Genomic DNA, 72,089 nt, shown 5'->3' on the forward strand with positions numbered 1-72,089 from the left:
AATCTGAATTCGCCTCATGAGGATATTTCCTCCTCTTCCAGCTCCCAAAACTCTCTATCATCTGCCATTCTGAAAGCTATTACCTCGTCTCAGAACTCTCTATCAACTGCTTTACCGAAAGCTATAACCTCGCCTAATAGGTTTGATGCTTTAATTATAGAGGATGATCAAAGTCAACAAGAAGAAGTTTTAAAAGTATTAGAGGATAGGGATAATAAGTTTGATAAAACTCCTACTGATCATCCAAAAAACCTGCAAGGGGGAAGCAAACCAAAAAATCTCATGCTAATCAACATCAATAATGTCTTTTCCACCCATGGCGGCGTGGAATGTCAGGGGTTTCAATCACCCTGATAAGGTTTTTGGTTGTAAGCGACTTATTCAATCTTTTAAGCTCGATTTGGTCTGCATTTTGGAGAATCGGACCAATGCCTTATCGCTTCAGGACCCTTTCTTTGAATCCTCTCACTCTCTTTTTTGTGGATGAAGCCAGCTGTCATAACTTCGATCTTAACTCTTCGAGGAGGATTTGGGTTAAATGGAATGCCTCAAAATTATGCTTCAAGCCTACTATGATCTCCTCTCAGTTAATTTCTGGTACGATTTGGGTTGCTAATCAACCTATACTACAGCTTTCTGTTATTTATGCTTCTAATAGCTCTTTAGAACGTAAGGTTTTGTGGGACTCCATTGCTCAGTCCTCTCCTGCCAACCAATTCCCTTGGGCTCTTATAGGGGACTTCAACTGTTGTCGTTTTACTTCTGAAAAACTAGGTGGTTCTCCTATTACTCTTTCTGCCTTGACAGACTTCAATAATATGATTTTTAGTAATGGATTGAAGGATCTTAATTCTGTTGGCTTGAAATATACCTGGTTTAATCAACGATCTGATAACCCCATTCACATCAAACTAGACAGAGTGCTTGTGAATGAGGGGTGGTTGAATGCCTTTGCTGATTCGTATTATTCTATTCAAAATCCATCTTGTTCGAATCACTGCCCTATTATTCTCCATTCTGGCTTCAACTTTCAGGTGCATCACAGGTTTCCTTTTAAAAATTATTGGACTAAGCTTGACAACTATTGGTGTCATCTTTTGGAGGTTTTTTCTCAACCTTGTAATGGCAATCCTTTTGTCTCATTTTTGTAAATCTCTTAAACTGTTAAAAGGCTGCATCAAAAAAGAGGTTTGTTCATCCTCAAGTATCAAGAGGCATTTAGATGCATTGATGAAGAAACAAGTGGATCTGTTGGGTAAGCTTCAGGATGATCACAATAATTTGGCTTTAAATCTTTCATGCAAAGATGTTAAAGCTGAATTAGTTAACTTCAATTCTATTCATACTTCTTGGACTATTCAGAGGGCTAAGGTGAACTGGTTAAAAAATGGAGAGGATGATATTAAGTTCTTATTTGCTAAAATTAGGACTAGGAGAGGAGGTAACAAATCGGTAGCGAATCTGCTTGCTAGTAATCCTTCTTCCTCTACTTCTGATGTTATTTCTGCTATTACTGATTATTTCCAAGATCTTTATAATCCCGTCCCTCCTACTTTCTTGCGGTTGGAGTTTTTTCCAGTTGGATCAAGGCTTCCTGACAGTTTTGTTTATTCTTGCACTTCTCCTGTTATGGATGATGAAATTAAGAAGGTGGTTTTCATGGGTTCTTCCAACTCTGCACCCGGGTCAAATGGATTTAACTTCTATTTTTATAAAACAGCTTGGCACATCATTGGTCCATCGGTTTGTAGAGCTATCAGATCTTTCTTTCAAAAATATTACATGCCTAATGGGGTTAAAGCTACGGCTTTAGCTATCATCCCCAAGAACAAAAATGCTACCCTGATTTCTGATCACAGGCCGACTGCCTTGTGTAACTCTCTCAACAAAATTATTGCAAAGGTTATAGCTCAAAGACTTAAACCGATTATGAACTCCATTGTTATGGACAACCAAGCTGGTTTCGTCAAATCTAGAGTTTCTACCGACAATATCCTTCTTGCTAGTGAAATTCTTGCTTATGTTGGTAAGAACAAGAGAGGTAAATTCTTCTGTGCTAAGCTCGATGTCAAAAAAGCTTTCGACTCTATTTCCAAAGAGTTCTTGTTAGCTAGACTTCTTCAAAAAGGTTTTCCTAATCTCTTTGTGAATTGGATCAAAGCTTGTATCTCTGATGTCAACTTCTCCATTGTGCTTAATGGGGCCCTTGAGGGGTATTTCTCTTCTTTTGCTGGGTTAAGGCAAGGTTGCCCTCTTAGTCCTTATCTCTTCTATTTGGTTATGGATGCTTTCTCTAATATCCTTGAGGGTCGGGGTTTTAAAGGCATCTCTCTTGGGCAATATTCCATCAATCATTTGCTTTATGCAGATGATGTGCTTATCTTTGGAGAGGCCTCTATTGATAACTGTAACTTGTTGGCTAAGATTTTAAGTGATTTTGCTAACGCTTCAGTTCTTCATATTAATTATGACAAAAGTTTTATTATGTTTCCTAAACATTTGAACAATTTTTCTGACCTTTGTCAAGCTCTGTCGATTCACAATATGGTTTCTAAAATCTCTTATCTGGGAGTTCCTCTATCTTTCTACAAGTTGAGAATTGAAGATTTCATGCCTCTTATGGATAGTGTTAATAAGAAAATGAATGGTTGGAAGGCTAACTTACTGTCCTTTGCTGGTAGGCTTCAATATATCAAATTCACTATTCAAAACACCATTGCCTACTGGATCAGGGGGTCGATTCTAACTAAAGCTGTCTACAAATATGTCAAAAAAACCTCCTCTAGGTTTCTTTTCTTTGGGGATTCTCAGGTTTCTAAAAAGTTACATATGATTTCTTGGGACAAAATTTGTAGGCCTAAATGTAAGGGTGACCTTAGTATCCCTTCCATTTTTGCTCTGCAATTTGCCTACAACTGTTCTGTCATTTATAGGATGTATAACCTCCCTTCGCCTCTTTCTACTTGGCTTACTTATAGATACAGGTCTCCTTGGAGCCCTCCACCTACTTTTGCCTCAAAACTCTGGCATTCAATTTGTGAGACTGTTGTTGGTGTTAAGTCTTGCTTTAAGTTTATTATTACTCATAATGCTCCTATTTCCTTGAGATGGGACCATTGGTGTAATAACATCACCTTGGCTGAATTTTCAGGAGTTAATCTTGTAGAGGGCATTCTGGATTGCTCTTTGAATGAATTTCTTGTTTCGTCTCACTGGGTGTTTCCTGACGACTTCCCGCTGTTTTTTAGAAACATTTGTGAGAAGTTTTCTGTTTCTAATGAGGCTGGCCCGTGTCTGATTTGGAAAGATTGCAAAAACTATAGATTCAACAAATTTATTGAGTATTATGCTGACATTCCTAATTGTAGGTACAAACTTTTTTGGCCTAAAAGAAATATCATTAAACACTCAGTTTGTGTGGTTAGCTTTAATGGGGGAGCTGAAAATGGCAGATGCTCTCCAAATTAGGAACATTATTGTTCCGGACCTTTTCAGTTTTTGTTTTTTCCATAAAGAAAATGTTACACATTTATTTTTTGAATGCCCTTACTCCTCTATCATTTCTGCCCTCATTCCTGGTCTGAAATGTTTCCTTCTGAGGCCCAATATAATGCAGATTTTGGAGTGGGTAAAATCTGAGTTCAAAGGTAAAGCTGAGTTTAAAATTTTTTACAAAGTATTGACTTGTTGTGCAATTTATCATATTTGGAAAGAGCGTAATAGCAGGAGATTTTGTAATTCCTATTTATGCCACACTACTTTGCTGCTAAACATTAAGAGAAACATGTTTGACAAGGTTTTGAAATGGAAGAATGCTTGGGACTTCTTGGAGAAACTATAATTTGTCAGGCTTTTTGATTCTGGGAGTTACTGGGTATCTTCTGGGTTTTTTTGTTTCTCAAGCCCTGCTGCTGTTGGCATTTATTTTGCCTATTTTATTGCTGTGTTCCTTCGAGATGTTGGTGCAGGATGTTTTCCTGTTGATATTGGGCATGATGGTAAATCTGGGATTAGCTGGTGGACGGTTCTGTTGCTTTCTGTGGCAAATTTATGGTGGATCATGTTATGCAGTTATGGATGTTTCGTTCTTCTCTGTTCCGTCTCAGTGGAATTTGGTCACTTCGGGTATTTGCAATTTTGCTCTGTCTGGACGATGATGAAGCTCCCTATCTATATCCCTTGGACGGTCTTCGGGCAACCAGGGATTTGTTTCTTGATATATTGCATTTTTCTGAGTCCAGGCAGTTGGACTTGGGAGCCGTTATTTCTATTTTGCCTGCAGGTTCTTGCTCTCAGTTGGGATTCAATCTGGGAGAGGTCTTTGGCTGCTGGTATTTTTCACATGTTTGACTTCATCTTATGTGGTGCTGGGAATCTTGTTGCTGGCTGCTATGTTCCTCCAATTGCTCTTCTGTTGACTGTTTGGGGTGGTTTCATCTCCAGCTCTTTGGGTTTAATGTTTCACATGTTTTCTGTGCTCTTTTTGAGTTTTTGATGATATGGGTGGTATAGTTGGGGTTTCTTATTTTCTTTGTCCTACATAAGTTTTTGTTCTTGCTTATGTTGGGATTTTACTTTTTGTTACTTTTACTTGTAACTTTTTCTCAATATAGGAATATATGGGCTTTGGCCCCAAATTTTCCCAAAAAAAAAAAACAAACCCTAAGTCCAATAAAACACAAAATTTATCAAAATAAATTGACCCTAAAGAGAAAATTAGTAATATGGCATGCCGTATATCAACTAAGGTACAGTTTTTTTCCCCTTCCTGGCTCAAAAAAAGTGTACGCTAGAAACCTGTAGCATTAATACATCATTTTATTTATTTATTTTTATAGCTCGGATTGTTCTAAAAAAACATATAAAATTATCTAAAAAAATCACAGCAAGCACCACTCACCACGACAAAAGGTTGAACGCCAGACTAGTCTTGTCTTCATAATTTTAAACAAAAAGCATACCTACAAAAAACCTGAGTCTTCAACCATTTATCATGGCGTGCGCTTAATCAACAAGCTGCCTCCACAAGAGACAGAAAATGCAGACAAAAGAAGTCCCAGTTTAATCATTTAAACTTCATCCAGATATCCGTTTAAAATTGCCAGTTAGAATCTAACCAGCAAAAAACCTGCAAATCAAGAGAAAAGTAGCGTGTGAAGTTCAAAATTACATATTAGATCAACAAACAGCCAAAGTTTGAAAAGTTAGGCTTCATTTGGGATGCTTTCTTCTTGCTTCTTAAAGAAGCTTTCTATTACAAAAAATAAAATTTTTGTACTAGAAAGTCGTTTCAAGAATCAGTAAGAAAGCCGTCCCAAACGAAGACTTAGGCATTACAAAAAGGGAAGAAAAAACCTCGAGTAAATGGCAGCTAAGCCTGCTTCAAATATACTTCATTCCAGCCATTCTAATCCTCCTTGATATCAGATATTGACCAAGAGAATAACTAACACCAAGAAATCCTAAAATCCTCACAGTAAGTATATCTGTTATAATTATAGATGGTAAATTAAGAGGCATAGTCAGAAGCAACATCGAGTCAGTCTGTTTAACATAGTCCCACATGAAGCGGTTGAAGAGGATGTGGTTGGGTAAGGTAAGAACAATAAGTGCGGCATTTTTTACAGCAAAGAACCATCCAGGTCCTCCAATTTCAAGTCCCCATCCTGCATTTCCATGCCAGACCTCCTCCCATATCCTGTAGATAGCATTCAATAGCAAGAATACAGAGATTGCAAATGTCACCGGGAAATAACGCTGTCTGTCCCCAAAACTAGCGAGAATATCCGAGTCCTGGTTGAGAAGTAACAGAATGGGAGCAAGGAAGAATATTGCACGGTTTGAACCACCTGTAAGGCTCATGTTGATAATAAGGCAGATAATGAAGCAAAGAACAGTTGAGACGTTGCCAACTGCAGGCATCCAAGAAGCCTCGGCTGCCAGTCTTTTGATTGTGAAAGCAGGTGCTGCAGATGCCCTCCGTTGTTGCATAAGCCTCAGTTTTGGCTGAAAGCCAACGTTGTGACTGAACTGATTCGGAGCAACTCCTCTTTCAAAAACTTTTTCTCTCATTAGGGTCGCCAGTTCAAACTTAATCTCCAAAGATATCAGCATAAATAGCATGGCATAAAGCCCCAAAAGTGACATCCTTGCTCCTTCAATTGCCAACAAGGTGCTAAACTTGTCAGGTTCAGTGTCATCAACAATGTTCTTTGCCCTGAGATGCCCTTCCATTAGGTATGATACAGGTAAGAGAGCCACCATGAGAGCGAAAACCCAAGGTAAGATTCTGGTGCTTGATGCGGATGGAAAGTGCGTGAAAACTACAAAGACAAAAGCGCAGACTATGGTTGCTACGATAAGTGGATACAAGATTACGGCTTGAAAGAAGTATTCTGCACACACATAGATGCCTAGCGTAATCCCAACTCCAACTGCATAAAATGCTCTCAATTCAACAATATACTTGATGGGAATGATGCTTGTAACTGCTGCTAATGTTAGTAATATTGTTGCTATAAGTAGCCATGAAGGCCATGCAGGCCTGGAAACCACAAAACCATATATAGAGTAGTCATCAGAAGACTGACGAGCTGCTTTGATCAAGTTTGACCTAAATGCCCAAGATAAAGGGATTGGAGGCTGCAAAAGTATAAGTAAGAGGGCCATGGTCACCACAAGCACCAGGAATCTCTTTGCCGGCTGCGGAAATAGAAATTAAACAGCCTTCAGCGAATAAACAAAGCAGAAAGACAAAAGCAGCTTTACAATCTTAATAAATCATGAAACGGTAATCATCAAATTAAAACTATGTTCTGTTAAACAGAGGATAAGAGGATGCAGCATATTTTTTAAGGTTATGAAAAACTGGCTTTTTTTAACTCCAATATGTCACAGCACTGAAACTAAGGCTTCGTTTGGGACAGCTTTCTTGCTGCTTCTTAAAACAGCTTTTTAGTACAAATTTTAATTTTGTACTATAAAGATGCTTTAAGAAGCAGTAAGAAGCCGTCCCAAACAAAACCTAAATGTAGCCCAACCAATATCATCTGACACAAACTTTTGTTTGGGATTGAATGAACATATAAAGAATGCTGTGCACATATGTCATCACATTCATGTTTAAACCAGAACATACATTAAACTGATTGTGAAATAAAATATCTCATGTCAGTGTTAATTCGCTTATGCTATCACCAATTTTTTTTTTTTTATTCAAAAAAAAATTTGAGTTCACTCTCTAGAGTTTGGTACGTCACACATTAGAAGCTGCTCAATTTCAAGCCTGGGGTTAGTAGTGAGACTAAGTACGGTGAGATGCATGGCCATCTGTTGTAAAACGTTATATATGACTTATGACTCGTCCCAGCATAAAGCTACCCAAGGCAAACTTTAATGCAGTATCAAGGGAGATTTATATAAACAACGGGACAAGCATATAACGTGGACTTGTAATTTAAATCCATTGCAGTATTAAATGAATGTAAACAGTGGATTACTAATCTAACCAATGAGAGTTTGTGGACTAATCTCATGTTCTAATAAAGCACAAAATAAACTGAAATAAAACAAAAAAATTGAACTCACACATGTACCAAAGGATGAGAAAGAAATGGCGATAACTAACAATAACAGATTTTGGTTGGTTTCCACGATGCTACTGCTAGTGTAAATTTATTAGGTTATTGGCAAACCACTGGTAAGGACTGAAAATAAAAAAATAAGATCTGTAAATAATAGTAGAACTTTCATGTGAAAATGAAACTCTGGGCCAGTAGCAAGAAGCCAACCAATTCTTTTTGTTTTTTTTTTTTTTTTTTTTTTTTGGGGGGGGGGGGGGGGGGTGTATTTAGGCCAATTAAGACAAACTCACATACGCATCATATATGTAAGACTCGAACTCAAGAACTTTTAGTTGTTAGCAAAAGCTCCCAACCAACAGACTAAGAAACCAACCAAATCTGTTTCTGCCATTTAGAGCTGATACGGAATTCGACGAGTTGGAAAGCTTTTCTTATGAAAGCAAACTGTCACCAAACCTGTTTAATGAGAACTCAAACACCAAGACAAGTTTGAACACTTCCACCTAACCTTTTTACTCTAATGAGGAATTATTAATGCCGAAACATTCGATCTTTTGATATGTGCATAGTTGATATTTTTACATTTCCTATACCACTCAACCAAATCTTCAGCTTTACTCTCAAGTTCACAATCCCATATAATACCTATCAAAAGTAAAAATCTTAAGCAAGAACAACAGCATCAACCATCATCAGCCTTATCTGAACTACAAAATGCATGTTTTTTTCATTCCCCCTTTCCCATTCCAGCATCCGAAGAATAACAATTGATGTGTAAATTATAGTACAGTATAACCATTCAAACAACTACAAGTCAGTTTGACTTTGAGCTAACTCATTTCTTCTACGCTGATCCTAGCTCCTCACATCAAACTTTTTCCAATTATAGTAAACGATGGCATTTGCAACTGTCGCTAGCAGCACATAAATCTTAAAGTTGTGATTTCTATCATATTACACTTTTAGTATCATTTTAGCTTCAAAACACAGATAATATAACACAACATATCTTACTATTATTTTGGTGAAATACTCGTCAAGCAGCACTACTGCATGCAAGTTTGTTTCGCTATAAGCTTTTGTAAGTACTTGAATCTCAGCTCTAAAAGTTGGTCGCATTGATGAGTAACAATCATATATCCATTTGTTTCGTAGAAACACACTTCCTGCAAAATCGGTTTTTGTAGTTGTTTGGGCAAGCATTGAGTTCCATTTTTTTACCCACCCGCACATCAATTTTTTGTTACATCATTAATATTACAAGAAAAAGTAATATTCTAATGCACCATCCCATTAATATAATATTACTCTATTGAAATTAAAAGTAAAAAAAGCAAAACTTTTGAGTGACTGTCTTTTTTTTACAACTATGGGTGACTACCAGTGCTCAAGATTGAAACTCGATTCACTGTTTTGAAAGCAAGTTTCTATGAAGCACGAATACGACATGATGATATGGGCACAACATCACATGGTATAAATGAAATACTAAGGACACAACACTCCATAAACACAATATTATATTTTATAAACTATTTACCTATGATGCACTAACACACCTATTTATGAAGGCATGCTGTATAGGACACGAATACGCACCCGACACGACTTAGACACGTGTTTGATACAACAAAAATATATTCCATTAAAATAATATTAAAATAAAAAGGATACATATATCGGTCACGTGTGTCCTATTAAAAACTGAAAAAAAAAATAATTAAATAAAATGAGCAGCCCGCGAGCCCGCATCACTTCATATTCAAGTATTTCATTTCTGCGAGCAGAGAGCGAATAAGGCTTTTTGTATTTTCATTTACGCGAGCAAGAGACACTAGGGGTGCAAATGAGTCAAACTGGCTCACAAGCTGGCTCAAACTCGACTCGTTAACAAGCTTGTGAGTCGAGCTTATCAAGTTTCAAGCTTGAGTTTAAGCAGATTTTCGAGCTTGTTGTATTATCGAGCTCAAGTTCGATAGAGGCGAAGCCCGGCTCGAGTACTCATCATGCCGATCGAATAGGAATATAACGTGGAAGGTGGACCAAACCAAAGGGCGGAACAATGGATTTCGAAAATCGGATGAGAGGGAGCAACGCCCAGCGTGAACATTATCCCTGTTTGAAACGAACCGTAACATTGGATTTTTTTTTCTACTGCGTGAATGTAAGGAGCAACTGTTTTATGATTTTTGTGTGGCCGCTATGGGTCATGACACATGAGCGCGAGGAGCAGAGAAGGTGAGATTTGCGACTAGTTCCGATCAGGTATGTCTTCTCTCTCTTGTATGTTTAGAACTTCACTCATTTGGCAAAAACATTACCTATTATTTTCCAAAATTTGCAACAAGGGCTTTAGTTCGGGATAGACATATCGAGATCCGTTTAAGGGTTTTTTTAGTTCATTTATTTTCTTCGTTAAAGCCAAATTTTCTAAAGTATAAAAAATTGCTTTAGAGTTTAGGGTTTGTGAGTCTTGGATTGATGCTTTGCTTTGAGTTTGAAAATGTTTTGTGGGTTTTGGATTTATGCTTTGCTTTGGTAGAATGATGAAAATTTTTGCTTATAAGTCTTAAAGAAAAATGTTAGAATGATGCCAAAACGCTACCAGTAGTTTGTTTATCTTCACTTAATGCAAATTTTTTTCTATGAATTTATATATAGTAATATTTTATCAATTAAGATTCTCAATATACAGTAATTTATTATATTAAATAATAAGGAAAATCAGTAATAAATAGTGCATTAGCAATAATAAATCATATTTTGTTACTTAAATGTTTACTGGATATTGAATTTTTTTTGTGAACTAAAATACCAATAGTCATTAATTAATCATGAAATTAATGTGGCTTAATATTATTAGGGATGTTAATTAGGGTTTTTAAAAGTATTTCAGTATCTTTTTGCGCATAAAAGGGTTAGTCTTGAGGCCCGCTGAATAAGAAATTGTTTATGTTACTGATTGCATGTCCTTTTAATTATAAAGTTTGTGGGGTTTTTTCACATGTCAACAGAGCTAGTTATTGCAAATAACATTAATGAGCATTTGAGTTTACAACCGGAGAAGTGCAATCATACAATCAGGGAGAAAATGATAATGATAATATTTTTGGAAAAAATCAGGATAATAACAGTCAGGATAATGAACGGATCAATGAAAACACAATTGAGAATCCAATAGACAACAAAAAAAAAAAAAAAAAATCTAGTGTGGGATGAATTTAAGGAAATAACCCTCGTTGATGATAAGAGGAAAGTTGAATGTTCTCATTGCAAGAAGAGATTATGCTTAGGTAACACAGGTTCTACAACACAATATATGAGTCACTTAGATCATAGCCCTGAAAGAATGTGTGCTATAAGGAACCAAACATTTTTGCAATTTAAACCCAAAAAAATTAATTGTACAGATGGCACATTTAGAGCAGGAAGATCTATTGTCGTTGCTAAAAGAAGTGGTTAAGAAGCACTCAAGAATGTGGTGACAATTAGTATAGTGGTTGGCAGGATTTTGCAGCTTGTGTTTCACAAAAAACAAACAAGAAGCCCGTCAAATCTAATTTAGATAAATATCTTAAAGATAGTTTGAAAATTTGTCATGCAGGACGCCCCTTTGATGTGATAGCATGGTGGAAGAACAACTAGATGAAACACCGCATCTTATCAAGAATGGCTATCGATATCCTTGCTATTCTAGTTAGCAAATTAGCATCTGAATCTACATTTAGTGCATAATTGAGGGTTGTTGACAACTATCATTCTGAGTTGGGTATTGAGACAATTCAAGCACTCATATGCGACTTACATTGGCTTTGTTCACACTACAATCTTAAGGGAAGGATGAAGGTAATGATTTGATATATTTTTTTTATTTTCAAAGTTTCTCATTTTGTAATACTAATGCTACCATTGGATGTAAATTATTTGTAGGAAGAGGGGGAGGATGAAGAGGTGGAGCTAACTCAACCAATAAGTTAGGAGAATCTTGAAAGATAGAAGATCCCTCTTTACAATCTATCTATTAACAGTGGATTGACTTTAAACCTTTGGCAAATGTAGGAGTTTTTTTGCCTAAAAAAATGCATCAATCCAAATGACACTCCTTGAATATGTAGAAATCATTAGGTCTGCATTACATATTATAGCTTTATTTGTAACTATTTCATGTGATTCTTTTATTTCATACTGCATATTTGTATTATTATTGGCACTTGATTTATTCATTTGGCACTCTCTCTCCAGGATCATTTGTTGGTATTATTATTGGCAAAGGCATATCCAATTTGTCTTTTGCATCTACTATAGTTTTCATTCTTCAACCTCAAAAAATCAAGAATGTTGAGGCAAACCATTCTTCAAGCTCCAAAAAATCGGGCATTGTGGAGATTTTTAGTCATTTGGAGATAGATTATCTGAATTTTTTTATAAACATTACTATTACTTTGCGAACTTTGTTATTATATTAGAACACAATGAACTTTGATAAGAATTTGGTATGCGATATTTAAAGTGGATGCATGATGATATTTTGGTCTATATTATTAATGAAATAGAGAAATATTTAGTATTAATTATTTACAAAAACAATTGTTGGTTATTTAATGCATGTTTTTTTTATTTGCATTAAATTTCAAAAGTGTGAAGCATACAAAAATGTTATTAATTTTATTGTGCTGATCATCAAAATTAGCACCATTCATCAACTTTATCCCAAGTTCATTGAAGAAATTTTTTAAAGACTAGACTCAACAAGCCTACAAACGAGCTCGAGCTAGAAAAAAAATCTTGGGTCGAGTTCGAGCCAATTAAACAATAAGCAAGCTGAGCTCAAGCTCATTAGCACTTGAGCTCAACTCGACTCATTTGAACCCCTAGGCAAAGCCGAAGTAGGGTGATATGCAAGCAAGGAAGGCCGAAGGAGCGTGCGTATTCGGTCGTCTACTTCGTCTTCATGAGTACACGCAAGCAGGCGAGGCTGAAAGAGCTTGCATCTTTGTCGAAGGAGTTTTTTTTTTAAGGTAGGCGAGGTGACCGAGCAATTGAAGGTTTGTTTTTGTGTCTTCTTCATTTTCTCGGGCCAAAAGAGCTTGTTGTTTAATGGTCTATATTTTACTCTTTATTATGCACGCCCAAATCACTTTAAGTCCATTTTCTTATAACTTTTATCTTTAACAGTTGCTTCTCCTATAGTCATTGATACATATCGTCATTTTAAATATATTCTTCCTAATTGTGCATAGATCCACCTTAATGTTCTTATTTGTCATAAAATCAATTTTTGTATTTCTAATCTATAATTTGGCTAAAAACTAATTCCTAATTTTCTAAATTTTAAGCTTGAACTAATTTTTATAACAAATTTTTTTTATTTTTTTAGTTTTTCTTGCATATTTTGATTCCATAATCAACTATTTTTACTATTATTAACCTTTAATTGTGATACACCAAGCAGATCATTTCCAACATTTTTAATATCACTAGTTACTTTTCTTACATAACATTAACTTTCTCCTGATCTTAAGATTTTGAATCTTACTCTTAAAATAATTTTGTTTGTGCTTTTTAAATGCTCTCAACTAATAGTAGGATAACATTTTATTTTATTTTTCATATTCTACCCATTTCTTAAAGTTTAAGACTAATAAGCGATATTGAGTATATAAACTTTCACTTGGAATAATTTTACAATATTTACAATCTAAAAAATCTATTTTTTTTTTTTTGTAATAAAATAATCAATCTTAGTTTTATTATATCCATTCTTATAAGTGAATAGATGCTCCTCTCTTTTTTAAATAAGTTATTAGCAATTACAAAATCATATGCTATAATAAAATCTAATATGATCCTACCACCTTTATTAGTCACTCCAAACCTATAGCCACCATGACGCTTTTAAAATCTTCTACTTCTCTACCTACATGTCCATTTAAATGTCTACCTACACTTATAATATTAATAATCTTAGCATCAACGTCAATTTTTAAAGCTATAATTATATCTCTAATTCTATTAATTTTTACAATATTATTCTTCAAATTTTTATCTATAATCACATCCATACCATTTCTAGTATGACTTCTACCTAAATACCATAGTTTAAATCCTAAATTATTAGTCTCCTTAGTCTTCTCTCTAACTCATTTAGTTTATTAAATTTATAGAATGTTTATCTTCTTATGAATTACAATATCTACTAATACAAAAAAAAAATACTAATCATTACATAATACCAAAAAAAAGGAGGGGAGGGGGGTTAAAGGTTGTTATTTATAAACCCAAGGCACAAAAGACAGCATCAGTACCTGGGCATGTGAAAAGTGAAGCGCAACAATTGGTATGCAAGCAATTCCAGTCAAGAGTATATAAGATCCCAAAAGCAGACCATCTGATGGAGGCATTCCATTCCACCATTGAAGAGCTTCAAAAATGGTTTCCCTACAAAACCAAGCAGATATAGCTACTACACAAGCATGAGCATAACCTTGCCAAATTTTCATCTTTGAAGCTCCTTTCAATCTATCCCTGCAAATTTTAACAGGGAACGTAACAATCTAAAGCATTAAAAAATATAAAAATTTCAGTGCAATATTCCAATTGAAAGAGCAAGAAGGCAAATAATAAAACAAAATGTCTACAAATTTCTATTGCAAAAAAAAAAAGCAAAGCAATAATTATTTTTAGGAAAATTAACAAACTTTGATTTCACATAAATTTAATCTTACAATAGTATTACAGATTCGGGTGTTGAGTGAATAAAAACTATTAGATAACCTAGTAGAGAGAAAAAAATGAGAAAGCTAAGAGGTCAGAAAACCTAGAAATAATAACAAAGAAAATATAAAAGAGGGATTCTAGGAATAGCACCCGCTAAAAATAGTTAATAAAAGATGAACTTAGGGAGATTGAGCAAGTACAAGAGAGCATTCAAGATAAAGTTAATATAGAATAATTAGGAAAAAAATTAAACCAATGTAATGTTGATAGAACTAGTTTAAAAATAATTTTAACATTTAGATAATATTCAGCATAAATAATGAAAAATGAAGATTCATAAGATTGCCCATTTAATTGAGAAAATGCTAAAAATGATGATACTTTCATTTAAAATAGTTTAAAATATCATCCAAGCTAGAATAAGTATATCCAAGAATTTGAAATATGCATTAGCTTGCCATTAAAATAGAAGACAATTTAACCCGTACCTATAAAGTAGTAAAGGTGGGGAAACTGCCAAAAGCAGAACTGCTGATACCCACATAACCGACTTTGAGGAAATAAATAGCATTGCCAACTTCGAAGAAAATAGGCAGGTTAAAATCCATTGAGCCTTTGGCCCAATACGGTGATCTGAAGCCAACCTCCTTATTAAAGCAAAGCCCAAAATGGTCGTCATCACAACCATATAACTAGGATAAATAACATCATCATCAAATCCAAAATAATATATACTTGTATAGTTGAAGAACCGATCTTCTATATAGCAAAGCAGTAAAGCATAACCAATTAGGCTGAGCTCAGTTAAGAATCTTATTTTAGGCGGAAAGAGAACCAAACCAGGGATGGCCATAGCGAGGATTGCGCTTGCCAGGATCAATTTACAGAAAGATTTTAAATCCATACCAGCCATCCAAATATTGAGATCCCAAAAGTTACGCACAACAAACCATGATATCATGAGGCTTGCTAATGTTACAAAAGCAAAGTATGATGGCAAGCTTTTCTTTGTAAAGAATCGTGCTAAATAAAACCCAGATATCAGTGGAAGAGGGATGAACTGCACATAAGATTAAACCATGACATCATAAATATTTAAATCCAACAAACTTTAAAAATAAAAGTAAAGAAAAATAAAAGTCATGATTAATAATTTCAATCTAGATATATATAGCATCATGTTCAAGTCAAAATCAACAAAAATGCAAAATACCCTCATCAAATCTCCGGTATTCTAACATGGGTTCATGGAATCAAAAGAGGATGACTAACGGTCAATGGATAGAAATATAGGATGCGCCATACATATTACTGTATAGCTTAATCATAAGCTTCTATAGGTAATTATATACCAATAGAGTATGAACTACAAAATGTAGCAGGCCTAGATATGTAGAGCAAAACAAACATTGTTAGATATGATCCAAATAAACTTATCAATATCTTATCACTTGGAACTTCTAGTTTTCTCATAAATACAGCTTGTATATATTTTTTTAATTCATTCGGTTAAATTTTGATTAGAATCATTGGCATATCGTCTAGATGCTCTATCACTTATTCATCGGGTTCATACAAAATATGTACATTCACTAGTTTCACAAGTTTCATAAATACAGCTTGTATCTAGTTTTTTTTTTAATTCATTCGGCTAAAATTTGATTAGAATCATTGGCAAATCGTCTATCTGCTCTATCTCTTATTCATCGGGTTCACACAAAATATGTACATCTTACTAGTTTCACAAGTTTATACATCATTCCAAGGTCAAGTTATACAAGAATCTCTGAATTCAATCGCCAATTTGATTCCGAATAAAAAAAGCAATGAAATATAACAAGGATTCAAAAGATAAAGCCCAAATCTTAAGATAAAACTAATTATATTGATTTCAAAGATGACTAATTGTCCATATATTGATGCTATGTCGAAGCCACATTTAGGCCTAAGGTTATTTTCAAATTACGCTTCATTTTCTGATGTTTTCTTGCTTCGCACATAAGACTCTGCACTACTCGCATGAAGAAAGAAAATTTCATATGCAAGCGTGACATGGTTTTGACCATAGTTTTAGCATGGAGGATGTTCATATACAAAATAACACTTTCCATCCACATGTTTCTAGCACAAATTAAATTTGTGAAATGCCTAAGTTTTTATTTAGCATAGAGTATTTGAAAAACATTACTAAGCAAGCCTTAAAGTTCATCACTGGAAATGGTTTTTTTTTAATACTTTTTCAGTTATAATGTGCTATTAAAACAAATAGTTTTGACAGCCTAAACTTTTCAATTTAATGTAAAACCAAAATGTAAGCACTAAAAAAAAGCCATAGTAAGAAGTCACTTAAACCAGAATAATTAGAAGCATTAGCACAACTAATATAGGTTATTTGATTAAAATGAAGGGGGCATTTAATTCCCTCAATCATGCTTAACAAGTCATATTTAAATTTTCTTTTACAAGGTTCATCATCTTAATATTCTGTAATTCCAATCTAAATCACCCTAGCGCTAGGAAAAAAAATTGTTAGGAAAGCATAACTAGTCATTTGCCAATGAAGTGGAACAACAACAACAATATCAAGCCTTTGTCCCACTACGTGGGGTTAGCTACATGAATCCTATTTTTTCAATGAAGTGGAACAATCACAGTTAAATCACTAATGGAGATCTTAAGAGAGCATGTATACGGATTCTAAATAGCAATAATCACTAGTAGTTCCCAAAATACAATAAACTAAGTGATGTGCTTAATTAAATAAGGTGCTACCATTCAATTAAAACCACAACAAGCAATCTATAATCAAATATTTAACCAATAAAAATAGCATAATTGATCCCATCATGATCTACTAATTGCAAAATTAATTGCTTTTTTTTCAGTAAAAATGGTGCCACACTCACCAAATAGATCCACAGAACTGGAGCCAAAACATTAGTATATATGGTTCCTGATGTGGTGCCCTTTAAGTCAACAAATTAATACATAATCCTTCATATCAAACATACAACTATTAAATTACACAGCACGAAAAAGACATTTCAATCAGTTATAAGATATTTCACTAAAATATAAGTAACTTATATATAAAGCATTTTCCTTAAATTTATAAGTATTTCATTTGAAATAAGACAATAAGTTGAAATAACCATCTAAAATGTCTTGCATATTTTTGAAATGGAAATTTGACTTCATATGCCTCATAATACTTGAAATTGGCCAATTACGCCCATTATATATTTTCTTGGAGAAATATGATCGAAAGTTTATTTCGGATCAAAGTAACCTTCATATGCTTATATCCCCACTCTATTCCACACTTCAACTTTCTCAATTATTGTTGTTGTCTATTCGTTCAAGATTTATTCACTCAACAGGGTGAGACAACCAAACAAATGAATATTAATCGAATGTGTCTTGTTGGCTAGCATACAACTTTCTCAATTTCATGTCAATTATTGTTGGCGTTGTTTGGCTTCCTCTTTTCACATATATATATATATGATAAGTTTTGAAGCTTTTAAAAGTGAGTTATGGAGTGATTTTTGGACAGCAAAATCTGAGGGTTTTTTGGATAGCTTGCGAGCTCTGCCTCTTCGTCTTCCCCTTCTTCTATGACTTCGTCTCGGGCTTCTTATCTAATTCTTCTCTCCACAAGTGCCATCCCATTTGTATCTTTCTTCTCGATCAATGAAAAGCTTCGTTAGGTGTTTTTATGTGTTCAATATGTTGTTGGTCGTGTGTAAGTTTAAGGTGTCGTTTGTCTTATTAAATTTTATTTGAGTTTTTGTGTCGATTTTAAGTTATATAGTTGTAAGTTAGTTTGCTTTATAGGAAGACACTAGTTTGTCTATTTTTGCAATATTTTGATTGCATCAATTATTTTAACATGACACGTCTTTGGCATGTCTAACATGTGTCGAACACTACATACCTCTCAGAGGAGAAGTGTAGGTGCATCATAGAGAATGTTGCATTTAGTTCAAAAGAATGTTGTATTTAGTTCAGACTACAAAGAAAAATTCTACATGAACATATACAATCTTCGCAAAAGGAGATAATAATTGTGTGACATGTAATTTTTGTGGGAGGAATTACTTGTCACAAAAGCCATTTGGCTGGAGGTTTTAAAAATACTAAACCTTGTATTAATTGCCCTCAACTTGTAAAAGATGAATTTCAAAATTATTTGAAGAAGAAAAAAGATTTATAAGACCAAATTAAATGAAATGTAATATGCTAAAATTAATGAAAGTGATGATTTTAATATGATATTGGATTCTAATAATTTATATGTTGAACAATAAAAAAGAAACCATACGGCAAAATCAAATGCATCTAGTCAAAGTTCAACAACTTCTATGTTTAAAGAATTTAGGGTTAAAGGACCGTTGGATATCTTCTTTACCCCAAATCATGTTGATTTGGTGAAATAAAGAAAGGATAAAAAGCAGAAAGTGATGAATGTTGTAAGAAGGGATATGAAAGAAAAAACTGCCCAAGTATTTTATAGTTGGATGTATGATGATGATATTTCCTTCAATGTTGTTAAGTACGGTAGCTTCCTTGCATTAGTAAAGGTATTTGAACAATTTGCGCCATATGAAACCCCTTAGCTATCATAAGATGTGGATTCCTTAACGATAGAAGTGAAACACACACAACTAATACAACGCCATAAAGAGATTGTCTTAGATATAATTATTCTTTCATGGTTAATGGTTGGACATCTCTTAACGAAAAAATTAAATCAGTTTTTGGTGAATTGTCTAAGAGGAATTGCGTTTATAAATACAGAGGTTGCCAGTTTTAACTCAAAGAATTTAATGAAGATGTTTAAATTGTTAAGCATACATCGTATCATTCAAGTGGTCACTAATAATACTTCTAAAAATGTTCTTGCAGATTAGTGAATCATTACAAACTTCCATTTGAGTTAAGGCCAAAGAAGCAAATGCTGCAAGTTTTAACAACAATGACGAGTATGAATAGATTTTGAAATTATAGATAGAAGATAAGAAGTATAACTCCATCATCATTCTCATGTAGCTACACATTTTTTAAATCCTAAATACTTCTTCAACAACTTTAATATCACAAAAGACAAAGAAATAGCTAATGGATTATATGTATGCACCAAAAGATTGGATGAAAATGTCGACAAAAATGATGAAAATGTCGACAAAAATGATAAAATTAGCAATAAGTTGAGTATATACATTAAGAGTAAAAGGATTTTTTTGGTATTCTTTAAAATGTAATACAAAAGACAACTCGAGCACCAGGTAACATAATTCAGTACAATTAAAATTAATAATAAATAATATTTTAATATTTAAAAAGTCATTAAAGTTATTAAATGCTTCTACCTGATTGATGGGTAGCATATAGTCAAAGAGCTCCACATTTATAAAGTTTTATGATTAAAGTGCTAAGCCTAATTTGTAGTTCATTTGGATGTAAATGTGATTGGAATATATTTGAACATGTAAGTACAAAATAAAATTGTGTACTAGTTACTATCATGAAACTTTGTAATTTAGTAAATTTAATAATTTTTAACAGTTGTTTCCTAGAAAAAAAAGAAGCTAATTGGATCATGATCACCTCAAAAAATACAATTTATGTGAAATATAATAGAGCATTGATGGAAAATACAACCATCATGACATTATTAACCACGTCTCTTCAAATGATATTGATTAACAAAAAAATGGATGATGAGTCAAACAAAGATAATAACTTGGTTATGTATAGACAATTTGTCATGAAATACAATTACATAAACAATTAGAGTTTATAAAAGAAGCTACAATATTCAAGAGCAGTATAAAAGCATAGAGAAGGAATCTTCATATAGGCTTAGTATTGTTGCAGCTAAATATAAAGATGATGAGAGCACTAAAAAGAATATGACTTAAATGATGATGATGTTGATGGAGGAAGCAAGGCCTTTTTTACTTATAACGATGATGATTCTCAAGAAAACCAGTTTAGTTTCTTATAAAACCATTAGATTATAAAAACAATTGTAATATTTTGTATTTTCATTAGTTAAGGTATTAAGCAATTGAACTCAAGCATCACTTTTTGTTTTTTTATTATCATGATATTTTATCTTTCAATTTAATTTAGTTTCAAATTTAACTATATTTTATTCTTAATTTTAAATATTTTAAGCTATTTTTAAAATAGGTCGTAATGCACCATGCACTATACGCTATAACTCCACTGAGACTTTTACGCAATTCATCATTAAAAAATATGGGCATGGGATTTATTGCTCGATGAACACAAAAGTGGTAAAGTATAACTACACCCAACTTTAAATTCATACAATTAATTGACCAACATAAATACCCTCAAATGGCATGTTGGAATTAAAATTACCATGTCATCCATAAGTTGATTTGAAGTAAACTATTTAGCAAGTACCTAGCTTTTTATGGATTCTAAGATAATGATGCGACGTAAACAAAGTGACAATTAAAGAAAAGGGAATAAGGTACAAGGGTAAAGGGTGCATGAAAATGTTATGTATGTTTTAAATATTCAATTGAGTATAAAATAATGGATACAAATTTACCAAATGGAAGCTAAAAAATTGCTCCGACAATTCTCCACTATATATTACGTAATTAAGTAATAAAATGTTCAATGAATATCAATTTATATTACATAGCAATGATGATTCAAAATGAAAGCAACTGATTCAACAGGACTTGCAAAATATGATGGAAAAATAAGTGAAATCACATTAAAGTATATATTTTTGAATAAAATCCGCATTGACTGGACTCACTGAAGAATTTCTTAAAAGCTTCATATTATAGTAAAAAACTTCAAATAGTGCAACTGACATAAACCAAGATAACAATCGATTATTCCTTGGCCTAAGATGTCAATATTACCAATAACAGGGAAAGTTATTGCGTCTGTGCAAAATAAAACAATAAATAGTTCAATTAGAATGCATCAGCTTAACCAATATTTCAAGCACAAAGAATAATAAGCTTGCATAGTCCAGTAGCTGGTCTAGACATAGAAATCAACTGCACTATTATGAGAGCATCTAATACGAAGCGGCAAAGAGTTTTCTCTAGAGTTTAACAACCTTGACTAGAAATCAGGTGGCAGAAATAGTGCAAGGAGGATTTTGCTTTCACATGTCCAATTAATCTTCTCTATTACAGATAGTCAAGCATAAATCAAAGATATTAAAACATAACAACTAAAAAGCATATAAGACAGTAGTATCTTTCATAACAATTTTGCAGCAAAATCATAAATGACAGGCATACCAGTAAGGGAAAACCAATGACAAGGGCGCCGGCTCCGCTAACAAAAACAGCCAAGGCTGTGAAAGCTGCAGAACTTAAAGCATCATCAACCATGCCAAGAGCGTAAGAGCCCACTGCTGCTGCCCCTCCAAGCATAGTAACCGTTACTAGGAGGTAATTTAGAGGGGGCGGAGCATGTACATATCTAGAAAAAGAATGGAACACAACCCTGACTTCAAGGCAGATCACAACAAACACCATTGCCACTGCTCCATTCACCACCCGGATCCTCCGAATCTGAAACTCATCCTTGGAGACCCACCAGAGCGCCCCTCTTGTGGAAGCATAAAGCTGGAACGAGAAAGGTATGAAAAAGAGCAGCAGTAGATCGCAAATGGAGGAAACGGAAGACAAGGCTGTCGAGTGGTGGGAGGCGACATGGAAAAGAACGGGAGCGAAGATAAGGTAGAGGGTATGGATGCAACTCTCCAAGGGGCCAAGTATTTGGGAGTCTGTGGAAGGCTCGTGTTTGGACCGGAAGGACGAGGAGCGGGGTAGCGAGTAGAGCCAATATGACATGCAGACAAAGGCCAAGAAGTAGTAGGCAGCATTAACCATGCCAAGGGCAGAGACTACGGCCCAAGTGAAGATTGCAGGGGTGGCTACTGGGATGCAAGCGAAGAGTAGGCGCTCTAGAGAGGCCACGATTGAAGGATTCTCAATCTGGATCCAGCGGAACTGAAGGGAGATCCATAAGCCAATGAGGAAATTAGTCTCGGCGCAGAGAAGGAGTGCTAGTGCAGTTAGGGGGAGCGATGAGAAGGAGGAGGAGGCCGCGAGGGAAGAGGAGGCGGAGGCAAAGAAAGCAAGTTGAGAGGCGACTAGGGAGAACCAGACCGCAAAGAAGGCTGCAGATTTGAGGCGGAGGGAGTCAAGCATGTACGCGACCATTAGGCCAACGGTTAGAACAACGGCGACAGGAGCGCCGCCGAGGTCGAGGAGGAAGGCGGCAGCTGGGACGAGGGCAAGTGCGATGCGACCGTTGTAGGCGAATGAGGGTGTGGTGTGAATGCGAGAAACGGATGAAGAGGATGTGGAGGAAGGAGAGGGGCGGAGGGGGCTCGACTTGTCGCCTCCGGCACTGCCGGAGAAGGTCGGGAATGAGGGTGCGCTCATGGAGGAGGCGATGTAGGCACGGTGATGGGGATGGCGGGAGAGGGAGGACTCGTCCAACAACATGTTGGCGGCGAGTCGCCTCTGTAGCTTAGGGTTCTTAGATAATCTACTGGTGATACTTGCTAGGGTTTGCGTTAGGGATCAGGTAGAAGGCGCCGCCAAAGGTGACGGGCATCGTCGCCCTGCGAAGCGGAAAGACCGATCTGAATTGACGCTTGTTGGACGTATCGAGGGGGAAATTATTAGTATCCAGGAGCTGCCTCGGTTTATCAAGACGGAGTTGCCGGCGATATGTGCGTCATTTCCTGTAGCACCGCGCGACGACACAGTTGACGGCAGCGATACTGCGCTGAGCGACCAGGCTGGGTTAGGTCAGGCTAAATCTACAGTAGCTACAAGCCAACATTATACGAAATAAGCAAGGAAATTAAAGGCTTCGTTTGGAAAATTTTTTTATCGATTTTTAAAGTAATCTTTTAAATTTTTAGTAAAAAAAAAATTATAATTTAATATATTTTTCATCAAAAATTTATTTTAAAAATCAATAAAAATTTTGTCTAAAAAAATTATATTTATAAGAATTCTCAATTTTAATTTTAATAATATATTATATATTATTATTATTATTACTTTTAAATTCTATAAAATTAAATAAATCTAAGATATTAGGAATTTGACTCTGCTTATCGTTAAAAATTACATGATTATAAAAAATTCAAATAAGATATAAAAATATATACATTCAACTTTAATTTTAATTCATAATTATTAAAATGATAATGCTAAGGCAAAATATATATAATTTTTGAAAAATTAAAAAACTAGTCCTTTCATTAGTGAATATTTGAGTACAAATATGGCATAATTTCATCACAAACATATGAAAAATAAAAGATATAGAAATTATACAAAATAAATCAAATTAACAACTTTGAAATAAAACAGCAAAATAATAAATCAAGCCTAGGACTCACGAAGTTGTTGATCATTTCTAAATAATCAAAGTTTTATCAGCATTGTTGCCAGACCCAGTTGCCAAATCAAAACAAAGCCATCCATATGTGAAGCAAAGATGTTAATATATCAATAGTTGAAGAAACAGTCAATAAGAGAATCACTGTCAGCACGGTTGCTATGACTATGTAGAGGCCATCCAATGTAGACAGAAGAGAGCAAGGGAACAATCCTTCATCATAATCCTTAGAAAGAAGATAAGAATCTAAAAATCTAATCTCTAAATAAGCTAAATAAAATCATTGACTTGCTTGATATCATTGTAGCTTTTCCATCCCTTCAATTTCAAGAAGATAGCTCTTATGATATGAAAATAAAGAAATATAAAGAATTGTGCTTAACTCTTCAAATAATTTCATTATCATTTGAACTTAACTTTGATTGATGATTAAATTAAGGCTTCGTTTGGGACAGCTTTCTTATTGTTTTATGAAGCAGCTTTTTAGTATAAAAATTTTTAATTTAAAAAATATTTATATTGAAAAACTCCTTTAGAAAACAGTAAGAAAGTCGTCCCAAACGAAGCCTAAGAATAACAATGCTTGAACAAAATATTAAAAGTAATACTACATTCTCTAACACAGCTCACCTTGGCCTGTTGGTTGGGAGCTTAGGTTGCCAACTAAGAGATATTGGGTTTGAGTCTTATATGGGATATGTGTGTGAGTTTGTCTTAATTGACCTAAATGTCCCAAATATATATATATATATATCATAAGGTTTCTCATTTGGAATAGGAGTTTATCATTTTACCTTCGAATAATGATTCACATACAATTTGAAATGTAAAATATAACTTACAAAATATATGAATTTTTTTACGTGAAATATTGAAAAGAGAAAAAAAATATGGTGCCTAGCCCAATTAAAATAATTTTTATTCAATATGATCTAACATTACAATAGGGTTGTATGCCCAAAAAGTAAAAAGCTCATTAATATGCCATAAGAAAGTTAAAGTAAGAATATAGTTCAAGAGGTGATGACAAAAAAACCCTTTTATTTGATTCGGGCTCCAAGAGGGTCAGTATTCGCTTCTCTCAAAACCTCTCATTAACAAAACCTTTTCATTCGTAGAAGTGAGGCAAACTTAGGAATAAGACAAGAAAAATGGATGTCATCAAAGGTTGTTTGCTGATCATACTTAGGCTTCGTTTGAGACTATTTTCTTACTGTTTCTTAAAGCAGCTTTTTAGTACAATTTTTTTAATTTTTTTACTAAAAACTATTTTAATAAGCAGTAAGAAAGTTGTCCCTAACGAAGCCCTAATGTCAGTGCTTGGGATAGGCTTCATGGATTCGGGGAAGGCTCAAACTGAGAAAACAACCAATTCGTTGGCTTATCATTTCTCATTCCTAACCATCTTTCTTGACAAGGGAATGAAGCATAAATTAATAAAGCTTTGTGTGATATAATGGTTTACTATTTTTATTGACTAAGTTGGTGTTGATCATGTAGTGGATGAGAAGTGAAGAGTCATCCAGCATCAATTCCTTTACTCATATACTTCTCTTGGGACATAATAGACCATATAGGCTTGAGATTGTGAGAAACATTTACCCCATAATATAATATAAATCTTATAAGGCTCAAATTAAGTAGGGGAAGTATTATGAAATGTAGATATTTATATAAATTTATTTTTATTATTAAATCAATTATACAATATCATTTCTATCTTTTAATATGATATGCTATTTTTTATGTCATATTTGATTAAAAAATAGAATTTCTAAATATATAGTTTATTTGTTTCCATCATTCTTTTCAGAAATAATTATAAGTCCAATAGAATTATGCCATTTAATTCATATATGGTGTTGAACATTATAAATCTCTTATATTTCCTTAGACTTAGAATAGAGTTATTACTTTTATGATGGTTCTCAACTTAATTTTAAAATATGAGGCTAATAGCTTTTTATTTGTTACATTATAAGTTTTCACTTAGTTATCTAACTTGGTACTATTATAAGAAATATTATATAGCCTAAGTTTAAGCAAATATATATATATATATATATTCTTGCAATAAATTAATATAATTCTAAATTATAATTATTTTGTATATTCAAGTACTTCTAATTTATGATTATTTAATTTGCTTTTGTAAATAGTCATATACTTCAAATATTTTATTGAGACATAAAATAAAATAATATGAACATATTTATATATTTCCCAAATAAGATATATTTTCTTGAGAATATAGGTATGCGCTTATAATACAATAAAAAATTTTCAATAAGGTCAAAAGTTCGGAAAATTATTCTGTGCGGAATCTGAACGTGTTCGGAGGCGAATCCGGCAATGCCACATCACCGGCGCCCAATGCAACCGGTGATGTGGCAGATCCTAATTCGTCTTTGAATACATTCGTATTCCGCACAGAATAATCTCTCCAAAAGTACACACCTATGTATTTCACATTTATGGGTATTTTGCTCAAGTATATATATAGCCATACATAAATATTTTGATCAAATGTATAATAAAATAATAATATATACCTATATGTTTTATAAATAATATACTTTTTATATAGTATAGCTAAATTCTGAAGACCCTTAAATTATATATATATATATACTTCAATTTTTTACATTTATGATTATTTTGCTTTAGTACATAAATATGTACTTCAAATATGATTAAATGCTTAATAAAATTATGAGTAAGCATCGATATAATTTATTAATAAGTTATTTTTGGTATATAGGTATACACTTCTAATATGATAGTACAATTTATTTCAAATATTTTAATTGAATATATAATAAAATAATGACTATACACTCATACACTTCATAAATAAGATTTATTTCTTGAGTACATTGTTACAAACTTATAATAAAGCAATTAAAATTATAATAAGATCAAAATTACACACATATTTACTCTATGTTTTTGGACTTTTATTTGAGTACAAAATTTTTTTTTTTTTTTTTTTTCAAATACATAATAAAATACTTAGGAAACATCTAATTTTTTAAAAAATAAAGAATAGTTCTTAAAATTTTATAATAATATTGATATAACACATCATATAGATCAAGACAATCAAGTTAAAGCTCAATTACAAAACCTAAGGCTAAAATACAAATATAAGTCTCAATTATAAAAGTTCAATCAATGACCTAATAAAGGCCCATAATTTAAAAATAAAATAAAATGTAACTTATATTTTATCATTTTTATGTTTTCTTTAACCAAGGGTTTTGTTGACACGATCTGACTCAATGCAAATTGTTATATTCAGACAGGTCGTATCATGCCGAGTTTGTAACAATTAATTTATTTTTCAAGATTTAATTGGAGTATTTTTTTTCATCAATTTTCATAAAAATATAGTCTTTTCTATATCATTAAATAACACTAACTAAAAATATCAATATCCTTTCATTTAGTTCAATAATATAAGTAAAATATATATGAAATGATTTTGAAATATAGAATATCTAATTTCAATTATTGTGAAAGCTACACGACATTGTAAACAACACTTATAAAGGAAGAATCATAATTACTATACATTGATATGTGATGGAGAGCATTGAATAGACAGGATTATTACATGTCTTAGATTTTTTTTTTTTTTGGACGATTTTTTTTTTATTGTTCTTAAAATAAAATATTAATAAAAATTTTAATTTAAAAAATAATAAAAAATTATCTCAAATAAAATCTTAGTGACTTCCCACTACTTAATATGTAGGATTATTAATTATACCGCTTAGTTGTTCTCTCCGCTATTTATTTTGCCCTTTCCATTGTTATAGTAAAAAAGGTTATTAATATACCTTTCCTTCTTTTATTTGTATAGAATTGGTACCAGAGCTTGGAGCTTGAGAGGAATGGAAGAAGGCAACAGACAAGTAGCGGCGACGCAGATCCTAGCCTAGAAGCCCTTTGGGCGGCACACTTGGGCTTGGCATGCAAGTTTGATGAGTTCGTCCTGGAGTTTCGACAGTTCACAGCTCATCAATACTGGTGTAGAATTGCCGCATTCACCCAGAAATACAATCCCAGCAACCACACCGGCTTTCAGGAGAAGACAGACCTTCAATCATGACAGGTGGAGAGCTCGTGTTCCAATTCCTGAAATTACAGATTCAGAAGAAGAACGGGACAATCATCATCTCTATGAGGCTAAAGATTCTGAAATCGAAGAACCTCTAGGTGATATGTTTCAGCATAGACGAACAACAAGGTTGGACAGGCATCAGAATGACTTTCCAGTGAAACTCAAGAAATTGCCTCGAAAGCTACTTAGATTGGGAACCAACTGTGGACACTTACTTTGACTATATGGAAATTGGACCTTAAAAACAGGTCAAGTATGTAGCATGTTGACTCAAATGAGGTGCGGTGTCTTGATGGTTACAAACAATGCAATCCCATCGACGTGAAGGAAAAGAGAAGGTCCGTAGTTGGTTTAGCATGAAATTCGGGCTCACTTTCTACCCACTAATTTTGAAAGAAAGCTATACCTCAAATATCAACATTATAGTCAAGGAATGAAGCCCGTGAATGAATATACGAAAGAGTTTTATCAATTGAGTGCGAGAATAATCTCAATGAGAATGAAAATCAATTGGTTGCTAGTTACATTGGAGAACTCAAAGATGTTACAAAACAAGTTATAATTAAATTCTATTTGATCTCTTTCACAGGCAATCAATTTCGTCTTATTAGTTGAAACACAGCTCAATAGACAATCGAGAGCTACAGCAGCACGTTGTCATTCTTCAAAATTTACTATTATTCTCACAAACAGCCTATCGGTTCAAGTAGAGTTCTACCAGCTCCTCCTCCCAATAGCAAGCCGATTCTCCCAGCTAACACTAATGAAGACCCCAATTTTCATAAAAAATTAAAAGGCTCGATACGAGAGAATACATATTCCAAGCGGACAACTTTGAAATGCTTTTGTTATTTTCAACAAGGTCACAAATCAAATGAGTGTTTGAATCATCCACAATTACAACTAACTGAAACTGAAGAAGGTGAAGCTTATGTAGCAGAGGCTGAAAAAGATTTAGACGAAGATGATATTGGGGATGTTGGCGAACCTCTTGGGTGTGTCTTGGTGAAACTCCTACTAGCACCACGCTTATCGGTGAACTCACAACAAAATGCGATCTTTAAGACACGGTTTACCATCAATGACAAAGTTTGTGATCTTCTCATAGATAGTGTACAGAAAATATTGTATCTCACTCAATCGTTCAAGCCTTGCAACTAAAAACTACAAAAAATTCACATCCATATAAAATTAGCTCGGTGAAATGTGGAATGGATATAGCAGCTACAAAAATGTGTAGAGTAGCCTTCTCAATCCCTAAAAAATATGTGTGTAAGATACTATGTGACGTACTCTATATGGATGCTTGTCATCTTATTTTGGGAAGACTATATGTTGGTGCTACTTATGACGACAGAGCTAATATTTACTCATTTTAATGGAAGGAAAGACATTTACGGTTCATACTTGATTCCAATGAGAACAAAACAGAACTTGCGAAGGGAAAAACTATAATGCATATAGTTTCGGAATCCACTTTAATGCAGTCCAGAAAAGAGACATCCTCTTTATTAGCCTTGGTTATGTAAGAATATATTCCTGGCAACCACAAAGCAGCATCCACCCCAACAGAAATTCAATCTCTTCTACAACAATTCAGTGACATTGGCCCCAAATCCCTACCAGCAACTCTTCCACCGTTTAGAGCACTACAACATCAGATAGGCTTTATTCCAGGAGCTGCTATACCGAACCTCCCACACTATAAAATGAGCCCCAAAGAACATTCAATCTTATTAAAGATAGTTGATGATTCGCTGGAAAAATAATTCATCTAACCAAGCCTTAGTCCTTGTGCTATACTGACGTTACTTATTCCTAAGAAAGATGGTAGCTAGAGTATGCATGTGCTTAATGACTGGAATTCTCAAGCTTTTCTTAGGTAAATTATGTGTGGCGCATACTTTGACGACAGGGGCGGAACCCCTTTGTGGCCTCCGAATTTTTTTTTTTCATTATATTATTAATTAGGTAATTCTTAGTTTTTATTACAATAATTTTTAGGTAAATTATGTGTGGCGTTATTTATTCCTAAGAAAGATGGTAGCTAGAGTATGCATGTGGAAAGCAAAGCTAGCAACAAGATAACTATCAAATTTTGATTCCCTATGCCATGGGTGAATGTAGTACTTGACAAGCTTTTCGGTGCTATTGTTTTCTCTGAGTTAGACCTTCATAGTGGCTATCACCAAATCAAAACTCGTCCCAGAGATGAGTGAAAGACAACATTTAAAACCAAATAAGGTCTTTATGAGAGAAAGGTGCTACCATTTGATCTATGCAATATTATGTCTATATTTATGCGCTTAATGAATGAAATTCTCAAGCTTTTCTTAGGTAAATTATGTGCGGCGCATACTTTGACGACAGGGGCGGAACCCCTTTGTGGCCTCCGAATTTTTTTTTCATTATATTATTAATTAGGTAATTCTTAGTTTTTATTACAATAATTTTTAGGTAATTGCGCCCCCCCCCCCCCCAAAAAAAAAAAAAATTTTTTTGTTGTTAAAATACTATGGTTTTTAGGCAATTGCCCCCAATATAATTAAATACATTGTGTAGATGTGTTATTGTAAGGGAATGATTGACAGTTTATGAACAAGAATTGTATATTGTGATTCGAGTACTGAAGCAATGGGAGCACTATCTTATATATCAATATTTCATTATTTGTGGCGACTGTCAAGCATAACAACACCTTAATACTCAAAAATCTATTAATAAAATATATGCTTGCTGGATCCTTTTCTTACAAAAATTCTCATTTATTTTGAAACATAAATTAGGCACACAAAATAGAGTTGCAGACGCTCTTAACCCACGTTCTATTCTCCTTGGCTAAAAACTAAATTGACTGGGCTTCAATGTCTCAAGGATTTATATGCCTCGGATGTAGATTTTAGTTAAATCTAGGCACATTGTCTTCAAAGCAAATATGTAAATGGCTTTTCTATACAACTTGGTTTCCTCTTCAAAGACACTTTGCCATGCATTCCTGCATCTTCATACCGTCACCAACTGATTAAGGAACCACTGTGGGGGCTTGGCGGCACATGTCGGGGCGCGAGAGGCGCGAGAAGGCGATTCAAAAGCTCCAAAATCATTTTTATTGGCCACATCTTCGTCGTGACTCAACCAGAGTGATTGAATGCTGTGATGTATGCCAACAATACACATTGGAAGGACAAAATCCAGAATTGCAGCTACCTTTATCTGTTCCAGATTCCATTTGGGAAGATCAAAGTTTAGATTTTGTTTTAAGCTTATCACCTACAAAACATGGTCATGATTCAATAATGGTTGTTGTCGATCGTTTATTCAAAATGGCCAACCTTATTCCATGCAAAAAAAATCTTTGATGCTGTCAATATAGCCCAATTATTTTTTTTTTTTTGAAAAATTGTCCACCTTCCTGGAATCCCACGTAGCTTAACTTAGGTTCGCGACAGTAAATTTATTAGTCACTTTTGGGTTAACTGAGGAAAAGGATGCAATTGAACTTCAATTAAGCTCATCTAATCACCCATAAACCGACGGCCAAACAAGGCTGTAAATCACACTTTTCGCAACATGCTTCGATGTTTAGTACAGGAACAACCGAAAGCTTGGGATGAATTTTTAGGCCAGGCCAAATTTGTTTACAATATGATGCCTAGCCACTCCACTAGTCGGTGCCCATTTAGTATTGTGTATACAAAACCTCCCAATCACACTATAGATGTAGCTATGTTGCCAAAATGCAAAAGCAAGTCTTCAGCAGCTCTTTCAGAACAATTCTCAACCATGCTAGAGGAGGTTCGACGTCAGCTTCTTGAATCCAATGCAAAATACAAATCCTTTGCTAATGTGCACCTCTGCCATAAGCTTTTTAAACCAAGTGAGTTAGTACTGGTTTGCCTCCGACGTGAAAGATTTGCTCCAGGTATGTATTCTAAGCTTAGCAAGCGCAAAGTTGGACCAGTCACGATTCTGAAGAAGAGAAATGACAATGCTTATATTGTGGACTCGCTTTCTAACATCAATACCTCTCTCACTTTTAATGTGTTGGACATATGCCCATATTTCCCGCCCGACGATGCTCGTGCCACTTCTACTTCGCTGGCATCGAGTTCTTCAGACGCATGAGATATCTGATGCAGAGCATTGTAATAACCCGGATTACTATACGTCTTAGGCTTTATTTTGGACGACTTTTTTATTGCTTCTTAAAATGAAGTTTTAGAATAAAAATTTTAATTTTTTTAACCAAAACTTTATTTTAAAAACTAATAAAAAAACCATTCCAAATGAAGCCTTAATGCTTTCTCCACTACTTAATATGCAGGACTAGTATGTCGTTTAGTTGTTCTCTCCACTACCTATTTTCCCTTTCTATTATTATAGCACAAAAGGTTACTAATACATTTCCTGCTTTTATTTGGCAAGTTGTTACAGGCAACATATATAGGCTATAAACGATAGAAAAGTTATAGATGAATATATATAATAATGCTTAAGCTTTATTTCCTTGTTTCTTGTTATCTGCTTATTTCCTCCCTCGACTACCAATTACCACGTCAATTTTGGTGGTTTATAATACATGATCTTGATTTGCTGGTAAAGAAGGAGGCTACTCCTGCAGCTGCTATGTACAGAATTTGCTGGTTATATTATTTAAAGTCCCTCAATTTGATACTTGAAGGCTGGATTGTCAACTTTTAACACATTTGTTAGAATCAAGTTATAATGATGGTGGTCGAAGAATCGTAATCAGACGATGGTGGTCAGAGAATTATAGTCAAACAAGTGGTTGAAGGATCATAGTCAATGATGATGGTTGGGAGGAGTATAGATGGGCGACAAACAGTAGAGAATCGTAGTCGGGCAATGGTTTGAGGGCATGGTTGGGTGGTGTTCTGATGGAAGCAATAATGCAATGTTTTGATGGCGCAGTAGTCTGACAATGGTGGTCATGTAATGGTTTGACATTTTTTTTTTATGGTAGAGATTTGGCGTTGTTTTGATGATGGCAATCGAGCGGTGATCTGACAATGGCAATTGGACTGTGGTCCTAAGGTGGCGATATGGTGTTGGTTTGATCATAATGGTCAAATGGTGGCCACACAATGGTGTTCAAGTGGATCTCTGAGATTATTATAGCTCTCTTGAATATCAAACCAAAATCTAAGCTCCAGGTCCCCCTCTTATGTAGAAAGTGGGGTTTATTTATAGATTTTTGAGGGAAACATGCCCACATAAATATAGAGAAAATTCTAACCACTTCATCGGATGACCCATATATATATAATTGAAATGGACTCCAATTTTTGCAAATCCAATTTTTGCAAATCCATTTTTTGCAAAGCTTCCCTTGAAAAATTCAGAAATACTGTAGTGAATAAAAATGATTTTTGACAATTTTATGAGCTCTAAATGTTGTTTTAATGTATGTGATTATTTGAGTTATAAGTGTGAACAGACTTCTAACACAATTGAGTCTCCAAACCTTAGGAAATTATGTTTGTGATCTCTAAAATGTGATTGTAAGTTCTTCAATCATTTTAGAACTCATGTTATTACTTTTTTACTTTGATAATTGTTAAAACCCAATGCATATATTTAGAGTAGCTAAATACACTTCAAAATTCTAAGTCATAACGTTGGGTCTTTGAACTTGATGATGCATCTACTTGCATTCTCCATAGATATTGCACTCAAGCCCATCTATAAGAGGCAAGCCCCCCAAGCATAGTGCTTTCATTTACATCAAGTTAGTAGTTATTATATATTGATTCACTCGTATAGAAGGGAAAATTTTTAAAGTAAGTATGATTAAAAATTTAATTATGTGATTAAGCATCGTAAAAAAAAAATTAAAAGTAGGCAAAGTCGCCCTGTTAACCGATGCGCTTGCCAGGTCATCCGGTTGATACTGTAGCAAGTAGCCCATTAAACGGGCGACTTGCTACAGTAACATAACACTAAATGTATATTTTAACATTTTATTTCCAGGCGGTTTATATAATTAACATTTCACTTCTCTTTTATTTGAGATCTTGTAACAATTTAAATGTCTCTACAGATGATTGTGTTCCCATCTAAGGTGGAAAGATGATGTCACAGATGAAATGATTAATATACGGTACTGCAAAAAGATGACTTTTATATAATTTGGTAACTCTACTGCTATGCAAGTTTATGCAATTATTACTTCACACCCTTTTTCTCTTTAAATTTACATAATATAAAGCAAAAAATTTCAAGCCACCGCATGGGCATCTAAGTAAAAATTTCACGGGCACAGCACATATATTAATTAGTTTATTTGCCGGCAGTTTTTTCTGAAATAGTTTAATTAAAAAAATAAATATATATTTTTATTATTTGTTACTGTAGCAAGTCGCCCGTTTAATGGGTGACTCGCTACAGTATCAACCATATGACTTGACGAGCGCATTGCTGAGTCAGCACTAAATCGCCCGTTAAACGGGCGACTTTGCCTAGTTTAAAATTTTTTTTTTACGATACTTAATCACATAATTAAATTTTTAATCATACTTACTTTAAAAATTTGCCCCGTATAGAATATGTTATGAAAATTATAGAGGAAGAGAGGTTTCTTGAAGAGAAGTGGGAGAGAGGGAGCGAGCTCACAAATCTGTATTGATTTGTTCTTTAGGATACAACCCCTTTCAGCCTATCTACCTACGAATTATATATAGACATAAGCAACTTGACACTGATATGGTATCTTGCAGAGCAACTATAGTCTAAAATAAGACCAAATTCTAACAGAATACTTAGCAAATCATTAGATTATACCTCACATGATTTATTATAAGTAAATTTGATGGTGAGATATACGTAGGTGTAAGCTCAACAACTGTTTTAATATCAATGAGGTTTAGCATGAGTAATTACACTTCTATGTGTCTCTTTGGTTCTCAAATGGTGAAATTTCATATCTTCAAGATTATTACAAACCCTATTAAGACGCGACTCGTAAATAAACTATCTATGCTTTATAAAAAAAACTCCATGCTTAATAAAGAAATTTGAAGGATGATTAGAATGATGGCTAGCCTTAGTTGCTTCAAGCGTCTCAATTCATAAGAGTAAGGAATACAATTGTACAACTGAATATAAAAAATCATTTCAAGAGTTGAAGCAAAAGCTTCTGCTCTTGTCCTCTATGGACTTTTACAAATCAAGTAACATCCAATTTACAGTAAAGCCTAGGGATGCAAATGAGTCAGGTTGAGCTTGAGCCCTATTAACGATATTCCAACTAATAAGAAAATGGACTAGCAAATTCACATTTCCACTAAGAAAAATTGTTCTCCAATATTCCAACATGTAACCACCACAACTATACAATAGAAAAACTGCTCTCCACTACTCCAACATGTAACTACCATATACAATTGAAAAACTGCTCTCCACCACTCAATTGTTGTATATATATATATATATATATATATTAATTTTTAATAATATTATTATTTATTACGTCATCCGGTTCAACTCCGATTCGATCGGTCGAACTGCGAACCTCTCTTTCTTCCGGTTCGTTATCTGGTTCGGTTTTCACAACCTTAACCACAATTATACAATTGAAATACTGCTCTCCACTACTCACATATACATATTATGTATAGAGTAAGAAGAGACGAGAAGCAATATATATATGAATTTCATCAATTTCTGTGTGTTTTTTGTAACGGAACCATGATCTTCTTTAAGCCTTAATAAGATCGAGCTCAGCTTGCCTGTTGTTTAAGTGGCTCAAATATGAGCTCAAACTCAACTCAAGTTGAATTTTGTATTTTTAGCTTGAGTTTAGCTTGTTAGCTCGAACTCGAGCTCAAATAAGATGCTCGAACTCGGCTCCTTTATAGGCTTGATGGCTTGATATGAAACACATTTTTTCTTGTGAAAAAATGAACCTAGGGTTATTTCTTGTGAAAGAAAGAATGAATATAACATGAGAAACAATATTAGAGTTCAAAAATATCTGGCAAAGTTCGGCTTGTTGTGATGTGGAAGATGGTAGCCGATGCAAATCAAAATGAGCTAAGTTTAGGAGTCTGCGGCCTTTCTCCACTCACTAGAAGCCTGAAACGGACTGTCGGTGACCTTCCTCAGCATTGACTGCTGGAACAAAACTGGAATGGTGAAATGCGAAGAAAATTTTGTCTCCGCTTTTAAAGTTTGCTACAGTGGCCGAGCTAGAAAATATATTTAGGAGGGTTTTTTTTTTCTTCAACTTTTTACATTCAGGCTTAAGATCAATATAATCAGTATTAAAAATGATAAAACTTTGATAGTGAATTAGTTTATTTTCTTCCTTCACAAAATGACTTCAATCATCAAACCACTTGATTTTTGATAGAACATGTTTAATATATTAACTAAATATGTGATATTAAAAATCTCATTGCACAAAAAAAAAAAATCATAAAATATCTTTAAGATCGAATCAATATAGGATTAAGATAATATCAATTAAGAAAAAATGTAAATAAATAAGAAATTAAATTGGGAGTGATTTGAATGGATGATCAATCTTGATCGTGGACTATTTATTGGGCATTTAAAGTCTTAGTGATATCAGAATTAGGCGATCTTGGGCTTGTTGGATTCGTCTTGTCTAGCTGCTCGATTCGACTATAGAATGTCATGTTTGGAAACCGTTTGGTAATACAAATTATGATTTGAACCCTCCAAATATGCTTCGGGTATTTGATTTGGAGTCATTTGGGTTCGGATTGAGTTAAATTTGGTGTTGTTGGGTTCATATTTTTGAGACGTTCAGTGCGACTATAAGTTTACTGAAATCGGAGTTCATATGATCTCCGATTTAATTCTTGAAGTTTCCAACTTAATTTTGTCTTGAGATTAAAAAATAAAAATTTTCATTTTTCTTGGGGGTGGGGCACGATTTTTCTTGGGGGGGGGGAACGTGCCCCCCCCCCCCCACCCCATGGTCTAGCTTTTTTCTTTTCGTACTAAACCCTAGAATGCGTAACCGTCTGGTCATGCTCATGTGATTCGACTAGCAATTTTGCCTCCGACGGGCTACTGAGTCAAGCAGTATTGTGATCAAAATCGGGTTCAATTATTTCACGAGCTTGAAAAACTGCTCAAACTCAAGCTTAAAGCTCAATAAGCTCGACTTGTGCTCGTTATCAAGTCAAGCTCGAGTAAGCTCATGAGCCAACTTGACTCATTTGCACCCCTAATCTATTCCATTCATCTAAGACTCCACCATATAAAGAACCTTGATGCAAAACCTTATGAAATTCAAAATGACTCAAAAACGCATTAAATATATGAAAATTACATCCTAATGATCCATTCCCATCAACTGACAATTTAAAGCATATATAAAAAGACAATAGAACATTTTAATACGTTTAACTTAAAAGAAAAAAAAAACTTTTTTAAGTATGGCATTCAAGCCGTATATCTCTTCGTTAATTAACTTTCCTGAAAGTGATCAAATTAGATCGCTAATATCATAATCAAATAAGAACGTTGGAACTCTTCCGAACTCACCATTTTCGCCATGTGTCAAGTTTAAAGCACAACAACATTGAAGACCTTTAATTTAGATTGAAAGAGACTAACGACGTCATAATCTCAGGTCATTCAAATCCATCATTAACAGAAAGCAAACTAATTAATACCAAATATAATCAGCACTGAAAGAGAGATTATCAGAAATAAATGGAAATAGTTAAGTAAAACGGCATGGAAGACAATTCAACGACTCTTCCTGACCTGCACAATTGTCCTGATCTAACCTGAAGACCCAGCGGCATCTTATAAATATACTTGTAAGTTCTAACTCCCTCATCGGTTTCCAATATGGAATGGAAAGCCATTTCCAACGTAGGGAAGAGCATTCAATTCACACCAGTAACTTGAACCAGAATTCTAATGGAGCTGTTAATTCTATGGCAGTTAAAGTTTCAACTGCATTTCTATTCAAGCAATAACGTAAGCATTGCATGCACCAGCTACCAGGAAATAAATGAAGTCAGACTTGTCACCTAATTAGTAATTCCTTCCATTGCTGTTTCTTTTTTTTTTTAATTATTAAAGTCTAATCTATTTATTTGGTTGAAGGAGGTGGCGGAAATGAGATCCATGCAAAACCTAGTCAAGATGGTTGGTGTCACCAACTCGAATGAGATGCCATTTTGGTTGGTTCACAGGCCAAGAACTAAGATATGACCACCTAGGGTGAACCTAGTCAACTAAGGATAAAAATATGGGTTAGTTGATGGATTGGACCAAGCAAGCCATGGTGGGTCTATTGAACCATCTAAATAGTTAGTAATCATAATACCTAAAGTTTATGACCCTAAGGGATAATGAATTAATAACCTAATAGGTCAAACTACGAGTCCACTTAGGGTGAAGTGTTAGGAGGGAAATCACTAGATGACCATGAAGCCATATGGGGCCATCTAATTGTCCAAGAAAGGTAGGCATTTGGGTCATGTGTTGGCTGATAGACCTAAGTGAAACCCTACATAACTTGGAGTGATACGGGTAGTGTCGCAACTCGACCCGATATGACTTGATACTACACAGGTCATACCATATCCAATTGTGACAAGACTAATCCCAAGATCTGGTCGAAGAAGTATTGAAACAAAACTTTCAATTTATATACTACATAGAGCCACTATTGAATGCAATATATTACACTGAATCTCAAAAAGATTTTTTATATATCATCCAAAACATATATAATCTGAAATATATATATGCAACAACACTTGGCAATAGAGACCATAACTAAAATAAAAGCCAAGCCTCCAAAAAATCAAAAGTAACCAAAACAAACCTATAACATAGATTTGAGCCAACTATTCAAACTACTCAGGTTGCTACTTACCCTATGTTTATAAACATAATACTTCTTTTGTCTATCATGTGTAGTTCTCAATCTTTTCCTAATCAGATTGATCTTTATTATAGTGTCATCCACAAAAGCTAACCCTATCACCTATATGTCACCCATCTATGTTGAAGTCAAAGGAGTCATACACTTCCTACCATACAGGGCTGCATAAGGAGTCATGCCTATGCTGGAATGATAACTATTATTATATATAAACTCTATCAATGAGATATGATCCTCCCAACTGCCACCAAAGTCTAGAACATAGAGTCTCAAAAGATCCCCCAATACTTGAATAGTTTTTTTTTTTTATTGTCCATCTATCTCTAGATAAAATGTTGTACTGAAATGCAATTTTATACCTTGTCTTTGTTGAATGCCTCTCCATAATTTGGAGGTAAATTGATATCACGATCGAATACAACCACCTTTAACACACTATGTAATCTGATAATATCTCTAACATATACTTGTGCTAACCTATCAACCGGATCAGTTTGTCGAATTAAAATGAAATGTATTGACTTTCTCAGATGATCAATTATACCCAAATGGTATCATGCTCTTATATAAATCTGGAAAAACCCATAGTAAAGTCCATCATCACCTTTTCCTACTTCCACTTAGGGATAGGTAACGATTGTAAAAGATCGACCTATCATTGATGTTATACTTTTACTAACTGACATGTCGCACACTTTAAAATAAACTCAACTACATCCTTATTCAATCTAGGCCACCAGAATATACATTTCAAATCTTCATCCATCTTGCTGCTTCGTAGATGAATAATATAACTTGAGTAATGTACCTCATATAGGATCACAACTCTCAATCCACCAACAGAAGGAACCCATAATCTATTATTGTAGAAAATGACTCCAAAATTAGATAGTAAAAGTTCAGGTTTCTTTATAATCCTTAATATGCTCAACTTAAGATATTTTGTATCTAACTTATGAGCTTCATGAATTCTTTCTTATAGAGTAGACTGAATAATCATCTGAGCTAAGAAATTCAAATATGTATCAATAGATACCACCTCTATCTCTAATTTCTCTAAATCTCGGATAAGAAAGTCCAAATAAATAAGCAACAAAAGAGAAGTACTTGAAGACTTTCTACTCAAAGCATCTACTACCACATTCACCTTACCAGGCTGATAGTGAATAGATAGATTATAATCCTTTATCAGCTATAACCACTATCTTTGCCTCAAATTTAAATCATTCTGAGTAAAAATGTACTTCAAGCTATGATGGTCAGTACATATCTCACAGCTAACTCTGTACATATAGTGCATTCAAATCTTAATGCAAATATAATAATAGTTAGCTCTAAATTATGTGTCAGGTAGTTCCTCTTGTGTGGTTTCAACTATTGAGATGCATAAGTAATAACTCTATCATGATATATTAGCTCGTATCCCAAATCTCTCAATGCTACATCACTAAAAATACGAAACTCCTCTATTCCTAAAGGAATGGTCAGAATATAAGCAGAAGTTAAATAATCATTCAACAGCTAAAAACTCTCATCACACTCAGGAGTCCATATGAAAGCTACTAATTTCTGAGCCAGTTTCGTCAAAGGCAAAGAAATGCGAGAAAACTCTTGAACAAACTTCTAGTAATAACCACTTGAGGCCCTCACCTCTGCCGGACCACCGGCCACTTGAGGCCCAGACTTCTGCCAGACCACCACATGAGGCCCAGACTTTTGCCGGACCACCGCCTGACGTCGTTTCTTAACGGGACCACCACTTGAGGCCCTCACCTCCGTCGAACTACCACTTGAGGCCCAGACTTCCACGGGACCACTACTTGAGGCTCGGACTTCTGTCGGACCATCGCCTGACGTCGTTGCTCTGCCGGACTAGCACTTGAGGCCCTTACCTCATTTGGACCACCACTTGAGGCCTGAACTTCTGTCGGACCACCACCTGAGGCCCGAACTTCTACCAAACCACCACCTGGCGTCATTGCTCCGTCGTACCACCACTTGAGGCCCAGACTTCTACCAGACCACCACCTGAGACTCGGACTTCCACCGGACCACTACCTGATATCATTGCTCCACCGGACCACCACTTGAGGCCCTCACCTCCACCGGCTCACCACTTGAGGCCCGGACTTCTGCTGGACCACCACCTAATGCTTGGATTTCTGCTGGACCACCACCTGAGGCCATGACTTTTGTTGGGCCATCATCTGATGCCTAGAATTTTACCAGAATACAGCCCTACTACAACGGTCTTTCTGATCCCGATCTCCGGCTAACTACGTTCTTTTGGACCCCTATCTCTTGCCGGATATGGTCCTTCCGACCTCCGTCGCCTACTATAGTCCGTCCGACCTACATCGCCAGACAACGATCTTTCTAACCTAGGTCTCCTGCATACTCTGGTCCTTCCGAACTACACCACTGGACAATGGTCTTTCTGACCCCGGTCTCCCGCCTTTTACGGTCTTTCCGACCTCTATCCTATCAACCATGGTCCTACCGATCAAGCAAACATGTATATGTTGATTATTGTAACTCCTACCATGTAATGCGCTCTATATGATGTATATTTGTGACATCAAGCCAAGGCCTTCTCCCAAGGAAGGGCCTCATTTGTAATCGACTATAGATACTAGTGGATTCATTCAAATTGGGCCAGGTCCCGTGGTTTTTCCCCCTTTTTTCAGTGGTTTCCACATAAAAACTTTTGTGTCTCTTATAACTTTACACCCTCTCTCTTATCCGTTTCTGTGCTGGATCTTTGTACAAAGCCAAGACGCTAAATTTAATATTTCTCTACCTCCACGAATACTCCAGGACGCAACAATAAACTTTATGATATAAAAAATAAAGTATGAGAAATAATATGCTAGGAATATTCTTTTTTTGGTATTAGAAAATAAAGTTCGGTTGAAGACAAGTTAATTATTTTAACCTATTACTATATTTTGAAATAAAAAATGAGTTTTTCAGTTGGAGATGCCCTAAGAGAACTATCCCAAACGAGCCTTTAAGGCTTTGTTTGTTTGAGCGTTTTTTTTCCTTCTCTGTTTTTGCAAACGTAGGTTTTTTTTTGTGTTGTTTGGTTCGTCAAATCACGTTCTCAATAATTCCTTTTTTTTTCATTTTTCTACAGTTTTGAGAAAGCTTTTTATATGTGCTTCTCCGTTAGAAAATTTCATTTTCTGAACTAATATTTTTTAAAATTGTCTTTTACAAAAGCACAAAAAAAATAAATGAAGCATAAGCCGCTCCAACAAGTGCGGATAGCAGCTCCACGCAACGGCAATAGTTACCATAAGTAGCATGGAATGCGCCAATTATCTGTCTCGAACGTTTGTAATACTAAAAAAGTACCATCTACGGGACCCGATTCATCGCTTCGTGCGCCAAACCGCTCATAGCACCGCTTCCCGCGCCCGCGCTCGTCGCATTCTATATGCATTTTAACCCTCGAGGAAGAACGTAACAACGTAGGGCGCATCTACCTCTCTCTAACCAAACGACCTCTTTCCACGTGGACATCCATCCGGCCGTCCGCCAAACCTACTCGCCTTTATTAAAGCGCGCCAATCACCTGCCTCCGACCTTCTCAAGCTTCCATCCATCAACCAGCTGCCTCTCTCCTTTTCAGTGATAATTAAGAAGGAAATCAATGGCGCTGTCCTTGGAGGAGATCAGGCGGTCTCAGCGGGCCGATGGGCCGGCGACGGTCCTTGCCATTGGCACCGCCACACCGCCCAACGTCGTGCACCAGGCTGATTACCCGGACTACTACTTCAGGATTACCAATAGCGAACACCTCACTGAGCTCAAGGAAAAATTCCAAAGAATGTGTAAGCCTTCGTCTTTAATTTTCATTTCTTCTTCTGCTATTCTTTTCTTCCAAAGGCCCGCACAGTTTTAACGTTTTGTTGAATCACATATATAGTTCTCGCTTCTCAGAGATGAGCAAGCCATAGTTTCAATTGCCCATTAGAGAAGCAATAGCTCAAATAAAACAGTTTTTTTTTTTCTTTAACAAAAATGTCTGCTTAAAAAAAAAATTAATGAAAAAACTGTTTTAAAAAGCATTGAAAAAGCTGTCCTAAGTGCAGCCTAAACTATTTGAGATCTTATATAAGATGTATCATTATTCTTAAAAGGTAAAACACATTTGAAAAAAAATGTGAAAAACAAAAGCTTTATTTTTGGAGAAATTATTTTATGTAGAAGCTCTACGTCTAGATGCCACGGTATTGAGCGGTATCGAGCCTCGGTATCAAACAGTACCTAGTCGTAGTACACTAAAAGAATAATGTGGTACATTTTTATTGGTCTCTTAATGACGTACGGTGTCCGCACAAAATAATTTTTTCTACTTATGACGCTTTTAACTCATAATGAATTGGCTAAAGAAAGATAAGTTGGAGGATCTTAATAGCCGAAGCACCTACTCATCCAAAGAAAGCCAACCGGTATTGTAATTAAAAACAAAACAAAAATAATCAAAGGTCTAACAAACAAATTAAACTCATTTCATATAGGTAAGAGCATTGCTATATGATCTATGGTCCAAATAATTTGTATTGTGAAAATTTAAAGGCATCAGATCAATTGGCACATCTTTGAATTTGAAGTACGTGGCAACACTTTTATCACGTAATATAATTTTGAATTTGAATTTAAAAAGCTAATTTTTATGTCGTGCATGTACCTACTTTTAATTTTAGAGTGATTATTTTAATTAAAATTAACTATTTATATATATATATATATATATAGTTTTTTGTTCAATTATTAATTATTTTGACTTAAAATAAATGTCTTATAAGATAGGGGTAATGCCAAGATGTGTGGGCAAATTATTACGTGCAGAGTTCGGACGTCATTCAAAAACTAATAAAAATGCGTCACGTTACCCCAAAAGTGTACCACGCTCGGTACCGCTGAGAGTGATTCCGAGCGGTACCGAGCATTGATACTGCTCGATATTGCACTCGGTACCAAGCAGTACCGGACGGTTCTCCCGTCCGGTGTCCACATAGAATAATCTCCAAGATCTGTGGGATATTTTAAAGAAGATATTAATCACATCTAAGTTTCTAGCATGTACATGATACATTGAGATGATATTAAAATAATCTTTCTATTAAATTTTTTGGGACATTTAGCTAAATTAAAATAAATTTTTAGACACATTATATATGCAAGACTTAAATTCAAAACGTATTGATTGATAGTCAAAGCTCTCAACCAACATATCAAGATAAGTTGTGCATTTCTATTAATTAGATCTTAAACTTTTTCTTAAAATTAGGTTTATTAATTAAAGCATTAGTTTATTAATTTTTTGTTTTTTGTTTTTTGAGAACATTTAGATCAATTAAGACAAATTCATACACACCGCATATATAAGATTCAAATCCAAAAACTTATGTTGATAGTCAAAATTATAAACCAACATATCAAGATGAGCTGGGTTAGTTTAGTAGTTTGAATTACAGCACAAACTTGTCTCAAGCATTTCTAACGGCCAAAATCCACGAACGCAGGCAACAAGTCAATGATCAAAACACGCTACATGCACCTGACAGAGGAAATCCTCAAGGAGAACCCGAACCTCTGCGCCTACATGGCGCCATCGCTTGATGCGCGTCAAGACATGGTTGTCGTCGAGGTGCCGAAACTCGGCAAAGAGGCCGCCAGACGAGCCATCAAAGAATGGGGCCAACCAAAATCCCGCATCACTCACCTAATCTTCTGTACCACGAGCGGCGTCGACATGCCCGGCGCCGATTACCAACTCACTCGCCTACTTGGCCTCCGCCCTTCCGTCAACCGCCTCATGCTCTATCAACAAGGCTGCTTTGCCGGCGGCACGGTTCTTCGTATCGCCAAAGACCTTGCCGAGAACAACGCCGGCTCGCGTGTTCTCGTCGTCTGTTCAGAAATCACCGCCGTTACGTTTCGCGGCCCGTCGGATACTCATCTCGATTCTCTTGTCGGCCAAACACTGTTTGGCGATGGGGCTGCAGCGGTTATTGTTGGAGCTGATCCTGATCCCAATCTGGAGCGTCCCTTGTTCCAACTTATATCAGCTTCGCAAACTATACTCCCGGAATCTGAGGGAGCGATTGACGGCCATCTACGCGAGGCGGGTCTCACCTTCCATCTCCTCAAAGACGTTCCCGGGCTTATTTCGAAGAATATTGAGAAAAGCTTGGTGGAGGCTTTCAAACCGCTAGGGATTCACGACTGGAATTCGATTTTTTGGATTGCGCATCCGGGCGGGCCAGCGATTCTCGACCAGGTTGAAGAAAAGCTTGGGCTAGACGGAGATAAGCTCGCGGCCTCAAGGCGTGTGCTTTCTGACTATGGAAACATGTCCAGCGCTTGCGTTCTGTTTATCCTTGATGAGATGCGACGGCGATCTTCGGAGGACGGGTTGGCAACGACCGGCGAGGGGTTGGAGTGGGGGGTTCTTTTCGGGTTCGGCCCGGGGCTTACGGTGGAGACCGTTGTGCTCCACAGTGTGCCCAATTAGTTGTGACCGTTACGTTCTACTTAATTGTTCTTCTTCAGCTCGCCGGCCTTATTGATAGATCGTCTGTATAGCTCTTAAGCTCGTTACCTGAATAAGTGAATGTATTTGGTGTCAGATTTAATAGTTAAACTGTTATGGTAAGAGAGCGAGTGGGGCAGTTGCGTATAAAGAAAAAAAAATGTTTAGAAGTCGTATAAACTGGCGGAGAACGTCGTAAGGAGGATTATGTGATCGTAGTATCTTATCAATTTATATCGTTTGGATGTGTAATCTCTGCGAAATGTATTGGATTGAAGTATATCCATTAAGAAAATATAAGGTTGATTAATTTCCTGTTGTAATGCTCTGACTATGAAGTTATAAATATGAAAACGGTTATGTTTGGAATCTAATTATGTTGAACAATCTAATTATGTTGAACAATCTAATTATTCTATTGTCTCGAACATCAAAGCTTGTCGTGTAAGCTAGGGGGTGCGGGGGGTTTACACCCTGTTTGGATTCGGGTGTCCTAGCGTTGAATAAGAGAGCAAAGCACCACAACCGTCGAGATATGGCATCGCAACAAGTCAAGAACGAGACTGAGCGTCGTAGTCCTGCGTGTTTGAGCATTGCAGCATTGTCAAATAGAGAGTGAGCACTGCAGCGCCCCAAACTGGTTGCATCTCTTGAGGGTTATAACTTACTTTCTCTTGACATTGAGAAAAGTGTATGTGATAAGAGAAGCAAGGAGAGAGTTAGAGAGAAGATAAATCTTTACTTGTTTCACCCCATTTTTATAGTGGATTTATTGTGTGGTGTGGCTTGTAGTTTTTTTTTTTCCTATTTTGATTTTTTTCATGTTAAAGTGTCTTTTATTTTCTGCCGCTTTTACTTTCTTGTTGATTTTTTCATTGTGATATTTTCTGCTGCTTTTACTTTCCGGCTGCTTTTACCTTACTTCATACAAGTTCTGGAAGGTTGTAAAGCCATAAACCATTAAGTGTCCGAAAGCTCGATCTATACATAACCCTGTAATGGTTTATGTGATCTGGAGGATTTCTCGATGGCGCAATTGACTTATGCTGGGACTGTGGTTATGATCAGAATATTAGTTGCATTCAAACTTCAGAGGTGTTCATTGCTTTATTAAAATTTTTGCCTATGTTTTTGCTGTGGTTGTCAGCTCTGTGGAATTTTGCAGAGTTATTTTTTCTTAAGTCCCAGCAGCGGAAAAATTATTCTGTGCGGAATCCAAATCACAATAAAAATGTGCCACGTTTGGTACCGAGCTTAGTACCGAGCGGTACCGCGGCACAGTACCGCTCGGTACCTAAGCGTAAACCGGACGGTTCTCCCGTCTGGTGTCCGATGTCCGCACAGAATAATCTCTCCAGCCACTGGGATGTTTGGCCCTATCTGAATTTCCTGCCATTAGTTTTGCTTGCTCGATGTTTTTGGGCCTTCCCATAATGTTTTCTGGGTTTTTTTTGCGCTGAGCTGGGTAAGCTTAATCTTTCTAAATGATAAAAAAAAATTTATTAATCTCAAGATAAATTTATGACTACGAATGCAATTCAAATATGAATTGCTGTTTCCTTTCAAATTTATTTCTTGTAATTGACACTGAGACAAATTCTTTAGATAGCTTTTGCAGTGTTAAAATTTTCTGATTACTGATACTAACATCCCTATTAAGGTAATTTTTAAAATGGCTGAGGAGAACCCAACTGTTACCCTTCACATAACAAGTTATGGTTTCATTACTCGGGGACCATGGCATTCAATTGCATAACAGATCAAAACAGAATTCATTATTTAAAATCATTTTATGAACTCAAGAAGATTGTGATTCTTTCTCAGCAACTACTTTATCAATGAGGGGATTCCTCATCAAGAAGAATGTGATTCCAATAAAAGAGCAGATTTCTGATTCTGGTATTACTGGTATGATCCACGAAATTCCTATGAGAGATATTGCTGTTAATTCTTCTCCTAAAGATGATACTTTAATCAAAACTGAGTTGTTAATGGATAATCTGAAGAATTTTTCCTTGCAATTGGATTCTGGTTTGAAAAAATTTTCTTATTCTTCTGTAATTCTGATTGATGATGATAAGTTTTATGCTTTAAATGTTATCATTGATGAAGAAGTGATTGATGATGCATCTGGTAAAAAATGTTCTGAAGAGGAAGCTATAGTTGATGCTAATATTGGGTTTATGGAACCTAAAGCTTCTTGTGTTGAAGGGTATATATGAAAGAAATTTGGGGGGAGTGAAAAGTAGACTTAATAATGAACTTAAGTCTTTAGACCCTATTAAAATTCTTCCTAGAAAAAGTAAGGTTGATGTGTTGATTAAAGGATGGAGTGAGAGGCCCTCCCCTTTATTATAATTATGCCTTATATTTCCTTTTAGAATTGTAGAGGAGCTAGGAAAAGAGAGGCTTATCTATACTTGAAAGAGTTTGTGATTGAATTTGATATGTTCTTGATGTAGTGGATCGTCGGAAGAATCGACCTGCAAGAAGGATTTCGATTCCAATCCAGGGAAGAAGGCAAACACAAAGCTTCAAAGCTTTAAAAGAGAGTAATATTCATTCAATGAGCCATCCTCCTTCAAAACATCCCTATATAAACTAGCTATAGAAGATTCTAGAAAAGCTCATAACAAACTAGATAAGATACCCTAAGGAATACTCCAAGCTTAAAATGCTCCGCATCATTCTCCCCTTGCGTCAAAAGAGCTCGATTTCGTCGAGGCTCGTCATCGGGAGGGAGGTATAGGTGGACATCCTAACCAGATCCCTGGGTCAAAGAATTTGAATGCAGACTTCAAAATTAGCACATGAAAAGGCTTTCCCCAATCAGATGCAATCTCCATGTCATCTTCTAAAATGACTACTTGATTATGAATCAAAAATAATTCATCCAAGGCCCATTTGTAGTGTCTAGCAATTTTATAGTATGCAATTAAATCTCCAGGTCCCTCGATATGCAGCTCAAAATCATGCTGCAGGTATGTTATCTGACTATAACTTAAAGCTGCCCTTTTAACATCTGGTTCGTTCCATCCTGAGAAACAAAAAGGGAAAATTTTGATGCAACTGTACTCTGATACTTCAGCACAGATAAAACCGTCCTCTTCAGATAATCTGGTCAATTGCAAGCCATTATCACAACACGGCTCACCTTTTTCGAATATTGTTTGAAGGCTATTTTTTTCAAGATCTCGGACAAGAGTCTTCAGTTGGGCAGACTCCTCCTCATAACGTCTATTCAAATATTATAATTTGACAGTTTTCTCTTGTTGCATGCTTATCTGGTCAATCAACAACCGGGCATGTTTCGACCACTCGGTTTCTGCTCCAATCTTAGCTGAAATTTTATCAAGTTTCTGCACAATCTCCTCCAGCCTCTTCAAGTTGGGTTTAGATCCTTTAGTGACAATTCGACGAACAGCTTGAGAGTGTTGTACTGGCTCAGCTTTGTCAGAGGAGTTTACAATGAGCATGTGCACACCTGCAATGGAAACGTCCTCAATACCAATATTGTAGTTGTCATTTAACTCAGTCTCCCAATTTCCATGATCCATCAAATGCCGTTCAATTCGTTTGGGGCATTAGTCAGACCATAGCCAAGCTTCTTTATGCAGATAAATTTTAGTGCAGAGTTCATTGATATATTAAGTGAAGCAGATTGCTCATTGAAACAAATCGACTCACTACTGGCTAACCGCCCGAATGCTTTGTAGAAGTCAATTTTAGATTGCCAAAGATCCCAAAGTCTGGAAGATAAAACTGATTGTCCAGTTGCGCCCTGTGTGAAGAAATCTCCGAAAGCAGCTTTCCTGTACTGAACAGAGCTAACAAAAATGGTTGAGTTGCACAAAACAGGAACCATTCCAATGTTTGGTTCAATGGTAAAGAGATCTGTTGAACATGGATTACATTTCATTTCCTTAAAAATGTTCTTCACCTGCCATGGCCTTCCAACTCTACCCGTGGCTTCCAACAACTTGTTGTAAATGATCGAATTCTGCTTCACACCAAATGCTTTCATCTCCTCAAACATAGTGAATGCACTGTTGAAATTACCGGCAGCTTTAGGAGGAGTTGAAGGCAGTCTTTGTTGAAGCGGCAAAAGGTTTACGAGTAGTATTGACTGTAGTAAAGAATTTTCAGTGATCCTGATGAGGAAAGAGATCTTACTTGTTGCTGGATTTGTGTCTGAACAATTACTGTAGCAAAAATAGCTTGATGAGACAAAAAATTGTCCTGTGATGTCATGTGACTCCAATAGTGCAGTCGGTGCTAAGAAACACGGCAGAGTAACTGCTGGAACCCATGGAGCATCGATTGGCACAGTATAATTTGGCGGTGGGCAAGATTTTTTCATAGGCGATGCCATGGCCCCCTCCAGTAACTGAAAGAACAAAAAACAATCTCCGGTGAAAGTGGTAGGTACAACGATGATATGTAGCGCGGTTGAGGATTTTCTCCCGACTAGGGTTTCAGTCTCTTGTGCTGGGAGAAGAGACGAATCATCGACCTCTCGATCGGACTTCTGTTGTGATCCTTCCCATTTCATCAGAGCCGCATGTTGTTTGTGGGATAAAGAACTAGAATCGATTCTTGAGAGATCGAGCTCAACACCTAGAGCAAAATCGCGAGAGCAGAGTGGGGGCTCCGTCTGAGTGGGCGGCAATGGAGGAGTGGTAGCGGCGGGATTGAGAGGAGCTAGAAGCGGTCCAGTGAGCTGAGCAGAGGCAGAATCGATAACAACAGTGGCAGTTGCTTCTTTGGCTTCCAGATCCCGATCGTCATGTCCATCTTTCTCAGTCGAAATAGCCAAATTATCTTTGATTCTGTTGTGTGAATCAAAGGCCTGCTGGACGGAGTCAAAATCAACGACGGAAGAGATTTGTTGAAACAACTTCAGATCATTGCTATGGTTGTGATCAGTGATCTGTTGCATCTCGCGTCTAGCAGGTCTGGTCTGGTCGCGATCAACTTCCATCTTGTGTAGACGGGAGGAGTTGGGAGACAGAGGATGTTGGAACGGAGGGGGGTCACGCCACCGAAGCAGGAGTTCGAGAGGAGGGTAGTCATTAACGATGGTGGGAAAATGGTAGGACTGATGGCGTTCACGTGAAGAGGATAAGAGGAGCGAATTAAAGAAGAAGAAGAATACCTTGGTATGGTTGCCGACGACATTCGCATCTTCCTTATTGCCCGAAGGTTTCTGTCAATCCGATCAAGGTTTATGTCTACCCGATCGAGTGATTCCTTCGCTTGAGCTTGATAGAAGGCGATCCGGCTTCGAGCATCATCGACAGCCCACCTTCCTCGGCATCGATCGTCGTCGACCGCCAATCTTATTCTATGGCTTTGATCGTCGTCGATAGCCGACCTTCTTCCGTAGTCCATCGATTTTTGCAAGCTCCTGGCTCTGATACAAACTGATGTAGTGGTTCGTCGGAAGAATCGACCTGCAAGAAGGATTTCGATCCCAATCCAGGGAAGAAGACAAACACAAAGCTTCAAAGCTTTAAAAGAGAGTAATATTCATTACATGAGCCATCCTCCTCCAAAACATCCATATATAAACTAGCTATAGAAGATTCTAAAAAAGCTCATAACAAACTAGATAAGATACCCCAGTGCTTTGAAAATCGGACCGGACCGGTCGGTTCAACCGGTTGAACCGTGAACCGGTCCGAAATTTTGTAAAAACCGCTTCAGCCACAAACCGGATTGAACCGACCGGTGCCGGTTTTCAAAACCGGTTTGGCTAATATTTTTTAAATAAAATATTTAACACATTTATTATTAACTATTTGACTTAACAAATAAATTTAAAATTTATATATTTTAATTAAACAAGAATAAAAAATATTTTATGACAAGGCACATGCCCTATCATATCATGTGCCCTTTCCTAAATGAGCCAAAAAGCTTATATAGATAAAAATAATGCTAACATATATCATCTCAAGTTCACTATACATACACTATATATATATATATATATATATAATCATGTGCCATGCTGCAATTATTCTATTAATGTTATTAATTTTTAATAATATTATTATTTATTACATCATCTGGTTCGACCACAGTTCGATCGGTTCGACTGGGATTAGGTAATCCCATTTCTTTTGAGTCCTCCCACTAAAAATATGACTCCACCCATTAAAAAATTTTAATACTATTCTTAATACGCAAAATGAAGGAAAAACTAAAACCAAATAAAGCCAAAACATTATAAAAAAATTTCAATTAAGATTATCATACACTTTGGTAATATCAAGTAAAAAAAAAATATTACCCCCCCTTCACTTTAGCATTAAAATCATAAATGATCTCTTGAGCCAAAATAACAATGTCAAAAATACTACACCCTTTCATAAAACTAGTTTAACAATGAGAAATAATTATATGAAGGATGGTAACCAATCTCTCCACTAAAATTTTAGATTTTAACTTATTAAGAAAAGAATAAATGTTGATTAGTCTAAAGTCATTCCAATTATTAGTAGCCTCCTTTTTAGGAATTAAACGAATGTTAGAAGAAGAAAAAAATTTGGATAAGGATTCCCAACAAAAAAATCTTTGGCAACGTCCATCACATCCAACTTAACAATATTCAAAGTTTTTTTAAAAAATTTAGTGATAAAACCATCAAAATTGACAACAGAATCCCCATTCATATCTTTTATAGCATTCCAAATCTCAATCTCAGAGGTACATTAAGTAGCTACTTAACATCCTCATTAATAATATGGGGAGTATTAGAAGGATTAGAAATATGAACATCAGTGTAGTAACACTGTTATTAAAAATATTCTTAAAGTGCTTAACATCAGAATTATAAATCAACTCTTCATAATCATAAGAACTACCATCAGAATTAGTAATTTTATGAATATGATTCATAACACTTTCTTATTAGCAACAACATGAAAAAATTTAGTGTTCTTATCACCCTCCAAATTAATTTGGAGGCCACTCTCTGCATCTAAAAAGTTTCCTCTTGCTCCTACAATTTAAAAAGATGCTCTTTAGCTTTTTTAAGACTAAGGTGGTAATAATAGACATGTTCATTCAAATAATTATTTTCCAACTCAATAACATTATTCTCAACCTCCCTAATATTATCAAAGATATTTTTGGAAACACATTTATTCCTCCATCTTAGTTTCTGGTTCAGCCTACTCAACTTAGACCATAATCTAGTCATACCCTTGATGTTATTGTTAGGACAAATGGGAGTATGCCAATGGATATGAACCATATTTAAAAAAACTCTTATCTAATAGCCACATGTTTTGAAATCTATAACCAGAACAAACAGAGGAACCATTAGCATTAGTACTCAGAAGAAGAGGCGATTGATCAGAATTGGTTCTACTTAAATGTTCCACAAGAATCATCCCGAAATCAAAAATTCATTTCGTATTAAAAAGCATCCTATCAAGTCTTTGCCATATAGTGGCTTTATTCCACATAAAAGCAACACTGGAATAACCAATGTCATAAAAGTTACAAAAATTGATCATCAAATTGAAATCATCCATAGCATGTTGGTTGGGGGGATTGCCCCCGATTCTCTCAGTAGCATTAGAGATGATATTAAAATAACCACCAACACACCAAGGACCATTAAAATTAAGAGCAAATTCTAATAAGTGTTTCCAAAGAGGCAGATGACCTAGCCTAGAGCAAGCAGCATACACAAAAAAGCATTACACTTAATATTAAAGAAAATAATTTGAGAATAAACAACTTGCAGATAATCATAAATAATATTAATAGTAATCAAACTATTCCATATAATCCAAATTTTATTAAAGGAGTTTGCAAATTTCATTAAAAAATCAAGCTAGTAAGTGGTAACATCTAACTTATTAGACGAAATAAAAGGCTCAATTAAAACAAACAAATAAATAGTATGCACTCTACACAAATTCTTAACTCCATCTCTAGATTCCACCCCCCAATACCCCTCACATTCCGTATAAGATCCATACCCATTAATATCTTTTGAAGATGTTTGGGCTCTAGTAGAACTAGGCGTAGAGATTAAGGGAGCTTTGATATTTTTACCTTTTTATTTACCAGCCTTAGTAAAACCATCATCATCATTTAATTTAGAGTCACTGTCCTCATGAGAAGAAGAGGGTGACTCAACATTAACATCGACACTTTTCTGATCCGTAGTAGTATGCACCATACTAGATTTAGGAAAAAACTCCCCTTCTTTACAATCATCATTTCTCAAAGCCCCAGGCTCCAATAAACCATTATCTTTTCCCACTTATTTACTAACAATTAGAAGCAAAAGAGTTTTTGGTAACTAAGGATTTTAATTATCAACATTTATATCAGGATCACTCGCATGTTCACCAATATTTTCAATGATCTCATTATTTGACACATCTATGAGAGATGAAACTTTCTCGGACACCACAATATCTGAATTATGAGGCTACACAATAACCATAGAATCCTTTTCCCCCTTATACTCATTAATGGATGTTTGCACTGCCAAATCCAAGTGGATCAAAGCATTATAGTTAACAACAGGCACTTATTCTCAAAGCATAGAGCCAACATCCACAACAGACGGATATGAGGTTTTTCTTAACACATGATGCAAAATGACAGTTATAGCATGACCATGAACCTTATAATGAGTACAAAATTATGTTACTTTTTCAAACTCAACCTTTTGCATATAACCAAAAGATTTAGACCCAACCCAGATTTCTTTAGTATGCTTTTTTGTTATATATACCTTAGATAAAACCCTAGACACATAAGGCCAGGTCTTAGAAGATGTTGGTTGATCGGTCTGAAGAGGCCTACCGAAAATAGAAGTAAGAGCATGCAAAACCTGAGTGTTAAAGAAGTGTAAACAAAGATTAGGAAATGAAATCCATATGGGCACAATCAGATATTCTCCCATAATATCAAAAAGCTACGTACATTTAAGAAGATGCATTTAACAATTGTTAATGTAAAAAGAACTTCTAGCAAGCATCCTACTATAATCCAAGTCATTTAATAACTGAATAGTTACATGACGAGGATCTAAAGAAACAACAAAGAAAAAGCTTGAAAGTTTTAGAGTACTAAAAAATGACGAACATAATCTATTTTTAGTCCATGCATTGAAAAATTTTCAACCAATATAAATTGAAAGAGAGATGCAACCTTAAGAACCTCATCATTAGACAGAAGCATCGCCAGCACACCTTTGAAAACCAAATGAGTTAAAGGGGAAAGTGTTTCACCTGTGAATGTGCTTCCTGACACAACATCTTTGAAGGATCGAGAAGGTAATTTTTTTCTTCCTTCTTCATCCAAGCTAAGAAAAACTTGCTGCTTACCGGGAATCGACTCCATGGAGGTACCCCAAGGGTTTGACGAGGAAGGGACAGCCATGATTTTGAAGCCCACAAAGGGCCTGAGAGTGCTGGAGAATGCAAAACGATTTTACCAATTCAAATCTAGTGGAATGCAAATGGAAAATAGTGGAATCGAGGGGGCAACCGCGAGGAGAAGAAAAATCTTAGAATCGTCAGAGACGGCGCGGCTAGGGCGCATAAAAAGTTAGCAACATTGACCATCCAGTTGTTGACTTTGATCAACATGTTAGAAATCTCACCCTATGAAATCAATTTCAAGTCTATATTTTATTTGATCAAATTGGATCGTTTGAGGTGGTGTCGCAAATTTCAAAGGCGATCTAAATTTGATGCGAAGGCACGCACTACGAGAGAATTTAGCCTCGTCGGCAACGAAATAACGTCTGATCGACAAACAGATAACGCCATTGCGTCCGGAACATCGTCTCCATTAAGAATTTACATTTTATTCAACCAAATTGGATCGTTTGACATATTGTCGCAGATTTCAAAGGGGGATTCGAATATAATGCAGAGATATGTGTTATGAGGGAAATGAGGCCTCAACGATGCTCGGACAACGTCCGATTGTAAAACGGATAGAGCCATTGTGTCCGAAACGTCGCCGACATTGAGAATATACATTTTATTTAATCAATTTGGATCAATTGAGGTGGTGGAATAAATTCCGAGGCGATTCTATATAATATGAGCAAAGACGTGCATTATGACGAAAATGAGGTCTCGACGATGCTCAAATGAAGTCTGATCGCAAAACGGACCACACCGTTGCGACCGGGACATCGGCAATACCCGAAATGCACTATCAATTTGTCCAATTTTGACTATTCGGTGAATTCGACATGTTAAACGAGGCAAAATTCATGCGAATCGAGAAAACGTGCAAATCATGATGCTTTCAGATTGATTGGAACATGGCTGTGAACCTAATTAATGTTATTACTAATTATGATAGGGCATCATTAACATGGTCAATTGATCTTCCAAAAATTTTTTTTTTTTTTTTTTGGGGTAAATCGGGGCAAAGCCCATTTTATTAATAAAAACAAAGGTTACAATAAGCCAGAAATAAGAAACAGCGTGTCAAAAACAACGGAACCAATACAGACAAGGGATCAAGCAGTGAACCAAGACACAAGCAAGACTAGATAGACTGATACAAAGAACTTAAGACAACAGAACGAAAAACAGCAGCCGAAAATTCTTCCAGCTAGACAAAGCAAACTACCAAAAACAGTAATGCAGGAACCCAATCAGAACTGGAATTTCTCAATTAGGTGGTTGTAGTTATTCCAGCTACACGCCTTAACTTTAATAGCATTTTTGATTGTGCTAATAATAGTATCCGGCGAACTCCAACTGTTAGCAAATAGCCGATTATTCCTTTCTCTCCAAACATGATAGACGGTGCAACAAATAATGAGGCAGCTGAAATCACAAATCACAATTAATTTTTACCTCTCTCGAAACTCTTCCTAAATCCCGCAAATTAGGCTGAAAAATCCCTGCTGAGCGACGTCGACACAGTCCTTAAATCCCGCGAAATAATTCACTCCCTGGTGAATGGAGTTCCGTCGTTAAAATGACTCAAACGAAGCCTTGTTAGAGGTTCTTCGTTCGCTTCGATCCTTTACACCCCACCTGCTCTGTCCGAACTACTGATGACCGAACTTCAGCCGTCTGCAAGCCAACACCCGTCCACCATAGCCGATCTGCCCCTCTAAGTCCCGATTTTACTCCACACCAAGGTTTGCAAACGATTTTCTGACCAATCCTTCAGCTTGTGAATAGCAAATCTATTCTTTTCTTTGAAATTTGCTCAAAGAACTTCAATCTCCCACCCTCTTCCTGGCGTGAGAAATTGCAGCACTATTTGATTCTTCTCTTACTCACCGTAGAACCCCCTCAAATCCCTCCACCCGTCTGTCTTCTCCAACGCCGACCAAACAAAGCTCTCACGCTACAGTTCCCCACGTCAAAATCCGACCTCCCTCCAAGAAGATTACCGAACTCCAGCACCTGTTCCGCCTCCAGCAACTTTTCTGCCTTAGGCTTTCACGCCACTAGAAGCCAAAACCCCACTACAAGACAACCTGTTTTTTTAGGATTCCAAACAATTGAGCTTTCTTGCATACGCCCAAACATCAAACACAATTGATATTTCATCTCAGTTCAGACATCACGACTGTCTTAAAGGTTTAAACAAGAGCTCATTTCTGTTATCGTTATGATGAGTATCATTTTGTCACTAACTTAATTTAGTTACTGTCATTAGCAATTGCAATATTAGTGGTGTTAGCCTTATATTTTTATTATTGTTATAGTCATTGTGATTATAATGATATTATAATAACTTTATTGTTATCATTACCAAAAAATAAGAGGCCAACAAATCTGTAGCTGGCCAATTCACCACCCCACAGTTCCATCAAAATAATCTCTCCAAGTCCTTAAAAAAAAAAAAAGAAGAGCCCACCAAACATTCCCATTCAAGATCAGTTCATTCAAGAACTATTACTCCACATAAAACCTCATTTGAGCCCATCACAATCCTGCATCCAAACAGCAATCTTTTCATCTCCTTTCTTTTTAATTCTTATTTAATTTTGCTCTCATTTCTGATTATTAGTGTTTAGTTCATCTAGTAATATAATTAAATATTTCATCTAGTATTGTCGACATTGATATCTTTAGTGTCCAAATTGTTTCTATGTATTGTTGTTAGGAATATACAGATACATGTACCCACATTTTTATTTCATGTTTATATAAATATAAATGTATGCTTGCAAAGAGAGAAGAGAGACAAAAAAAGAGAGCTTTTCAAAAAAAAAAAAAAAAAAAAAAAAAAAAAAAAAAAAAAAAAGAGAAAAAAAAAAGAAAAAAAGAGCTTAAAAAAAAAGAATTTTGCAAAATTTTAGAGAACTTGGCGCGGCAAAACGACCACATATACACGCTTTTCTTAGCGTGGTGGTAGGAAGTGCGTCACGATGCTTGCGACGAAACGAGCAATCACTCAAAATCCTTTCTTTGAAGTTTGTATCGCCTTGGAAACCCCGCCTATACACGCTTTTCTTGGCGTGGTGGGATGGGAGCCAGGTGCGATGCGTACGACGAAGCGGGGATACCCGTAAGTACCCGCTTGCGGGAAAATAACTGTTTTTCTTACAAAATATTTTTAAAATACCCATACACGCTTTTCTTAGCGTTGTGGGAAAGACCCAATTTTTCGTAGTTTTCTCCTAAACGGGGGAGACGCCGGAAGGCTGCCGAAATTTCGGGTGAACATAATGCTATATTTGGACTTAAGTGAACTCAAACTCAAATCATAATTTGAACAATTTGGACATTAAATTGCACTTGCAAGGACTACAGGAGACTCGAATGAAAGGAAGAGGCTTATCTTAAGCCTGAATTGAACTTGAACTCAGACTGGGACTTGAACTCGGACTTGCACTTGGACTTGGACTTGAATTCGGACTTGAACTTAGACAAAATGCAAAATGACATAAAATTTAAGTGATTAATTTGAACTTGAATTTAACTCAAATAATTTGGACTTGATTTGGACAATTAAATTGACTAAGTGCAAATATGAATGATTAATTAAAAGATTTAATTCAAAGCTTGATCAAAATGAGCTTGAATTGAACAAGATCGCTTAAGACCTATGAACTTGAGTTTGAACTAAGTGCAAAGAACTTTGACATTGAGCTTGAACAAGCAAAGGTGAACTTGAATGTGGACCGGAGTTTATAAAGACTTGAACTTTTATCTCTCCAAAATGATTCATGAAATACTATAATCTAATAAACTACAATGATTGGTGGTGAACAATGTTCCAAATCTCACACATACAAACTCTTGGTGAGGTTGGGAAAATCCCTACATCTCATTAACCATCAATTACACACAAATAAGAATGATGTACAAGATATTGTAATAGTTCTTCAATTGAAGCTAATGATTGAGGTGAAAAGAATAAAAAAACCAAAGTGACTTAAACCCTTGAATCAAATTTGTATGCATGCAACGATCAAATGAATAATATGATGACATGCCTATGATCAACAAAGTAAAGCTTCCTACATACATTCAAAACTTTTATACCAAAGGGGATGTAGATATTAGAAGAGGCGATGATCGTTGAAAGCATTCTGAAGTCACTTCAAAAGATGAGAGAAACATCATGCATATAACAAGCAACATCTATGGATGTTAGTAGAAGGTCATTTGCTCATAAGTTGAATGTGGTGAAAGCGTAATAGATTTGGTGGCATTCCTACGACAAGAAAAATATATTGATGTCCGCAGATTGTGAAATTTGATGAATACGGAAGATGGTGATAGATACAACTCCATGCAGTCTAGATCAACATGCAATTAAATGAGTAATATGACTGCAAATGAGCGCATAGCAGCCTTCTTTCGCTTGCAAACAAAATACTGAGTGATTATATCAAATGTAAAGCACCTGAAGGTTGTTGTAGCAAAAAAAACATGATAGTACCCCTGCACGTGCACTGTAATTTGTATACACATAGGTACACTAAAGGGGAAAATACAATCTCAACCTGTAAGGGCACCGACAAGCGTGTTATTGGTACACAGTACACACGTGACGTCTAGGGATACTGCGCGGGTTATTAAACTTGAACCCGATCCTTCTAAGTAGATAAAAGGAGTTGACAGGGTTCAATTATAAAATGCCCCCAAACACCCGCGTGGGCCCAGACGAGCGTGTTATTGGTACACACGTGACGTCAAGAGATGTTGCGCGGGTTATTAAGTAAATTCTAGTTCAAACCTGATCCTTCTATACTGATCAATAGGAGTCGACATGGTTTGAGCCTTCAAACAAATATATGATCGTGGTGACCAGTGCATTTATTTTAACACATTCATATTAGGCCTTCAAAGCCTAAAATCAAGAGAATTCACTAATAAAGGCACAAAGCCTACGAAACCTGATCCCCTATCACTGATTTGATAATGTTGACATGATTCAATCAACAAATGAAAATGACCCCAAACACCCCGGTGATGGCCTTGTTGAACGATGATCACAATCGGAGGGGTTAATTTCAAGCATTTTCAAATGTCTCCCAAAAGTCCACTCAGAATCCTAAAATCATTCTAAATTCCAAGATATTTAAAAAATGAAATCTAACTATCAAAAATTTAAAGCAAAATCCATCCACCATCCGCAACAGTTTGCCGAGGTAGACAAATTAAAATTTACTTCAACTCACAAAAGAGCTAAATGCCTAGTCGAAAATACCACTATGATCCATTCTCAAATAATCTCCTATTAATAACGATGTGGTACGTGTCCTCTAACCGACAGTTTTGCCGCCAAATGGCACTGCAGGTAAACGGTTATGACCCGGGGTCCTCTGAACCGAGTGGTTTTGCCGCCAAAAATTAAAAACATAATTTCAAACATATAATCATTTATCACAACACATCCAACAAAAAAATTAATTTACAATAATTTTTAGTAAATGAAACCTTGTCTTATATATTGTCTACAGATAATTTGAGGCAACAAGTGAACAAGGTGAAATTTATTATATTGGGTTTTTAATATTTGACTTTTTTTATAAATCAGGAGACATCTAAGGGCCTATTTGAACTAATATTGTTGTTGCTTTGCTTTTCAATTAGTAATCATAATTCTATTTAGTTACTATTTTTCATTGTTTATAAAAAATTTTAAAAGTTATTTTTTACAATCAATGTTGTTAACTTGCTTTCCCACAATAAATTCACAACCAATTTTATAAAAAGTTACAGTCATCCCTAATATACCCAAGATAATGTTTTTGTTGGAGTTTAATTAAACTATGAAGAATGTGAAAGGGTATGAGGTTTAATGACTGAAGAAGAATTTTTTTAGAATAAAGATTGGAGTAATATAATTTGCGATTTATTATTTATTATTTAAAAAAAATTATGATAAAAAAAGTTACAAATAAGAAATAGAAAATGGAATATAGAAAAGAGTTTGTTCATTAGCAACAGTAACAGACTTAGCAACAATAAGACTTTAAAAGGAATCAACTTCATCACACCTTCAATGTGTTTTATTTTTTATTTTATATGCAGGAAGAGTTTTTGCAGTCAGAGAATGTTTTAGTATGTCAGTTTGAACATCTCCAACCGAACTGCATACAATGGTATGTCGTCCTTCATTCTCTCCATTCAAATGTTAAATCATAAGCCTAAATTTGGTAGGTGAACAGTACGACGCCCATATTGGCATCACACTGTTCACCTTCGCCAATTTTTGTGTTACGGGATTTGTTGAAGAAGTGGGCGAAAGAAGAGAAAAAAATGGAGTTTGATTGGAGATGAATTAATGTATTTTGGTGTGGAAAATGAGTTTTTCAGTCGGAGATGCCCTAAACCCTAAACAATATTGTTATTGTTGTTATTGTTACGCCATTATAAATAAAAAATGTTGCCATAATCTTTGTGGTCGAACTTACATGCTTGTTTTTTGATGAGCTAATTTTGAGCCTTTGATGTTAGAAATAATAATAATAATCACCACACCTTCAACAATTAATGCCTGCATGATCTAGAGTTCATTTGACTTTTTGAAGCTCCAAAATATATTTTAAGAAATTTGATATTTTTTGAAATAAAATAATGTTTTGCAAATTAGGTAATTAATTAGGTGTAGTTAGAAAATAAATTTAATTTCAAACTTTATTAATTTTCTCATATTTTTATAAAATATGATACAATTATTTTCCTTGATCGCCCGCATTTATTGAAAATTATGGATTTATCTATTCAATGTGTGGGGGTTCGGGGGCATGGGAGTGAGCTATTTAAAATCATAATTATTAGAATATTAATGATTAAGGTGTGCTTTGAACATGAGGCTTTTATTTGAAAAGAGAGCTCTCTATCAACTCCTCCACAACTCTTTCACATAATTGTGTATTCTTTCTTCTTGCACATAAAGCTATGCACTTAGTAGTTCATAATAATTTCTCCAATCTAAAGGCTTTAACTAAGTACAAAAGCTTGCTTTAAAACCCTAGGCTTGTGTGCCCTCTCTAGAGTAAAGTTTTGCATGGAGGCTCAACTATACATGCAAGGCATCAATGAGCATCAAGACCTTCACTATTTTTTCATGTACCCTAAAATGCCTCAGACTTTATAGATTTTTTCCTTGTATCCATCTTTCATATCTTAGTTCTTAAGCATCATCTTTTGGGCTCAATAGAAATTGGTGCTATTTTTCTCAGCAAGGACCACAAGATCTTGAATCTTATGACTTTGATCTAAGAGTTTCCTTAGCTTAAACTCATGAAGCAATAATATAAGCCCAATCTTCTTCAATGCATGGGAGAGAAAAGTTGAAATTTATTGGGAAACAAGTGCTAATTGGAGCTTACTTGGGTAATATAGTACTTAGTATACTCTTGTCTTATGCAAGTAACAACACATATTCTTCTTCTTGGGAAATCCAAATTATTAAAAGTTCAATGAATCTGCATTGTTTGTCTTATTGTTTTCTCCAGTCGTCTGTTGCTTTGTTAATTTCACTAGATGCCATTTTCATAAATGCCAAACTAAATTTTCTTCATGTTTTTTATTGATCAAATAAGCATGAGGCACTTCTTGACTATTTTAAATAAACTTGGAGTTTAGTCCTTTTTGTTTCATCTTCTTAAAGAGTGCTCAAAATTTTATTTGTCAAAGCCTTTTTCATCTAAAATTATTAGATTTTGCCTCGAATCTTCAAAAGGTGTCCCTAATTATTAAAACAATATCATTATTCTCAACCACGAGGTGAGAGTTAGACTAATTGGTTTTCGACTCTCACTCCCTAATTTGAGTAATGAGGGTTTTCCAATAGGCAAAAACATAGAGTTCATTGCTTGAAAGATTTAGATTTTTTCCTACTTCAAAATTTATCTAACATCTAACTTACACCATATATCATATTAACATATATGCCACTCAAAAGAGTAGCAATCACTTCAAATCCTGAAGTCATAATAATGAAAATAAAGCTTGTCACGATGACACTTATGGTTGTCCCTCCTCTTCTTCATTAATCAATCTTTGTGCAATCATTTTGACAAGAAGCTATGCTATCTTACACTTTTTTTTTTTTTCTAATGTTCGATCCCATATGAATCCTTTTGAATTCTTTTAGATTTTCTTTTGGGGTTTTGGAGTATGACCATATTCAATTGGTCGTAAAATTTTTTCTTTCCTTTTTGCATTTTTAGGCTTCGTTTGGGACAGCTTTCTTACCACTTCTTAAAGCAGTTTTTTAGTACAAAATTTAAAATTTTTGTATTAAAAAACTACTTTAAGAAGCAATAAGAAAGTTGGCCCAAACTAAGCTTTAGAATAAATATTTTATAATTTTTAGTCAAATATTGCCTCATTTTACTCTTTCTTAACATAAACACTAACCTGTGTCGCCTTGGATTCATACACCAAAGCATTTCCTCCATATTTTCATGATCTCATGTTTTAAGTTTTCTCCCCATATTATTTTTAACTCGAGCAATGATATCGTCAAAAATAAGAGAGTTTGAAATAAAAGAATATAGTAATCTTAAGATTACATTGGCATATAAAAATGATGATGATCATGATGATGAGACAACTAAATGAGATTAGGTTGATTAGGAAATTTGATCTTAAGATTTTTAAAACTTGAAAAAATATTAATTCAAAATTTTGACCTTAAATAATTGGGACAAAACTAATTATGATATTTTAGTATGTTTTATTTAATTAAAATAATGTTATATAATACTTAATTATTTTATATTATTATTAAAGCAACCATTCAAAAAAATCATTTTAGACTATTCAAGACTCGTTAACAAAATCTTCAGTCTATTTATATTTTAATTCTTAGTAAATACAAATTTTTTCAAGTTCAGTAAGAACATCACTATGAATTTCATGGAGAGATATTCCACATGACATGAAGAGGATATAATATAGTACTTTTTGGTGCTAAATTAATCTTATTTATTTAGTATATATTTGTATATTTTTATTTTTTATTCAAAATCTAATAACATCTTAGCATTATTTTTTATTTTTTACTCTATTATATATAAAATCTTAAATCTATCATTGTCAAACATCACTTAGCATTGTAGTATTTAGGTTTCGTTTGCAATAGCTTTATGACTGCTTTAGAAAGTAGATTTTTAATAAAAAAAATTTCCAAATTAAAAAAAAATTGTACTAAGAAACTGCTTTTTAAAGCACAAAAAAACTGTATCATAAAAAAATTTAGACTTTGTTTGGGGCAGCTTTTTTGCTGCTTTCTCAAACAGTTTTTTAATTAGTATCTTGAATTATAAATTTTTGTACTAAAAAGTTATTTCATAAAACAATAATAAAACTATCCTAAAGGCTTCGTTTGGGCTACTTTCTTACTGCTTTCTAATGCATATTTTTAATTTTTAGTTTAAAAAATTTTTCTACTAAAAAATTGTTTAAGAAATTAGTAAGAAAGCCATCTCAAACAAAGACTTAGGCTTCGTTTGGGACGGCTTTGTTAAGGCTTCTTAAAGCAACTTTTTATTACAAAAATTTAAATTTTTTAACTAAAAATTTGCTTTAAGAAGCAGCAAAAAACCGTCTCAAACAAAGTCTTAACGCCTAATAATTTCTCCCTAAAGCATGGATTATTTCAGCTTTTCATATTGCTGTTTTTGACATCTGGTGTCAGCTTCTTCCCTCTTATTTCCCTCCACTTCTCCTGCACTTTTCAAGGACACCTTGTTCCCTTGAAAGGCACATTTCCCATCCCTTCTTGTTTTTAATTACCAAATACAGCTGCAAACAGATCCAGCAAATCCCGTTTATACTGTTCCTAATACTGTTAACTACATTACATTATGTTCATCATCGCTTGGCCTCTACTGACCTTCCATTTAATGCATGAAAGCTTCACCATCCACCTGTGGTTATTATATGCCAATGTGTCATTCTGAACTGCACTTTCGCAGAAGCTCATGTGCTGCTGCTCTATCTCTAATAATGTATCCGATTGAAAATTTAGCTCTAATTAATACCTTAATTTTATATGTACAGAGAAGCAATGCATGTTACTATATTATTGAACTTATTAAGATCATTGCAAGGTTAGTCGTACAAGGCAGTAATTGGGGAAGGAAGGTGGCATATTCTCATAAAAATATTTTTTTTTTCTCAGTTTGAGTTTTCTATATTGCAACTAGATTTATATTTAGGCTTCATTGGGTGCGATTTTTTTCTTGATTTTTAAGACATAATTTTAGTATAAAAATTCTAAATGATTCAGCCTATAAAAAAAATTTAATAAATATTGAGTATTGAAATTTATTGGATTCAAATATGTCTGTTAATAACATCCAATCTTACTGGTAGGTAAGTTGAGAAGACATGAACTCGAGAACTTGTGGCGATTATGGCAAGTGAAGAAAGTTTTATGAAAAGTGTATCGCTATGTCAATAACTTCTTTAGAAAGTGCCAAAAGATCTAAAATGTTCATTTTCACCTTTTATTTATTGGGATAGAAGTGCTATAATAAAGGCTACATTTATATATATTTTTTTTTGGAGAAATGAGGGCATAGCCCGTTTTATTGATAACAGAAAAACTTACAAATGCAAAAAGAAAAGCAATAACAGTTCATACCTAACAGCATGACAAAAAAAAAAAAACAAACTATTACAACAATACTCTAAAAAGAAGATAGAAAAATTGATCAAACAGAAAATCTATCTGGCTGGGACTTAGAAATGCACTGAATTTCATAATACGAGTATCCAATTCTTCTTTGGTTGCCCGTAGACCATCCAGAAAGAAGATAGCAGGTTGTCATCATTGTCCACAGCCCAAAAAACCTACTTGTCAAGCTTCAACAAACCACTAAGTTAGCCGAGCAGCTCCAGATCACCGTCATAGATGGGTCGGACATCAAAAAATTGACACCAGCAATCCCAAAGCAAAGATTCACATACAGAAAAATAGTTAATATATATAATGTTACATAACCCCTAGTGCGCCAAGATAGGCCATTTGAATAAATGCATCTTTGAATTCAATTTTGTTGTCTCGTACCCACATGCAAGTGAATGTAGGCAAGTCTGTTGATGAGGGCTAAGCTAAGTACGCAATTGTTGACAAATCCTTTGAAAGCATTGGCGACCTTTTGAATGGATTTTTCGGATTGTTTTGAAGTGCAAGCTGAATCTACTCATGTCACGAGGATAGTGAACTCCGCTATCGGATTAGTTTGGTGTGGCAATCTACAATTGCCACACCCCATGATCAAAAGTGGAAAGATTTTATTTTTCTTCTAATCAAATATAACCAGAGCTTACCAATTCATGTAAATAGTATAAAGAAATAAGTGCATTTATATTCATCAATATGCACAATTATTACAAGTAAAAAATAATTTGTGTACAATAGTCATGATTTAAAAGGATCAGTCTATTTCTATTACAAATGCATCATGACTACAAAAACTAAAATACTAAAAAGAAAACTACACATGATGTCGAAAGCCTCACTCATAGGATTCTTACATTTTCATAAAAACATGTAGAAACCACATAATAAACAAATAGCCCAATAAATAACAAAAATCTTACAAGTGAATTCAATGCAAGACAAAAGAGAAACAATATGTTATAATATAACTCATATAAGATAAGAAACTATGCATTAATATCTATTCTCCGTAATAGTTAACCACATCAATTTATCAACCAACCTGACCTTATAATCAGTCAATTTCAGCTAATCTTATCATTCAATCATTCATGTCAATACATCAGTTATACATATTAGTTTATCAGTTCTAACAATAGTATTGATATTCATATTTAGTAACAACAAATAATAATAGTGTCCATAATATCAATATTTGTATAGTATTAGTATTACTAATCAATATTAGTATCAATAATCAGTAATCTATAATTAGTATGAATAATCAGCATTCAGTATATCTGCATCAAATATTTAAATATGAGGATATCTTAATTTTTTTCATGTCCTTATACATCCCACTTAGTTACCCCTTATGACTCCCAATCAGTAAACTCCTTATAACTCTCAATTAGTAATCATGTAAAATAGTCGCCCGAACTCTTTATGACTCACAATCAGTCTCTAGCTCTTTATGGATCTCATTAGTGAATCAGTAAATTTTGAGGGCATCACATGGAACATTACAGGAAATTCATGTGTTACCCGCGATCTGGACCGGCGGTTCTACAATCGCCGGTAATAATGGCGACTTAACTGGCGGTTTGACCGTCGGTGTTTACCGGCGGTTCTTTAAATTAAAGCCACCGGAAATAGCGGCGGTCCAACAACCACTGGTTAACCTGCCGGTATTAATTATTACCAGTGCATTACCGGCGACTTTAACCGCCGGTATTAAATAAATTATTTTCGGCGGTCCAAACCGTCAGAAAGCCGCCGGAAAATGCTCTAGAATAAGCCATCTCGAGCCTTCCATTTCATTTCATCACCTGCTCCTCTCTCTCCTACGTGACACACACCCCCTTCTCCTCCGCCCTCTCGCGATCAAGACCCGCTCTCCGGCCGCCGACGAGGTCCCTCCGGCCATTGACAAGGTCCCTCCGGCCGAAGATCTCACCCCCACTGCAAGGTCTAAGATCTCGCCCCGCTTGTGCACGAAACCGGCCTCCGAGGTTTGCGTTTTTAATTTTTTTTTTAATTTTGAAGTTGTTTTTTATTTTGTAGAATGTAATGAGGAATTATGTTACTTTAAAGTTGTTTTTTATTTTTTTTATTTTTAATTTTGAAGTTGTTTTTGCTTGGGTGGATGAGTGGCTTGACCCTTAGAGATAGTATACAAAATGAGCATATACATGATAAGGTTGGAGTAGCTCCAATGAAAGATAAGATTAGAGAGAGTCGCTTTAGATAGTTTGGTCACATTAAACAGAGACCTTTTGATGACCCGGTAAGGAAAGTTGAGGTATTAGATTTGACTTATGTTAAGAAAGGTAGAGGTAGACCTAAGCATCCTCATCTCTGCAACACTAATTAACTTAGTATTATGTCGCCGGAAACTTCGACACCGGACTGTTGGTGGAAGTCACCGAAAGATCATTATTATCGCTGGTAATTTTCGGTGGCTTACATACGGGTTCCAGCAGTTTGCCGGCGATATGCCGGCTGTTCCGCCGCCAGTAATTCCTTCGGCGATGACCGCCGTTAAACCACCGGTTCCTTACCGATGTTATACCGGCGGTATTGGCGCCAAAAAATCCGACATAACTGACGATTAAACAGTCGATATGCCGACGGTAAATAATCGGTGCTCACCGGCGTCATGACCACCGGAAAAAAGCCGGCGGTACTCACTGCCGGTAAATCGCTGGTTACTTAAACTGCCGGAAAAAGGCCGCCGGAAACGGTTTTCTACGTGGTTTTTACCGGCCGATTTTAAATCGCCGCTAAGCTGCATGTAGTTTCCAAAACTACCGGAAAGCTTATGATAACCACCGAAAGAATCTACCGGTAATGAGTGATTTTCATGTAGTGGGATTATTATATCATATATATCTTATATTAATCAGTGCATCCTTTCTATCATATTAGTATCAGTTTAATACATCATTTTATTGCATTTTAATCACATAATTATTTTAGCCCAAATCTTATTTCAATATTTTCATACTAGATTACAACACATTACTTTTCAAATCATTTTCAGTAGATTTTTTTCCTACTCATTTCACTGAACCATTCATATACATGTTTCTAACCGATAAAAAAAATTAATAAAATCATATCATATTATTTAGAATGATTAAATCTATAACATATAATAATCTGAAATGGATAATGGCCTATCTAGGGCCCAGTAATAATCAGTCCATGAAGGACCAATCTATCAACTATCCTGCTACAGAATTAGTTCATCCTCTATGTGGAAAATCTGTTACCTTATGTTCTTGTTGCCCACATTGAAAATATTGTCCTGTCAATACGTAGCACTGACATGAATGTCTTTTTCCACAATGGATACATTCACTATAACTACCAATATATGCTATTGATACAAATCCCCTCAAATCACTATATTTATTTTTCTTATCACAGGCACTTTTCTCTATTCCAGCTTGATTCATCCCTAGTCCTTTCCAAGCTCACATCATATCTAGAGCCTACATGCATCATACCTAGATATCGATACTGCCAAATTAAACTATATTAATATGGCCTTTTCTACCAACTAAAAAAACTCATGAATCTGCTGAGATACTAACATATGCCTCACTCCATATATATCCTTGTATAAATTTATAGAACTTTTCTTTAGCAGTGAGAATCGAATATAGAGCATACCTAGCCAATTCAGTAAACTCGACTTCATACTACATCAATATCTTGCACGTCCATGTTCCAGTCCGATGAAGGCTTCTAGTATTTGTCGTCAGGCTGAAGGAGGTACAATTCACAAGTAATCTCCATATTGATTTTCCCCTAAAATTTCTCTCTACACTGTCTTAACCACCATCTTTTTGTTTTGCCTTCAAAGAGAAAGACAGCTAATGGTACATTCCAATTCTCTGAGCACTACATGCTATCAATGATCATCTCTATCCTCAAAAGTCAATCTTCTGCAACCTGGGGGTCCTACAATTCCTTTGAATAATAGGGGCTTCAATTTTCAAAATATATATAAATGCTTATCTTCTTTTTTTTTCTTACTCCCAACTGGCTTGCTCTATGTATCACCCATTATTAGAGCTAAAATACTGACCAATTGCATAACACTATCCAATGATACATGAGCTATAGTGTGCCCCTCATTTGATATATTTCGCTCTAGTAAATCTATTTCAACTATTCATTTACAAAATTAGATTTGAACAATTCACACATGTAATCAATTATATATGTAAAAAATAAAATAATACTTCTTCATATTACCTCTAAAACTAGCTTGAATCAGTTATCTTGGATGTAAAACATATCTTATTTTATAACATTTTTTATCTTTTCACGTACTCATTCAATAAATGAAATATCTTTTTAATCTCTTTTTTGGAAATTAATTATTTAAAATTAATAGTTATTATATTCAAATCTCTACTTGTAAAGTAAAAAAAAAAATCAAGATCTCAATCGTAGGAACGGGGCTTTGCAAGTGGACTTCTTTATTAATTAAATTTTTTAGCCACTCATTGATTTAGGCCGACATAGAAATATATATATTTAAGTGTAATAAATGGTGAGCAATAATTGTCCAATTTAATCAATATTATTTAGTACATTTTGGCCCGAAGCCCAATGAACCGCGCCTCGACAACTCCTACAATTTCTTGCTCTACAAAGTCCAAAGTTCCAGCAGATCCCAGATTGCGGGAGCATTTAATTAATTTGAGTTTAAACGCTTAATTTTTTATAAATCCAATTTTCAAGGCTACGGATCCAAATTAGCAATAAGGTTTCTATATTAAGTGTCCTAAGAATACCAGTTAAGCAATATTAAATAGCTATGGTGGTTTTGGAACATTCACAAAATGAATCTGAATGATAATTGCCAAATTTTTTCATTGTTGTAAATTTTATTTAATAATTTTAATTTTCAATTTAATCGTTTAATTTCATACTTTTTTTTTCTATTTTTTTAACGGTCAATTTTGAGGCACACATTAAGGATTTTGGTAACTTACATTGATAAAATAATAGTGCGCGTGCTTTCATTCGTAAAAAGATCAAAATTTATTTTATTATAAGATTTATCTGACTTAGTCGAGATAAAATTTTAAGAAAATAATTGAAAACAAAATAATGCGTAAATAGATAATGTCACTCCCAAAGCAAAAATTTAGGATTCGAAGTTAGGCTAGAATGTCTGTATTTAACGACCATCCTTTATACTCTCCCAAGGCCCTCACTTTCCCCATGTCTCACATTAGGGTAGACGGCATACTATATTGTCCTTCTAAGCCCTTATTAATATTTTATTTATTGATCAATTATTTGTGCAAAAATCTCTTTGCATGCACCATTTCTCACTCTATTTCTCTTTGATGCCTATGGCTTCCCCAATTCTCTGATCTTCCTCAGTCGGAACTTAATATCATTAATTTTAGGTTCATGTCTTATCATTGACACAGTCTAAGCTATCTAAAGCTTCCCCACATTACTAGAGTAATCTTCTCTATAAATAATAACCCACTATAAAGGTCAATATGGTGTTCAAGCATGATATTGGGGAGGAAGCTTAATCTCATATGACGGAATTTTTATTCTATCCAGTAAACGTACGCAGAGGAAGGTTCAGTTTTAGGCAAAAAAGTGCCTATAAAGGTCAAAAAACTCGGTACAGGCGCTTTTTTGCCTAAAACCGAACCTTCCTCTGCATACGTTCACTGGATAGAATAAAAGTTCCATATGACGAGGTTAATGTTAATTAGGGCATAAGACTAGTAGCTCTCTCTACTGCGGTACACTACTAATAAACACCCCTTATATGATTCCTTACTCTCATCTCTGCAAAAGCTTAAAGGTAATCTTGAACTAATCAATATTAATAAAGGTTTTTATCCTTTAATTTTCTCTTTTGGAATAAGACGAGACACGTCTCGATATTAGAGACCTTGGTTTGTTAGTGTGGCAGTAGGGCATTTGTGTTCAAAAAGTTGACTAAATTTAAACATACCATAGAAGAATTTTCTTTAGTCCTTATCTTGATTAGCTTTTTGTATCTACCATTATGATATTGAAGTACACTTTATAAGTAAAAAATTGTTAGCAAAACTTATATTCATATAATTATCGACAAACTTAATAATGCATACAAATCAAGGCTAACCTTTTTCTACAATTAGCATCCTTATCTACCCTTCCTCCCAATTACCAAATGAGAGCTTATTGAACATGGGAAGTGAAAAATTAGTTATGATTACAAATAAGAAGCAACTCTAAAAAATCACTCATGCCCTTTAATACAATCATAAGCATACATATGGTTGACATCACCATTATTAATTTAACCTTTATACAACCTTTTGTCTCTTTTAGCGAAGTAATTTCAACTGATCACTTAGTTTTCTTCTTAGGCATTTCCTATGGCAACTTGAGAATTCTTAAGTTTGGTACAAAAATATGTAATTTAGCTTAAACTCCTTATATATGATATCTGAGGCTGCACGCTGCTCTTCAACATATTTTCTGCCACTCTTCTTCTTCTTCTTCTTCTTCTTCTTCTTCTTCCCGATGAGAAGCCCTTCTTCCCCGCATGTCATGTCGGCTTCACAACCCATGACGCTGCTCCCAAAGTGCGACCCAAATGATGACGAAGGAACCATGAAACTCATAGAGGAGCTAACAACTAATGCTGCACAAGTT

At 35.0% G+C, this 72,089-nt stretch overlaps 4 protein-coding genes across 4 annotated transcripts in view; 3 read left to right on the forward strand and 1 right to left on the reverse strand.

Annotated features, from left to right (window-relative positions):
- The first annotated feature begins 428 nt into the window (after positions 1 to 428).
- On the forward strand, positions 429 to 4,495 carry LOC110107837. Its single transcript, XM_020838254.1, has 5 exons — positions 429 to 961; positions 1,035 to 3,286; positions 3,369 to 3,647; positions 3,850 to 4,125; positions 4,242 to 4,495. Exons 1-5 carry the CDS (start codon positions 429 to 431, stop codon positions 4,493 to 4,495), a joined length of 3,594 nt encoding a protein of 1,197 aa, XP_020693913.1.
- A 203-nt stretch (positions 4,496 to 4,698) lies between these two features.
- LOC110107839 lies at positions 4,699 to 23,155 on the reverse strand. The gene is made up of 5 exons (XM_020838256.2): positions 21,605 to 23,155; positions 14,789 to 15,360; positions 13,889 to 14,108; positions 5,356 to 6,702; positions 4,699 to 5,128 (listed from the first exon to the last, which is right to left on the reverse strand). The coding sequence occupies exons 1-4, from the start codon at positions 22,820 to 22,822 to the stop codon at positions 5,383 to 5,385; spliced, it is 3,330 nt and encodes a 1,109-aa protein (XP_020693915.1). The 5' UTR covers positions 22,823 to 23,155; the 3' UTR covers positions 4,699 to 5,128; positions 5,356 to 5,382.
- Positions 23,156 to 42,365: 19,210 nt separating this feature from the next.
- LOC110107833 (chalcone synthase 8) lies at positions 42,366 to 45,512 on the forward strand. Its single transcript, XM_020838243.2, has 2 exons — positions 42,366 to 42,591; positions 44,290 to 45,512. The coding sequence occupies exons 1-2, from the start codon at positions 42,411 to 42,413 to the stop codon at positions 45,279 to 45,281; spliced, it is 1,173 nt and encodes a 390-aa protein (XP_020693902.1). The 5' UTR covers positions 42,366 to 42,410; the 3' UTR covers positions 45,282 to 45,512.
- A 25,987-nt stretch (positions 45,513 to 71,499) lies between these two features.
- The window catches only part of LOC110107838 (indole-3-acetic acid-amido synthetase GH3.17), a 10,626-nt gene continuing 10,036 nt past the window's right edge, over positions 71,500 to 72,089 (forward strand). The window contains exon 1 of the mRNA XM_020838255.2: positions 71,500 to 72,089. This exon is cut by the window's right edge and continues 209 nt beyond it. Coding sequence (XP_020693914.1) covers positions 71,874 to 72,089 — 216 coding nt within the window. The 5' untranslated portion in view covers positions 71,500 to 71,873.

Source organism: Dendrobium catenatum, unplaced genomic scaffold, assembly GCF_001605985.2.
Source record: "Dendrobium catenatum unplaced genomic scaffold, ASM160598v2 fragScaff_scaffold_1583, whole genome shotgun sequence".
Taxonomy (NCBI): Eukaryota; Viridiplantae; Streptophyta; class Magnoliopsida; order Asparagales; family Orchidaceae; genus Dendrobium; species Dendrobium catenatum.

Bases quoted from the DNA above. Each gene is read 5' to 3' on its own strand.
- LOC110107833 (XM_020838243.2), top strand. From the start codon at position 42,411: ATGGCGCTGTCCTTGGAGGAGATCAGGCGGTCTCAGCGGGCCGATGGG. The intron at 42,592-44,289 runs GTAAGCCTTCGT...CCACGAACGCAG, and splicing joins GGAAAAATTCCAAAGAATGT to GCAACAAGTCAATGATCAAA.
- LOC110107839 (XM_020838256.2), bottom strand. From the start codon at position 22,822: ATGTTGTTGGACGAGTCCTCCCTCTCCCGCCATCCCCATCACCGTGCC. The intron at 15,361-21,604 runs GTATGCCTGTCA...TCTTATGTGCAG, and splicing joins TCATTGGTTTTCCCTTACTG to TTCATCCCTCTTCCACTGAT. The intron at 6,703-13,888 runs GTACTGATGCTG...CTATTTCCGCAG, and splicing joins TTCACTTTTCACATGCCCAG to CCGGCAAAGAGATTCCTGGT.
- LOC110107837 (XM_020838254.1), top strand. From the start codon at position 429: ATGCCTTATCGCTTCAGGACCCTTTCTTTGAATCCTCTCACTCTCTTT. The intron at 3,287-3,368 runs GCCCGTGTCTGA...TCCTAATTGTAG, and splicing joins TTCTGTTTCTAATGAGGCTG to GTACAAACTTTTTTGGCCTA. The intron at 4,126-4,241 runs GTATTTGCAATT...TTCTGAGTCCAG, and splicing joins GTGGAATTTGGTCACTTCGG to GCAGTTGGACTTGGGAGCCG.